Source organism: Scyliorhinus torazame, chromosome X, assembly GCF_047496885.1.
Source record: "Scyliorhinus torazame isolate Kashiwa2021f chromosome X, sScyTor2.1, whole genome shotgun sequence".
In the NCBI taxonomy this organism is placed as follows: Eukaryota; Metazoa; Chordata; class Chondrichthyes; order Carcharhiniformes; family Scyliorhinidae; genus Scyliorhinus; species Scyliorhinus torazame.
In genome coordinates, this window is record NC_092738.1 from 12,435,950 (window position 1) to 12,508,038 (window position 72,089).

Sequence of the window (72,089 nt, forward strand, 5' to 3'; positions counted from 1 at the left end):
CAATTTGGAAAAAAAGTGTTTTGCTCGGCGAGTTGAGCATTTTGAGTAATTTGCCGGTTGGTTTCAGAACGGCTTGCTGCAAAATTAACTATTTTTTGACAAACAATCATTACAGAAGAAATGCCATTTTCTCGGCCAGTTCAGCATTTTGAGTAATTTGCCGTTTGGTTTCAGAACGGCTTGCACCAAAATTAACTATTTTTTGCCAAACAATCATGAAAGAAGAAAAGTGATTTTCTCGGCGAGTTGAGCATTTTGAGTATTTTTCCGGTTGGTTTAAGAACGGATTGCATCAATATTAACTAATTTTTGCAAAATGTCTATTTTCGAACAAAAGTGATTTCCTCGGCCGATTAAGCATTTTGAGTAATTTGCCGGTTGGTTTCAAAACGGCTTGCATTATAATTAACTATTTTGTGGCAAACAATCATTACAGAAGAAATGTGATTTTCTCGGCCAGTTAAGCATTTTGAGTAATTTGCCGGTTGGTTTCAGAACGGTTTGCTGCAAAATTAACTATTTTTTGGTAAACAATCATTACAGAAGAAATGTCACTTTCTCGGCCAGTTAAGCATTTTGAGTAATTTGCCGGTTGGTCTCAGAACGGGTTGCATCAATATTAACTATTTTTTGCTAAACGTTCATTTTGGAAGAAAAGTAATTTTCTCGGCCATTTGAGCATTTTGAATAATTTGCCGGTTGGTTGCAGAACGGCTTGCATCAAAATTAACTATTTTTTCCCAAACAATCATTATAGAAGAAAAGTGATTTTCTCGGCGAGTTAAGCATTTTGAGTAATTTGCCGGTTGGTTTCAGAACGGCTTGCACCAAAATTAACTATTTTTTGCCAAACAATCATTATAAAAGAAAAGTGATTTTCTCGGCGAGTTGAGCATTTTGAGTAATTTGCCGGATGGTTACAGAACGGATTGCATCAATATTAACTATTTTTTGCTAAACGTTCATTTTGGAAGAAAAGTGATTTTCTCGGCCATTTGAGCATTTTGAGTAATTTGATGGTTGGTTTCAGAACGTCTTGCTGCAAAATTAACTATATATGGCCCATCAATCAATTTGGAAAAAAAATGTTTTGCTCGGCGAGTTGAGCATTTTGAGTAATTTGCCGGTTGGTTTCAGAACGGCTTGCTGCAAAATTAACTATTTTTTGGCAAACAATCATTACAGAAGAAATGTCATTTTCTCGGCCAGTAAAGCATTTTGAGTAATTTGCCGGTTGGTTGCAGAACGGCTTGCACCAAAATTAACTATTTTTTGCCAAATAATCATTATAAAAGAAAAGTGATTTTCTCGGCGAGTTGAGCATTTTGAGTAATTTTCCGGTTGGTTTCAGAACGGCTTGCATCAATATTAACTATTTCTTGTCAAACGTTCATTTTTGAATAAAATATATTTTCTCGGCCAGTTACGCATTTTGAGTAATTTGCCGATTGGTTGCAGAACGGCTTGCACCATAATTAACTATTTTTTGCCAAACAATCATTATAAAAGAAAAGTGATTTTCTCGGCGAGTTGAGCATTTTGAGTAATTTGCCGGTTGGTTTCAGAACGGGTTGCATCAATATTAACTATTCTTTGCAAAACGTTCATTTTCGAACAAAAGTGATTTTCTCGGCCAGATAAGCATTTTGAGTAACTTGCCGGTTGGTTTCAGAACGGATTGCATCAATATTAACTATTTTTTGCTAAACGTTCATTTTGGAAGAAAAGTAATTTTCTCGGCCATTTGAGCATTTTGAGTAATTTGCCGGTTGGTTACAGAACGGATTGCATCAATATTAACTATTTTTTGCCAAACAATCATTATAGAAGAAAAGTGATTTTCTCGGCCAGTTCAGCATTTTGAGTAATTTGATGGTTGGTTTCAGAACGTTTTGCTGCAAAATTAACTATATATGGCCCATCAATCAATTTGGAAAAAATGTGTTTTGCTCGGCGAGTTGAGCATTTTGAGTAATTTGCCGGTTGGTTTCAGAACGGCTTGCTGCAAAATTAACTATTTTTTGGCAAACAATCATTACAGAAGAAATGTCATTTTCTCGGCCAGTTAAGCATTTTGTGCAATTTGCCGGTTGGTTTCAAAACGGAATGCATCAATATTAACTATTTTTTGCTAAACGTTCATTTTGGAAGAAAAGTAATTTTCTCGGCCATTTGAGCATTTTGAGTAATTTGCCGGTTGGTTGCAGAACGGCTTGCATCACAATTAACTATTTTTTCCCAAACAATCATTATAGAAGAAAAGTGATTTTCTCGGCGAGTTAAGCATTTTGAGTAATTTGCCGGTTGGTTTCAGAACGGCTTGCACCAAAATTAACTATTTTTTGCCAAACAATCATTATAGAAGAAAAGTGATTTTCTCGGCGAGTTGAGCATTTTGAGTAATTTTCCGGTTGGTGACAGAACGGATTGCATCAATATTAACTATTTTTTGCTCAACGTTCATTTTGGAAGAAAGGTGATTTTCTCGGCCATTTGAGCATTTTGAGTAATTTGATGGTTGGTTTCAGAACGTCTTGCTGCAAAATTAACTATATATGGCCCATCAATCAATTTGGAAAAAAAATGTTTTGCTCGGCGAGTTGAGCATTTTGAGTAATTTGCCGGTTGGTTTCAGAACGGCTTGCTGCAAAATTAACTATTTTTTGGCAAACAATCATTCAAGAAGAAATGTCATTTTCTCGGCCAGTAAAGCATTTTGAGTAATTTGCCGGTTGGTTTCAGAACGGCTTGCTGCAAAATTAACTATTTTTTGGCAAACAATCATTACAGAAGAAATGTCATTTTCTCGGCCAGTTCTGCATTTTGAGTAATTTGCCGGTTGGTTTCAGAACGGCTTGCACCAAAATTAACTATTTTTTGCCAAACAATCATGAGAGAAGAAAAGTGATTTTCTCGGCGAGTTGAGCATTTTGAGTATTTTTCCGGTTGGTTTCAGAACGGATTGCATCAATATTAACTAATTTTTGCAAAATGTCTATTTTCGAACAAAAGTGATTTCCTCGGCCGATTAAGCATTTTGAGTAATTTGCCGGTTGGTTTCAAAACGGCTTGCATTATAATTAACTATTTTTGGCGAACAATCATTACAGAAGAAATGTGATTTTCTCGGCCAGTTAAGCATTTTGAGTAATTTGCCGGTTGGTCTCAGAACGGGTTGCATCAATATTAACTATTTTTTGCTAAACGTTCATTTTGGAAGAAAAGTAATTTTCTCGGCCATTTGAGCATTTTGAGTAATTTGCCGGTTGGTTACAGAACGGATTGCATCAATATTAACTATTTTTTGCTAGACGTTCATTTTGGAAGCAAAGAGATTTTCTCGGCCAGTTAAGCATTTTGAGTAATTTGATGGTTGGTTTCAGAACGTCTTGCTGCAAAATTAAGTATATATGGCCCATCGATCAATTTGGAAAAAAAGTGTTTTGCTCGGCGAGTTGAGCATTTTGAGTAATTTGCCGGTTGGTTTCAGAACGGCTTGCTGCAAAATTAACTATTTTTTGACAAACAATCATTACAGAAGAAATGCCATTTTCTCGGCCAGTTCAGCATTTTGAGTAATTTGCCGTTTGGTTTCAGAACGGCTTGCACCAAAATTAACTATTTTTTGCCAAACAATCATGAAAGAAGAAAAGTGATTTTCTCGGCGAGTTGAGCATTTTGAGTATTTTTCCGGTTGGTTTAAGAACGGATTGCATCAATATTAACTAATTTTTGCAAAATGTCTATTTTCGAACAAAAGTGATTTCCTCGGCCGATTAAGCATTTTGAGTAATTTGCCGGTTGGTTTCAAAACGGCTTGCATTATAATTAACTATTTTGTGGCAAACAATCATTACAGAAGAAATGTGATTTTCTCGGCCAGTTAAGCATTTTGAGTAATTTGCCGGTTGGTTTCAGAACGGTTTGCTGCAAAATTAACTATTTTTTGGTAAACAATCATTACAGAAGAAATGTCACTTTCTCGGCCAGTTAAGCATTTTGAGTAATTTGCCGGTTGGTCTCAGAACGGGTTGCATCAATATTAACTATTTTTTGCTAAACGTTCATTTTGGAAGAAAAGTAATTTTCTCGGCCATTTGAGCATTTTGAATAATTTGCCGGTTGGTTGCAGAACGGCTTGCATCAAAATTAACTATTTTTTCCCAAACAATCATTATAGAAGAAAAGTGATTTTCTCGGCGAGTTAAGCATTTTGAGTAATTTGCCGGTTGGTTTCAGAACGGCTTGCACCAAAATTAACTATTTTTTGCCAAACAATCATTATAAAAGAAAAGTGATTTTCTCGGCGAGTTGCGCATTTTGAGTAATTTGCCGGATGGTTACAGAACGGATTGCATCAATATTAACTATTTTTTGCTAAACGTTCATTTTGGAAGAAAAGTGATTTTCTCGGCCATTTGAGCATTTTGAGTAATTTGATGGTTGGTTTCAGAACGTCTTGCTGCAAAATTAACTATATATGGCCCATCAATCAATTTGGAAAAAAAATGTTTTGCTCGGCGAGTTGAGCATTTTGAGTAATTTGCCGGTTGGTTTCAGAACGGCTTGCTGCAAAATTAACTATTTTTTGGCAAACAATCATTACAGAAGAAATGTCATTTTCTCGGCCAGTAAAGCATTTTGAGTAATTTGCCGGTTGGTTGCAGAACGGCTTGCACCAAAATTAACTATTTTTTGCCAAACAATCATTATAAAAGAAAAGTGATTTTCTCGGCGAGTTGAGCATTTTGAGTAATTTTCCGGTTGGTTTCAGAACGGCTTGCATCAATATTAACTATTTCTTGTCAAACGTTCATTTTTGAATAAAATATATTTTCTCGGCCAGTTACGCATTTTGAGTAATTTGCCGATTGGTTGCAGAACGGCTTGCACCATAATTAACTATTTTTTGCCAAACAATCATTATAAAAGAAAAGTGATTTTCTCGGCGAGTTGAGCATTTTGAGTAATTTGCCGGTTGGTTTCAGAACGGGTTGCATCAATATTAACTATTCTTTGCAAAACGTTCATTTTCGAACAAAAGTGATTTTCTCGGCCAGATAAGCATTTTGAGTAACTTGCCGGTTGGTTTCAGAACGGATTGCATCAATATTAACTATTTTTTGCTAAACGTTCATTTTGGAAGAAAAGTAATTTTCTCGGCCATTTGAGCATTTTGAGTAATTTGCCGGTTGGTTACAGAACGGATTGCATCAATATTAACTATTTTTTGCCAAACAATCATTATAGAAGAAAAGTGATTTTCTCGGCCAGTTCAGCATTTTGAGTAATTTGATGGTTGGTTTCAGAACGTTTTGCTGCAAAATTAACTATATATGGCCCATCAATCAATTTGGAAAAAATGTGTTTTGCTCGGCGAGTTGAGTATTTTGAGTAATTTGCCGGTTGGTTTCAGAACGGCTTGCTGCAAAATTAACTATTTTTTGGCAAACAATCATTACAGAAGAAATGTCATTTTCTCGGCCAGTTAAGCATTTTGTGCAATTTGCCGGTTGGTTTCAAAACGGAATGCATCAATATTAACTATTTTTTGCTAAACGTTCATTTTGGAAGAAAAGTAATTTTCTCGGCCGTTTGAGCATTTTGAGTAATTTGCCGGTTGGTTGCAGAACGGCTTGCATCACAATTAACTATTTTTTCCCAAACAATCATTATAGAAGAAAAGTGATTTTCTCGGCGAGTTAAGCATTTTGAGTAATTTGCCGGTTGGTTTCAGAACGGCTTGCACCAAAATTAACTATTTTTTGCCAAACAATCATTATAGAAGAAAAGTGATTTTCTCGGCGAGTTGAGCATTTTGAGTAATTTTCCGGTTGGTGACAGAACGGATTGCATCAATATTAACTATTTTTTGCTCAACGTTCATTTTGGAAGAAAAGTGATTTTCTCGGCCATTTGAGCATTTTGAGTAATTTGATGGTTGGTTTCAGAACGTCTTGCTGCAAAATTAACTATATATGGCCCATCAATCAATTTGGAAAAAAAATGTTTTGCTCGGCGAGTTGAGCATTTTGAGTAATTTGCCGGTTGGTTTCAGAACGGCTTGCACCAAAATTAACTATTTTTTGCCAAACAATCATTATAGAAGAAAAGTGATGTTCTCGGCGAGTTGAGCATTTTGAGTAATTTTCCGGTTGGTTACAGAACGGATTGCATCAATATTAACTATTTTTTGCTAAACGTTCATTTTGGAAGAAAAGTAATTTTCTGGGCCATTTAAGCATTTTGAGTAAATTATTCAGAACTGCTTGCATCAATATTAACTATTTCTTGTCAAACGTTCATTTTTGCATAAAAGATATTTTCTCGGCCAGTTACGCATTTTGAGTAATCTGCCGATTGGTTGCAGAACGGCTTGCACCAAAATTAACTATTTTTTGCCAAACAATCATTATAAAAGAAAAGTGATTTTCTCGGCGAGTTGAGCATTTTGAGTAATTTGCCGGTTGGTTTCAGAACGGCTTGCATCAATATTAACTATTTCTTGTCAAACGTTCATTTTTGAATAAAATATATTTTCTCGGCCAGTTACGCATTTTGAGTAATTTGCCGATTGGTTGCAGAACGGCTTGCACCAAAATTAACTATTTTTTGCCAAACAATCATTATAAAAGTAAAGTGATTTTCTCGGCGAGTTGAGCATTTTGAGTAATTTGCCGGCTCGTTTCAGAACGGCTTGCATCAATATTAACTATTCTTTGCAAAACGTTCATTTTGGAAGCAAAGTGATTTTCTCGGCCAGTTAAGCATTTTGAGTAATTTGATGGTTGGTTTCAGAACGTCTTGCTGCAAAATTAAGTATATATGGCCCATCAATCAATTTGGAAAAAAAGTGTTTTGCTCGGCGAGTTGAGCATTTTGAGTAATTTGGCGGTTGGTTTCAGAACGGCTTGCACCAAAATTAACTATTTTTTGCCAAACGTTCATTTTGGAAGCAAAGTGATTTTCTCGGCCAGTTAAGCATTTTGAGTAATTTGATGGTTGGTTTCAGAACGTCTTGCTGCAAAATTAAGTATATATGGCCCATCAATCAATTTGGAAAAAAACTGTTTTGCTCGGCGAGTTGAGCATTTTGAGTAATTTGCCGGTTGGTTTCAGAACGGCTTGCTGCAAAATTAACTATTTTTTGGCAAACAATCATTACAGAAGAAATGTCATTTTCTCGGCCAGTAAAGCATTTTGAGTAATTTGCCGGTTGGTTTCAGAACGGCTTGCACCAAAATTAACTATTTTTTGCCAAACAATCATTATAGAAGAAAAGTGATTTTCTCGGCGAGTTGAGCATTTTGAGTAATTTGCCGGTTGGTTTCAGGACGGCTTGCATCAATATTAACTATTTCTTGTCAAACGTTCATTGTTGAATAAAAGATATTTTCTCGGCCAGTTACGCATTTTGAGTAATTTGCCGATTGGTTGCAGAACGGCTTGCACACAATTAACTATTTTTTGCAAAACAATTATTATAAAAGAAAAGTGATTTTCTCGGCGAGTTGAGCATTTTGAGTAATTTGCCGGTTGGTTTCAGAATGGCTTGCATCAATATTAACTATTTCTTGTCAAACGTTCATTTTTTTAATAAAATATATTTTCTCGGCCAGTTACGCATTTTGAGTAATTTGCCGATTGGTTGCAGAACGGCTTGCATCAAAATTAACTATTTTTTGCCAAACAATCATTATAGAAGAAAAGTGATTTTCTCGGCGAGTTGAGCATTTTGAGTATATTTCCGGTTGGTTTCAGAACGGATTGCATCAATATTAACTAATTTTTGCAAAATGTCTATTTTCGAACAAAAGTGATTTCCTCGGCCCATTAAGCATTTTGAGTAATTTGCCGGTTGGTTTCAAAACGGCTTGCATTATAATTAACTATTTTTTGGCAAACAATCATTACAGAAGAAATGCGATTTTCTCGGCCAGTTAAGCATTTTGAGTAATTTGCCGGTTGGTCTCAGAACGGGTTGCATCAATATTAACTATTTTTTGCGAAACGTTCATTTTGGAAGAAAAGTAATTTTCTCGGCCATTTGAGCATTTTGAGTAATTTGCCGGTTGGTTACAGAACGGATTGCATCAATATTAACTATTTTTTGCTAAACGTTCATTTTGGAAGCAAAGTGATTTTCTCGGCCAGTTAAGCATTTTGAGTAATTTGATGGTTGGTTTCAGAACGTCTTGCTGCAAAATTAAGTATATATGGCCCATCAATCAATTTGGAAAAAAAGTGTTTTGCTCGGCGAGTTGAGCATTTTGAGTAATTTGCCGGTTGGTTTCTAAACGGCTTGCTGCAAAATTAACTATTTTTTGGCAAACAATCATTACAGAAGAAATGTCATTTTCTCGGCCAGTTAAGCATTTTGAGTAATTTGCCGGTTGGTTTCAGAACGGCTTGCACCAAAATTAACTATTTTTTGCCAAACAATCATGAAAGAAGAAAAGTGATTTTCTCGGCGAGTTGAGCATTTTGAGTATTTTTCCGGTTGGTTTAAGAACGTATTGCATCAATATTAACTAATTTTTGCAAAATGTCTATTTTCGAACAAAAGTGATTTCCTCGGCCGATTAAGCATTTTAAGTAATTTGCCGGTTGGTTTCAAAACGGCTTGCATTATAATTAACTATTTTTTGGCAAACAATCATTACAGAAGAAATGTGATTTTCTCGGCCAGTTGAGCATTTTGAGTAATTTGTCGGTTGGTTTCAGAACGGTTTGCTGCAAAATTAACTATTTTTTGGTAAACAATCATTACAGAAGAAATGTCATTTTCTCGGCCATTTAAGCATTTTCAGTACTTTGCCGGTTGGTCTCAGAACGGGTTGCATCAATATTAACTATTTTTTGCTAAATGTTCATTTTGGAAGAAAAGTAATTTTCTCGGCCATTTGACCATTTTGATTAATTTGCCGGTTGGTTGCAGAACGGCTTGCATCAAAATTAACTATTTTTTCCCAAACAATCATTATAGAAGAAAAGTGATTTTCTCGGCGAGTTCAGCATTTTGAGTAATTTGCCGGTTGGTTTCAGAACGGCTTGCACCAAAATTAACTATTTTTTGCCAAACAATCATTATAAAAGAAAAGTGATTTTCTCGGCGAGTTGAGCATTTTGTGTAATTTGCCGGTTGGTTTCAAAACGGATTGCATCAATATTAACTAATTTTTGCAAAATGTCTATTTTCGAACAAAAGTGATTTCCTCGGCCGATTAAGCATTTTGAGTAATTTGCCGGTTGGTTTCAAAACGGCTTGCATTATAATTAACTATTTTGTGGCAAACAATCATTACAGAAGAAATGTGATTTTCTCGGCCAGTTAAGCATTTTGAGTAATTTGCCGGTTGGTTTCAGAACGGTTTGCTGCAAAATTAACTATTTTTTGGTGAACAATCATTACAGAAGAAATGTCACTTTCTCGGCCAGTTAAGCATTTTGAGTAATTTGCCGGTTGGTCTCAGAACGGGTTGCATCAATATTAACTATTTTTTGCTAAACGTTCATTTTGGAAGAAAAGTAATTTTCTCGGCCATTTGAACATTTTGAGTAATTTGCCGGTTGGTTTCAGAACGGCTTGCACCAAAATTAACTATTTTTTGCCAAACAATCATTATAAAAGAAAAGTGATTTTCTCGGCGAGTTGAGCATTTTGAGTAATTTGCCGGATGGTTACAGAACGGATTGCATCAATATTAACTATTTTTTGCTAAACGTTCATTTTGGAAGAAAAGTGATTTTCTCGGCCATTTGAGCATTTTGAGTAATTTGATGGTTGGTTTCAGAACGTCTTGCTGCAAAATTAACTATATATGGCCCATCAATCAATTTGGAAAAAAAATGTTTTGCTCGGCGAGTTGAGCATTTTGAGTAATTTGCCGGTTGGTTTCAGAACGGCTTGCTGCAAAATTAACTATTTTTTGACAAACAATCATTACAGAAGAAATGCCATTTTCTCGGCCAGTTCAGCATTTTGAGTAATTTGCCGTTTGGTTTCAGAACGGCTTGCACCAAAATTAACTATTTTTTGCCAAACAATCATGAAAGAAGAAAAGTGATTTTCTCGGCGAGTTGAGCATTTTGAGTATTTTTCCGGTTGGTTTCAGAACGGATTGCATCAATATTAACTAATTTTTGCAAAATGTCTATTTTCGAACAAAAGTGATTTCCTCGGCCGATTAAGCATTTTGAGTAATTTGCCGGTTGGTTTCAAAACGGCTTGCATTATAATTAACTATTTTTTGGCGAACAATCATTACAGAAGAAATGTGATTTTCTCGGCCAGTTAAGCATTTTGAGTAATTTGCCGGTTGGTCTCAGAACGGGTTGCATCAATATTAACTATTTTTTGCTAAACGTTCATTTTGGAAGAAAAGTAATTTTCTCGGCCATTTGAGCATTTTGAGTAATTTGCCGGTTGGTTACAGAACGGATTGCATCAATATTAACTATTTTTTGCTAGACGTTTATTTTGGAAGCAAAGAGATTTTCTCGGCCAGTTAAGCATTTTGAGTAATTTGATGGTTGGTTTCAGAACGTCTTGCTGCAAAATTAAGTATATATGGCCCATCGATCAATTTGGAAAAAAAGTGTTTTGCTCGGCGAGTTGAGCATTTTGAGTAATTTGCCGGTTGGTTTCAGAACGGCTTGCTGCAAAATTAACTATTTTTTGACAAACAATCATTACAGAAGAAATGTCATTTTCTCGGCCAGTAAAGCATTTTGAGTAATTTGCCGGTTGGTTTCAGAACGGCTTGCACCAAAATTAACTATTTTTTGCCAAACAATCATTATAAAAGAAAAGTGATTTTCTCGGCGAGTTGAGCATTTTGAGTAATTTTCCGGTTGGTTTCAGAACGGCTTGCATCAATATTAACTATTTCTTGTCAAACGTTCATTTTTGAATAAAATATATTTTCTCGGCCAGTTACGCATTTTGAGTAATTTGCCGATTGGTTGCAGAACGGCTTGCACCATAATTAACTATTTTTTGCCAAACAATCATTATAAAAGAAAAGTGATTTTCTCGGCGAGTTGAGCATTTTGAGTAATTTGCCGGTTGGTTTCAGAACGGGTTGCATCAATATTAACTATTCTTTGCAAAACGTTCATTTTCGAACAAAAGTGATTTTCTCGGCCAGATAAGCATTTTGAGTAACTTGCCGGTTGGTTTCAGAACGGATTGCATCAATATTAACTATTTTTTGCTAAACGTTCATTTTGGAAGAAAAGTAATTTTCTCGGCCATTTGAGCATTTTGAGTAATTTGCCGGTTGGTTACAGAACGGATTGCATCAATATTAACTATTTTTTGCCAAACAATCATTATAGAAGAAAAGTGATTTTCTCGGCCAGTTCAGCATTTTGAGTAATTTGATGGTTGGTTTCAGAACGTTTTGCTGCAAAATTAACTATATATGGCCCATCAATCAATTTGGAAAAAATGTGTTTTGCTCGGCGAGTTGAGTATTTTGAGTAATTTGCCGGTTGGTTTCAGAACGGCTTGCTGCAAAATTAACTATTTTTTGGCAAACAATCATTACAGAAGAAATGTCATTTTCTCGGCCAGTTAAGCATTTTGTGTAATTTGCCGGTTGGTTTCAAAACGGATTGCATCAATATTAACTATTTTTTGCTAAACGTTCATTTTGGAAGAAAAGTAATTTTCTCGGCCATTTGAGCATTTTGAGTAATTTGCCGGTTGGTTGCAGAACGGCTTGCATCACAATTAACTATTTTTTCCCAAACAATCATTATAGAAGAAAAGTGATTTTCTCGGCGAGTTAAGCATTTTGAGTAATTTGCCGGTTGGTTTCAGAACGGCTTGCACCAAAATTAACTATTTTTTGCCAAACAATCATTATAGAAGAAAAGTGATTTTCTGGGCGAGTTGAGCATTTTGAGTAATTTTCCGGTTGGTGACAGAACGGATTGCATCAATATTAACTATTTTTTGCTAAACGTTCATTTTGGAAGAAAAGTGATTTTCTCGGCCATTTGAGCATTTTGAGTAATTTGATGGTTGGTTTCAGAACGTCTTGCTGCAAAATTAACTATATATGGCCCATCAATCAATTTGGAAAAAAAATGTTTTGCTCGGCGAGTTGAGCATTTTGAGTAATTGGCCGGTTGCTTTCAGAACGGCTTGCTGCAAAATTAACTATTTTTTGGCAAACAATCATTCAAGAAGAAATGTCATTTTCTCGGCCAGTAAAGCATTTTGAGTAATTTGCCGGTTGGTTTCAGAACGGCTTGCACCAAAATTAACTATTTTTTGCCAAACAATCATTATAGAAGAAAAGTGATTTTCTCGGCGAGTTGAGCATTTTGAGTATTTTTCCGGTTGGTTTAAGAACGTATTGCATCAATATTAACTAATTTTTGCAAAATGTCTATTTTCGAACAAAAGTGATTTCCTCGGCCGATTAAGCATTTTGAGTAATTTGCCGGTTGGTTTCAAAACGGCTTGCATTATAATTAACTATTTTTTGGCAAACAATCATTACAGAAGAAATGTGATTTTCTCGGCCAGTTAAGCATTTTGAGTAATTTGCCGGTTGGTTTCAGAACGGTTTGCTGCAAAATTAACTATTTTTTGGTAAACAATCATTACAGAAGAAATGTCATTTTCTCGGCCACTTAAGCATTTTCAGTACTTTGCCGGTTGGTCTCAGAACGGGTTGCATCAATATTAACTATTTTTTGCTAAACGTTCATTTTGGAAGAAAAGTAATTTTCTCGGCCATTTGAGCATTTTGAGTAATTTGCCGGTTGGTTGCAGAACGGCTTGCATCAAAATTAACTATTTTTCCAAAACAATCATTATAAAAGAAAAGTGATTTTCTCGGCGAGTTGAGCATTTTGTGTAATTTGCCGGTTGGTTTCAAAACGGATTGCATCAATATTAACTATTTTTTGCTAAACGTTCATTTTGGAAGAAAAGTAATTTTCTCGGCCATTTGAGCATTTTGAGTAATTTGCCGGTTGGTTGCAGAACGGCTTGCATCAAAATTAACTATTTTTTCCCAAACAATCATTATAGAAGAAAAGTGATTTTCTCGGCGAGTTAAGCATTTTGAGTAATTTGCCGGTTGGTTTCAGAACGGCTTGCACCAAAATTAACTATTTTTTGCCAAACAATCATTATAGAAGAAAAGTGATTTTCTCGGCGAGTTGAGCATTTTGAGTAACTTTCCGGTTGGTTACAGAACGGATTGCATCAATATTAACTATTTTTTGCTAAACGTTCATTTTGGAAGAAAAGTGATTTTCTCGGCCATTTGAGCATTTTGAGTAATTTGATGGTTGGTTTCAGAACGTCTTGCTGCAAAATTAACTATATATGGCCCATCAATCAATTTGGAAAAAAAATGTTTTGCTCGGCGAGTTGAGCATTTTGAGTAATTGGCCGGTTGGTTTCAGAACGGCTTGCTGCAAAATTAACTATTTTTTGGCAAACAATCATTCAAGAAGAAATGTCATTTTCTCGGCCAGTAAAGCATTTTGAGTAATTTGCCGGTTGGTTTCAGAACGGCTTGCACCAAAATTAACTATTTTTTGCCAAACAATCATTATAGAAGAAAAGTGATTTTCTCGGCGAGTTGAGCATTTTGAGTAATTTTCCGGTTGGTTACAGAACGGATTGCATCAATATTAACTATTTTTTGCTAAACGTTCATTTTGGAAGAAAAGTAATTTTCTGGGCCATTTAAGCATTTTGAGTAATTTGCCGGTTGGTTTCAGAACGGCTTGCATCAATATTAACTATTTCTTGTCAAACGTTCATTTTTGCATAAAAGATATTTTCTCGGCCAGTTACGCATTTTGAGTAATTTGCCGATTGGTTGCAGAACGGCTTGCACCAAAATTAACTATTTTTTGCCAAACAATCATTATAAAAGAAAAGTGATTTTCTCGGCGAGTTGAGCATTTTGAGTAATTTGCCGGTTGGTTTCAGAACGGCTTGCATCAATATTAACTATTTCTTGTCAAACGTTCATTTTTGAATAAAAGATATTTTCTCGGCCAGTTACGCATTTTGAGTAATTTGCCGATTGGTTGCAGAACGGCTTGCACCAAAATTAACTATTTTTTGCCAAACAATCATTATAAAAGAAAAGTGATTTTCTCGGCGAGTTGAGCATTTTGAGTAATTTGCCGGCTGGTTTCAGAACGGCTTGCATCAATATTAACTATTCTTTGCAAAACGTTCATTTTCGAACAAAAATGATTTTCTCGGCCAGATAAGCATTTTGAGTAACTTGCCGGTTGGTTTCAGAACGGATTGCATCAATATTAACTATTTTTTGCTAACCGTTCATTTTGGAAGAAAAGTAATTTTCTCGGCCATTTGAGCATTTTGAGTAATTTGCCGGTTGGTTACAGAACGGATTGCATCAATATTAACTATTTTTTGCTAAACGTTCATTTTGGAAGCAAAGTGATTTTCTCGGCCAGTTAAGCATTTTGAGTAATTTGATGGTTGGTTTCAGAACGTCTTGCTGCAAAATTAAGTATATATTGTCCATCAATCAATTTGGAAAAAAAGTGTTTTGCTCGGCGAGTTCAGCATTTTGAGTAATTTGCCGATTGGTTGCAGAACGGCTTGCACCAAAATTAACTATTTTTTGCCAAACAATCATTATAAAAGAAAAGTGATTTTCTCGGCGAGTTGAGCATTTTGAGTAATTTGCCGGTTGGTTTCAGAACGGCTTGCATCAATATTAACTATTCTTTGCAAAACGTTCATTTTCGAACAAAAGTGATTTTCTCGGCCAGATAAGCATTTTGAGTAACTTGCCGGTTGGTTTCAGAACGGATTGCATCAATATTAACTATTTTTTGCTAAACGTTCATTTTGGAAGAAAAGTAATTTTCTCGGCCATTTGAGCATTTTGAGTAATTTGCCGGTTGGTTACAGAACGGATTGCATCAATATTAACTATTTTTTGCTAAACGTTCATTTTGGAAGCAAAGTGATTTTCTCGGCCAGTTAAGCATTTTGAGTAATTTGATGGTTGGTTTCAGAACGTCTTGCTGCAAAATTAAGTATATATGGCCCATCAATCAATTTGGAAAAAAAGTGTTTTGCTCGGCGAGTTGAGCATTTTGAGTAATTTGCCGGTTGGTTTCAGAACGGCTTGCTGCAAAATTAACTATTTTTTGGCAAACAATCATTACAGAAGAAATGTCATTTTCTCGGCCAGTTAAGCATTTTGAGTAATTTGCCGGTTGGTTTCAGAACGGCTTGCACCAAAATTAACTATTTTTTGCCAAACAATCATTATAAAAGAAAAGTGATTTTCTCGGCGAGTTGAGCATTTTGAGTAATTTTCCGGTTGGTTTCAGAACGGCTTCCATCAATATTAACTATTTCTTGTCAAACGTTCATTTTTGAATAAAATATATTTTCTCGGCAAGTTACTCATTTTGAGTAATTTGCCGATTGGTTTCAGAACGGATTGCATCAAAATTAACTATTTTTTTCCCAAACAATCATTACAGAAGAAATGTCATTTTCTCGGCCAGTTCAGCATTTTGAGTAATTTGCCGGTTGGTTTCAGAACGGCTTGCACCAAAATTAACTATTTTTTGCCAAACAATCATGAGAGAAGAAAAGTGATTTTCTCGGCGAGTTGAGCATTTTGAGTATTTTTCCGGTTGGTTTCAGAACGGATTGCATCAATATTAACTAATTTTTGCAAAATGTCTATTTTCGAACAAAAGTGATTTCCTCGGCCGATTAAGCATTTTGAGTAATTTGCCGGTTGGTTTCAAAACGGCTTGCATTATAATTAACTATTTTTTGGCGAACAATCATTACAGAAGAAATGTGATTTTCTCGGCCAGTTAAGCATTTTGAGTAATTTGCCGGTTGGTCTCAGAACGGGTTGCATCAATATTAACTATTTTTTGCTAAACGTTCATTTTGGAAGAAAAGTAATTTTCTCGGCCATTTGAGCATTTTGAGTAATTTGCCGGTTCGTTACAGAACGGATTGCATCAATATTAACTATTTTTTGCTAGACGTTTATTTTGGAAGCAAAGAGATTTTCTCGGCCAGTTAAGCATTTTGAGTAATTTGATGGTTGGTTTCAGAACGTCTTGCTGCAAAATTAAGTATATATGGCCCATCGATCAATTTGGAAAAAAAGTGTTTTGCTCGGCGAGTTGAGCATTTTGAGTAATTTGCCGGTTGGTTTCAGAACGGCTTGCTGCAAAATTAACTATTTTTTGACAAACAATCATTACAGAAGAAATGCCATTTTCTCGGCCAGTTCAGCATTTTGAGTAATTTGCCGTTTGGTTTCAGAACGGCTTGCACCAAAATTAACTATTTTTTGCCAAACAATCATGAAAGAAGAAAAGTGATTTTCTCGGCGAGTTGAGCATTTTGAGTATTTTTCCGGTTGGTTTAAGAACGGATTGCATCAATATTAACTAATTTTTGCAAAATGTCTATTTTCGAACAAAAGTGATTTCCTCGGCCGATTAAGCATTTTGAGTAATTTGCCGGTTGGTTTCAAAACGGCTTGCATTATAATTAACTATTTTGTGGCAAACAATCATTACAGAAGAAATGTGATTTTCTCGGCCAGTTAAGCATTTTGAGTAATTTGCCGGTTGGTTTCAGAACGGTTTGCTGCAAAATTAACTATTTTTTGGTGAACAATCATTACAGAAGAAATGTCACTTTCTCGGCCAGTTAAGCATTTTGAGTAATTTGCCGGTTGGTCTCAGAACGGGTTGCATCAATATTAACTATTTTTTGCTAAACGTTCATTTTGGAAGAAAAGTAATTTTCTCGGCCATTTGAACATTTTGAGTAATTTGCCGGTTGGTTTCAGAACGGCTTGCACCAAAATTAACTATTTTTTGCCAAACAATCATTATAAAAGAAAAGTGATTTTCTCGGCGAGTTGAGCATTTTGAGTAATTTGCCGGATGGTTACAGAACGGATTGCATCAATATTAACTATTTTTTGCTAAACGTTCATTTTGGAAGAAAAGTGATTTTCTCGGCCATTTGAGCATTTTGAGTAATTTGATGGTTGGTTTCAGAACGTCTTGCTGCAAAATTAACTATATATGGCCCATCAATCAATTTGGAAAAAAAATGTTTTGCTCGGCGAGTTGAGCATTTTGAGTAATTTGCCGGGTTGTTTCAGAACGGCTTGCTGCAAAATTAACTATTTTTTGGCAAACAATCATTACAGAAGAAATGTCATTTTCTCGGCCAGTAAAGCATTTTGAGTAATTTGCCGGTTGGTTTCAGAACGGCTTGCACCAAAATTAACTATTTTTTGCCAAACAATCATTATAAAAGAAAAGTGATTTTCTCGGCGAGTTGAGCATTTTGAGTAATTTTCCGGTTGGTTTCAGAACGGCTTGCATCAATATTAACTATTTCTTGTCAAACGTTCATTTTTGAATAAAATATATTTTCTCGGCCAGTTACGCATTTTGAGTAATTTGCCGATTGGTTGCAGAACGGCTTGCACCATAATTAACTATTTTTTGCCAAACAATCATTATAAAAGAAAAGTGATTTTCTCGGCGAGTTGAGCATTTTGAGTAATTTGCCGGTTGGTTTCAGAACGGGTTGCATCAATATTAACTATTCTTTGCAAAACGTTCATTTTCGAACAAAAGTGATTTTCTCGGCCAGATAAGCATTTTGAGTAACTTGCCGGTTGGTTTCAGAACGTTTTGCTGCAAAATTAACTATATATGGCCCATCAATCAATTTGGAATAAATGTGTTTTGCTCGGCGAGTTGAGTATTTTGAGTAATTTGCCGGTTGGTTTCAGAACGGCTTGCTGCAAAATTAACTATTTTTTCCCAAACAATCATTCTAGAAGAAAAGTGATTTTCTCGGCGAGTTAAGCATTTTGAGTAATTTGCCGGTTGGTTTCAGAACGGATTGCATCAATATTAACTATTTTTTGCCAAACAATCATTATAGAAGAAAAGTGATTTTCTCGGCCAGTTCAGCATTTTGAGTAATTTGATGGTTGGTTTCAGAACGTTTTGCTGCAAAATTAACTATATATGGCCCATCAATCAATTTGGAAAAAATGTGTTTTGCTCGGCGAGTTGAGTATTTTGAGTAATTTGCCGGTTGGTTTCAGAACGGCTTGCTGCAAAATTAACTATTTTTTCCCAAACAATCATTATAGAAGAAAAGTGATTTTCTCGGCGAGTTAAGCATTTTGAGTAATTTGCCGGTTGGTTTCAGAACGGCTTGCACCAAAATTAACTATTTTTTGCCAAACAATCATTATAAAAGAAAAGTGATTTTCTCGGCGAGTTGAGCATTTTGAGTAATTTGCCGGATGGTTACAGAACGGATTGCATCAATATTAACTATTTTTTGCTAAACGTTCATTTTGGAAGAAAAGTGATTTTCTCGGCCATTTGAGCATTTTGAGTAATTTGATGGTTGGTTTCAGAACGTCTTGCTGCAAAATTAACTATATATGGCCCATCAATCAATTTGGAAAATAAATGTTTTGCTCGGCGAGTTGAGCATTTTGAGTAATTTGCCGGGTTGTTTCAGAACGGCTTGCTGCAAAATTAACTATTTTTTGGCAAACAATCATTACAGAAGAAATGTCATTTTCTCGGCCAGTAAAGCATTTTGAGTAATTTGCCGGTTGGTTTCAGAACGGCTTGCACCAAAATTAACTATTTTTTGCCAAACAATCATTATAAAAGAAAAGTGATTTTCTCGGCGAGTTGAGCATTTTGAGTAATTTTCCGGTTGGTTTCAGAACGGCTTGCATCAATATTAACTATTTCTTGTCAAACGTTCATTTTTGAATAAAATATATTTTCTCGGCCAGTTACGCATTTTGAGTAATTTGCCGATTGGTTGCAGAACGGCTTGCACCATAATTAACTATTTTTTGCCAAACAATCATTATAAAAGAAAAGTGATTTTCTCGGCGAGTTGAGCATTTTGAGTAATTTGCCGGTTGGTTTCAGAACGGGTTGCATCAATATTAACTATTCTTTGCAAAACGTTCATTTTCGAACAAAAGTGATTTTCTCGACCAGATAAGCATTTTGAGTAACTTGCCGGTTGGTTTCAGAACGTTTTGCTGCAAAATTAACTATATATGGCCCATCAATCAATTTGGAATAAATGTGTTTTGCTCGGCGAGTTGAGTATTTTGAGTAATTTGCCGGTTGGTTTCAGAACGGCTTGCTGCAAAATTAACTATTTTTTCCCAAACAATCATTATAGAAGAAAAGTGATTTTCTCGGCGAGTTAAGCATTTTGAGTAATTTGCCGGTTGGTTTCAGAACGGATTGCATCAATATTAACTATTTTTTGCCAAACAATCATTATAGAAGAAAAGTGATTTTCTCGGCCAGTTCAGCATTTTGAGTAATTTGATGGTTGGTTTCAGAACGTTTTGCTGCAAAATTAACTATATATGGCCCATCAATCAATTTGGAAAAAATGTGTTTTGCTCGGCGAGTTGAGTATTTTGAGTAATTTGCCGGTTGGTTTCAGAACGGCTTGCTGCAAAATTAACTATTTTTTCCCAAACAATCATTATAGAAGAAAAGTGATTTTCTCGGCGAGTTAAGCATTTTGAGTAATTTGCCGGTTGGTTTCAGAACGGCTTGCACCAAAATTAACTATTTTTTGCCAAACAATCATTATAAAAGAAAAGTGATTTTCTCGGCGAGTTGAGCATTTTGAGTAATTTGCCGGATGGTTACAGAACGGATTGCATCAATATTAACTATTTTTTGCTAAACGTTCATTTTGGAAGAAAAGTGATTTTCTCGGCCATTTGAGCATTTTGAGTAATTTGATGGTTGGTTTCAGAACGTCTTGCTGCAAAATTAACTATATATGGCCCATCAATCAATTTGGAAAATAAATGTTTTGCTCGGCGAGTTGAGCATTTTGAGTAATTTGCCGGGTTGTTTCAGAACGGCTTGCTGCAAAATTAACTATTTTTTGGCAATCATTCATTACAGAAGAAATGTCATTTTCTCGGCCAGTAAAGCATTTTGAGTAATTTGCCGGTTGGTTTCAGAACGGCTTGCACCAAAATTAACTATTTTTTGCCAAACAATCATTATAAAAGAAAAGTGATTTTCTCGGCGAGTTGAGCATTTTGAGTAATTTTCCGGTTGGTTTCAGAACGGCTTGCATCAATATTAACTATTTCTTGTCAAACGTTCATTTTTGAATAAAATATATTTTCTCGGCCAGTTACGCATTTTGAGTAATTTGCCGATTGGTTGCAGAACGGCTTGCACCATAATTAACTATTTTTTGCCAAACAATCATTATAAAAGAAAAGTGATTTTCTCGGCGAGTTGAGCATTTTGAGTAATTTGCCGGTTGGTTTCAGAACGGGTTGCATCAATATTAACTATTCTTTGCAAAACGTTCATTTTCGAACAAAAGTGATTTTCTCGGCCAGATAAGCATTTTGAGTAACTTGCCGGTTGGTTTCAGAACGGATTGCATCAATATTAACTATTTTTTGCTAAACGTTCATTTTGGAAGAAAAGTAATTTTCTCGGCCATTTGAGCATTTTGAGTAATTTGCCGGTTGGTTACAGAACGGATTGCATCAATATTAACTATTTTTTGCCAAACAATCATTATAGAAGAAAAGTGATTTTCTCGGCCAGTTCAGCATTTTGAGTAATTTGATGGTTGGTTTCAGAACGTTTTGCTGCAAAATTAACTATATATGGCCCATCAATCAATTTGGAAAAAATGTGTTTTGCTCGGCGAGTTGAGTATTTTGAGTAATTTGCCGGTTGGTTTCAGAACGGCTTGCTGCAAAATTAACTATTTTTTGGCAAACAATCATTGCAGAAGAAATGTCATTTTCTCGGCCAGTTAAGCATTTTGTGTAATTTGCCGGTTGGTTTCAAAACGGATTGCATCAATATTAACTATTTTTTGCTAAACGTTCATTTTGGAAGAAAAGTAATTTTCTCGGCCATTTGAGCATTTTGAGTAATTTGCCGGTTGGTTGCAGAACGGCTTGCATCACAATTAACTATTTTTTCCCAAACAATCATTATAGAAGAAAAGTGATTTTCTCGGCGAGTTGAGCATTTTGAGTAATTTGCCGGATGGTTACAGAACGGATTGCATCAATATTAACTATTTTTTGCTAAACGTTCATTTTGGAAGAAAAGTGATTTTCTCGGCCATTTGAGCATTTTGAGTAATTTGATGGTTGGTTTCAGAACGTCTTGCTGCAAAATTAACTATATATGGCCCATCAATCAATTTGGAAAATAAATGTTTTGCTCGGCGAGTTGAGCATTTTGAGTAATTTGCCGGGTTGTTTCAGAACGGCTTGCTGCAAAATTAACTATTTTTTGGCAATCATTCATTACAGAAGAAATGTCATTTTCTCGGCCAGTTACGCATTTTGAGTAATTTGCCGATTGGTTGCAGAACGGCTTGCACCATAATTAACTATTTTTTGCCAAACAATCATTATAAAAGAAAAGTGATTTTCTCGGCGAGTTGAGCATTTTGAGTAATTTGCCGGTTGGTTTCAGAACGGGTTGCATCAATATTAACTATTCTTTGCAAAACGTTCATTTTCGAACAAAAGTGATTTTCTCGGCCAGATAAGCATTTTGAGTAACTTGCCGGTTGGTTTCAGAACGGATTGCATCAATATTAACTATTTTTTGCTAAACGTTCATTTTGGAAGAAAAGTAATTTTCTCGGCCATTTGAGCATTTTGAGTAATTTGCCGGTTGGTTACAGAACGGATTGCATCAATATTAACTATTTTTTGCCAAACAATCATTATAGAAGAAAAGTGATTTTCTCGGCCAGTTCAGCATTTTGAGTAATTTGATGGTTGGTTTCAGAACGTTTTGCTGCAAAATTAACTATATATGGCCCATCAATCAATTTGGAAAAAATGTGTTTTGCTCGGCGAGTTGAGTATTTTGAGTAATTTGCCGGTTGGTTTCAGAACGGCTTGCTGCAAAATTAACTATTTTTTGGCAAACAATCATTACAGAAGAAATGTCATTTTCTCGGCCAGTTAAGCATTTTGTGTAATTTGCCGGTTGGTTTCAAAACGGATTGCATCAATATTAACTATTTTTTGCTAAACGTTCATTTTGGAAGAAAAGTAATTTTCTCGGCCATTTGAGCATTTTGAGTAATTTGCCGGTTGGTTGCAGAACGGCTTGCATCACAATTAACTATTTTTTCCCAAACAATCATTATAGAAGAAAAGTGATTTTCTCGGCGAGTTAAGCATTTTGAGTAATTTGCCGGTTGGTTTCAGAACGGCTTGCACCAAAATTAACTATTTTTTGCCAAACAATCATTATAGAAGAAAAGTGATTTTCTCGGCGAGTTGAGCATTTTGAGTAATTTTCCGGTTGGTGACAGAACGGATTGCATCAATATTAACTATTTTTTGCTAAACGTTCATTTTGGAAGAAAAGTGATTTTCTCGGCCATTTGAGCATTTTGAGTAATTTGATGGTTGGTTTCAGAACGTCTTGCTGCAAAATTAACTATATATGGCCCATCAATCAATTTGGAAAAAAAATGTTTTGCTCGGCGAGTTGAGCATTTTGAGTAATTTGCCGGTTGCTTTCAGAACGGCTTGCTGCAAAATTAACTATTTTTTGGCAAACAATCATTCAAGAAGAAATGTCATTTTCTCGGCCAGTAAAGCATTTTGAGTAATTTGCCGGTTGGTTTCAGAACGGATTGCATCAATATTAACTATTTTTAGCTAAACGTTCGTTTTGGAAGAAAAGTAATTTTCTGGGCCATTTAAGCATTTTGAGTAATTTGCCGGTTGGTTTCAGAACGGCTTGCATCAATATTAACTATTTCTTGTCAAACGTTCATTTTTGCATAAAAGATATTTTCTCGGCCAGTTACGCATTTTGAGTAATTTGCCGATTGGTTGCAGAACGGCTTGCACCAAAATTAACTATTTTTTGCCAAACAATCATTATAAAAGAAAAGTGATTTTCTCGGCGAGTTGAGCATTTTGAGTAATTTGCCGGTTGGTTTCAGAACGGCTTGCATCAATATTAACTATTTCTTGTCAAACGTTCATTTTTGAATAAAAGATATTTTCTCGGCCAGTTACGCATTTTGAGTAATTTGCCGATTGGTTGCAGAACGGCTTGCACGAAAATTAACTATTTTTTGCCAAACAATCATTATAAAAGAAAAGTGATTTTCTCGGAGTTGAGCATTTTGAGTAATTTGCCGGCTGGTTTCAGAACGGCTTGCATCAATATTAACTATTCTTTGCAAAACGTTCATTTTCGAACAAAAATGATTTTCTCGGCCAGATAAGCATTTTGAGTAACTTGCCGGTTGGTTTCAGAACGGATTGCATCAATATTAACTATTTTTTGCTAACCGTTCATTTTGGAAGAAAAGTAATTTTCTCGGCCATTTGAGCATTTTGAGTAATTTGCCGGTTGGTTACAGAACGGATTGCATCAATATTAACTATTTTTTGCTAAACGTTCATTTTGGAAGCAAAGTGATTTTCTCGGCCAGTTAAGCATTTTGAGTAATTTGATGGTTGGTTTCAGAACGTCTTGCTGCAAAATTAAGTATATATGGCCCATCAATCAATTTGGAAAAAAAGTGTTTTGCTCGGCGAGTTCAGCATTTTGAGTAATTTGGCGATTGGTTTCAGAACGGCTTGCTGCAAAATTAACTATTTTTTGCCAAACAATCATTATAGAAGAAAAGTGATTTTCTCGGCGAGTTGAGCATTTTGAGTATTTTTCCGGTTGGTTTCAGAACGGATTGCATCAATATTAACTAATTTTTGCAAAATGTCTATTTTCGAACAAAAGTGATTTCCTCGGCCAATTAAGCATTTTGAGTAATTTGCCGGTTGGTTTCAAAACGGCTTGCATTATAATTAACTATTTTTTGGCAAATAATCATTACAGAAGAAATGTCATTTTCTCGGCCAGTTAAGCATTTTGAGTAATTTGCCGGTTGGTCTCAGAACGGGTTGCATCAATATTAACTATTTTTTGCTAAACGTTCATTTTGGAAGCAAAGTGATTTTCTCGGCCAGTTAAGCATTTTGAGTAATTTGATGGTTGGTTTCAGAACGTCTTGCTGCAAAATTAAGTATATATGGCCCATCAATCAATTTGGAAAAAAAGTGTTTTGCTCGGCGAGTTGAGCATTTTGAGTAATTTGCCGGTTGGTTTCAGAACGGCTTGCTGCAAAATTAACTATTTTTTGCCAAACAATCATTATAGAAGCAAAGTGATTTTCTCGGCGAGTTGAGCATTTTGAGTAATTTTCCGGTTGGTTTCAGAACGGATTGCATCAATATTAACTAATTTTTGCAAAATGTCTATTTTCGAACAAAAGTGATTTCCTCGGCCAATTAAGCATTTTGAGTAATTTGCCGGTTGGTTTCAGAACGGCTTGCACCAAAATTAACTATTTTTTGCCAAACAATCATTATAGAAGAAAAGTGATTTTCTCGGCGAGTTGAGCATTTTGAGTAATTTTCCGGTTGGTTACAGAACGGATTGCATCAATATTAACTATTTTTTGCTAAACGTTCATTTTGGAAGAAAAGTAATTTTCTGGGCCATTTAAGCATTTTGAGTAATTTGCCGGTTGGTTTCAGAACGGATTGCATCAATATTAACTATTTCTTGTCAAACGTTCATGGTTGAATAAAAGATATTTTCTCGGCCAGTTACGCATTTTGAGTAATTTGCCGATTGGTTGCAGAACGGCTTGCATCAAAATTTAGTATTTGTTCCCAAACAATCATTATAGAAGAAAAGTGATTTTCTCGGCGACTTAAGCATTTTGAGTAATTTGCCGGTTGGTTTCAGAACGGTTGGAGCAAAATTAACTATTTTTTGCCAAACAATCAGTATAGAAGAAAAGTGATTTTCTCGGCGAGTTGAGCATTTTGAGTAATTTGCCGGTTGGTTTCAGAACGGCTTGCATCAACATTAACTAATTTTTGCAAAACGTTTATTTTCGAACAAAAGTGATTTTCTCGGATAGTTAAGCATTTTGAGTTATTTGCCGGTTGGATTCAGAACTTCTTGCATCAAAATTAACTATTTTTTGCCAAACGTTCATTTTGGAATTAAAGTGGTTTTCTCGTCGAGTTGGGCATTTTGACTAATTCGCCGGTTGGTTTCAGAACGGCTTGCAGCAAAATTAACTATTTTTCGCCCATCAATCATTATTGAAGAAAAGTGATTTTCTCGGTGAGTTGAGCATTTTGAGTAACTTGCCGGTTGGTTTCAGAACGGATTGCATCAATATTAACTATTTTTTGCTAAACGTTCATTTTGGAAGAAAAGTAATTTTCTGGGCCATTTAAGCATTTTGAGTAACTTGCCGGTTGGTTTCAGAACGGCTTGCATCAATATTAACTATTTCTTGTCAAACGTTCATTTTTGAATATAAGATATTTTCTCGGCCAGTTACACATTTTGAGTAATTTGCCGGTTGGTTGCAGAACGGGTTGCACCAAAATTAACTATTTTTTGCCAAACAATCATTATAAAAGAAAAGTGATTTTCTCGGCGAGTTGAGCATTTTGAGTAATTTGCCGGTTGGTTACAGAACGGATTGCATCAATATTAACTATTTTTTGCTAAACGTTCATTTTGGAAGAAAAGTGATTTTCTCGGCCAGTTAAGCATTTTGAGTAATTTGATGGTTGGTTTCAGAACGTCTTGCTGCAAAATTAACTATATATGGCCCATCAATCAATTTGGAAAAAAAGTGTTTTGCTCGGCGAGTTGAGCATTTTGAGTAATTTGCCGTTTGGTTTCAGAACTTCTTGCAGCAAAATTAACTATTTTTTGCCAAACGTTCATTTTGGAAGAAAAGTGATTTTCTCGGCGAGTTGAGCATTTTGAGTAATTTTCCGGTTGGTTTCAGGACGGATTGCATCAATATTAACTAATTTTTGCAAAATGTCTATTTTCGAACAAAAGTGATTTCCTCGGCCAATTAAGCTTTTTGAGTAATTTGCCGGTTGGTTTCAGAACGGCTTGCAACAAAATTAACTATTTTTTGCCAAACAATCATGAGAAGAAAAGTGATTTTCTCGGCGAGTTGAGCATTTTGAGTAATTTTCCGGTTGGTTACAGAACGGATTGCATCAATATTAACTATTTTTTGCTAAACGTTCATTTTGGAAGAAAAGTGATTTTCTCGGCCATTTGAGCATTTTGAGTAATTTGATGGTTGGTTTCAGAACGTCTTGCTGCAAAATTAACTATATATGGCCCATCAATCAATTTGGAAAAAAAGTGTTTTGCTCGGCGAGTTGAGCATTTTGTGTAATTTGCCGGTTGGTTTCAGAACGGCTTGCTGCAAAATTAACTATTTTTTGCCAAACAATCATGAGAGAAGAAAAGTGATTTTCTCGGCGAGTTGAGCATTTTGAGTAATTTTCCGGTTGGTTACAGAACGGCTTGCAGCAAAATTAACTATTTTTCGCCCATCAATCATTATTGAAGAAAAGTGATTTTCTCGGTGAGTTGAGCATTTTGAGTAACTTGCCGGTTGGTTTCAGAACGGATTGCATCAATATTAACTATTTTTTGCTAAACGTTCATTTTGGAAGAAAAGTAATTTTCTGGGCCATTTAAGCATTTTGAGTAACTTGCCGGTTGGTTTCAGAACGGCTTGCATCAATATTAACTATTTCTTGTCAAACGTTCATTTTTGAATAAAAGATATTTTCTCGGCCAGTTACACATTTTGAGTAATTTGCCGGTTGGTTGCAGAACGGGTTGCACCAAAATTAACTATTTTTTGCCAAACAATCATTATAAAAGAAAAGTGATTTTCTCGGCGAGTTGAGCATTTTGAGTAATTTGCCGGTTGGTTACAGAACGGATTGCATCAATATTAACTATTTTTTGCTAAACGTTCATTTTGGAAGAAAAGTGATTTTCTCGGCCAGTTAAGCATTTTGAGTAATTTGATGGTTGGTTTCAGAACGTCTTGCTGCAAAATTAACTATATATGGCCCATCAATCAATTTGGAAAAAAAGTGTTTTGCTCGGCGAGTTGAGCATTTTGAGTAATTTGCCGTTTGGTTTCAGAACTTCTTGCAGCAAAATTAACTATTTTTTGCCAAACGTTCATTTTGGAAGAAAAGTGATTTTCTCGGCGAGTTGAGCATTTTGAGTAATTTGCCGGTTATTTTCAGAACGGCTTGCACCAAAATTAACTATTTTTTGCCAAACAATCATTATAGAAGAAAAGTGATTTTCTCGGCGAGTTGAGCATTTTGAGTAATTTTCCGGTTGGTTTCAGAACGGATTGCATCAATATAAACTAATTTTTGCAAAATGTCTATTTTCGAACAAAAGTGATTTCCTCGGCCAATTAAGCTTTTTGAGTAATTTGCCGGTTGGTTTCAGAACGGCTTGCAACAAAATTAACTATTTTTTGCCAAACAATCATTATAGAAGAAAAGTGATTTTCTCGGCGAGTTGAGCATTTTGAGTAATTTTCCGGTTGGTTACAGAACGGATTGCATCAATATTAACTATTTTTTGCTAAACGTTCATTTTGGAAGAAAAGTGATTTTCTCGGCCATTTGAGCATTTTGAGTAATTTGATGGTTGGTTTCAGAACGTCTTGCTGCAAAATTAACTATATATGGCCCATCAATCAATTTGGAAAAAAAGTGTTTTGCTCGGCGAGTTGAGCATTTTGTGTAATTTGCGCCGGTTGGTTTCAGAACGGCTTGCTGCAAAATTAACTATTTTTTGCCAAACAATCATGAGAGAAGAAAAGTGATTTTCTCGGCGAGTTGAGCATTTTGAGTAATTTTCCGGTTGGTTACAGAACGGATTGCATCAATATTAACTATTTTTTGCTAAACGTTCAATTTGGAAGAAAAGTAATTTTCTGGGCCATTTAAGCATTTTGAGTAATTTGCCGGTTGGTTTCAGAACGGCTTGCATCAATATTAACGATTTCTTGTCAAACGTTCATTGTTGAATAAAAGATATTTACTCGGCCAGTTACGCATTTTGAGTAATTTGCCGATTGGTTGCAGAACGGCTTGCACCAAAATTAACTATTTTTTGCCAAACAATCATAAAAGAAAAGTGATTTTCTCGGCGAGTTGAGCATTTTGAGTAATTTTCCGGTTGGTTACAGAACGGATTGCATCAATATTAACTATTTTTTGCTAAACGTTCATTTTGACAGAAAAGTAATTTTCTGGGCCATTTAAGCATTTTGAGTAATTTGCCGGTTGGTTTCAGAACGGCTTGCATCAATATTAACTATTTCTTGTCAAACGTTCATTGTTGAATAAAAGATATTTTCTCGGCCAGTTACGCATTTTGAGTAATTTGCCGATTGGTTGCAGAACGGCTTGCACCAAAATTAACTATTTTTTGCCAAACAATCATTATAAAAGAAAAGTGATTTTCTCGGCGAGTTGAGCATTTTGAGTAATTTGCCGGTTGGTTTCAAAACGGCTTGCATTACAATTAACTATTTTTTGGCAAACAATCATTACAGAAGAAATGTGATTTTCTCGGCCAGTTAAGCATTTTGAGTAATTTGCCGGTTGGTCTCAGAACGGGTTGCATCAATATTAACTATTTTTTGCTAAACGTTCATTTTGGAAGAAAAGTAATTTTCTCGGCCATTTGAGCATTTTGAGTAATTTGCCGGTTGGTTACAGAACGGATTGCATCAATATTAACTATTTTTTGCTAAACGTTCATTTTGGAAGCAAAGTGATTTTCTCGGCCAGTTAAGCATTTTGAGTAATTTGATGGTTGGTTTCAGAACGTCTTGCTGCAAAATTAGGTATATATGGCCCATCAATCAATTTGGAAAAAAAGTGTTTTGCTCGGCGAATTGAGCATTTTGAGTAATTTGCCGGTTTGTTTCAGAACGGCTTGCTGCAAAATTAACTATTTTTTGGCAAACAATCATTACAGAAGAAATGTCATTTTCTCGGCCAGTTAAGCATTTTGAGTAATTTGCCGGTTGGTCTCAGAACGGGTTGCATCAATATTAACTATTTTTTGCTAAACGTTCATTTTGGAAGAAAAGTAATTTTCTCGGCCATTTGAGCATTTTGAGTAATTTGCCGGTTGGTTACAGAACGGATTGCATCAATATTAACTATTTTTTGCTAAACGTTCATTTTGGAAGCAAAGTGATTTTCTCGGCCAGTTAAGCATTTTGAGTAATTTGATGGTTGGTTTCAGAACGTCTTGCTGCAAAATTAAGTATATATGGCCCATCAATCAATTTGGAAAAAGAGTGTTTTGCTCGGCGAGTTCAGCATTTTGAGTAATTTGGCGATTGGTTTCAGAACGGCTTGCTGCAAAATTAACTATTTTTTGCCAAACAATCATTATAGAAGAAAAGTGATTTTCTCGGCGAGTTGAGCATTTTGAGTATTTTTCCGGTTGGTTTCAGAACGGATTGCATCAATATTAACTAATTTTTGCAAAATGTCTATTTTCGAACAAAAGTGATTTCCTCGGCCAATTAAGCATTTTGAGTAATTTGCCGGTTGGTTTCAAAACGGCTTGCATTATAATTAACTATTTTTTGGCAAATAATCATTACAGAAGAAATGTCATTTTCTCGGCCAGTTAAGCATTTTGAGTAATTTGCCGGTTGGTCTCAGAACGGGTTGCATCAATATTAACTATTTTTTGCTAAACGTTCATTTTGGAAGCAAAGTGATTTTCTCGGCCAGTTAAGCATTTTGAGTAATTTGATGGTTGGTTTCAGAACGTCTTGCTGCAAAATTAAGTATATATGGCCCATCAATCAATTTGGAAAAAAAGTGTTTTGCTCGGCGAGTTGAGCATTTTGAGTAATTTGCCGGTTGGTTTCAGAACGGCTTGCTGCAAAATTAACTATTTTTTGCCAAACAATCATTATAGAAGCAAAGTGATTTTCTCGGCGAGTTGAGCATTTTGAGTAATTTTCCGGTTGGTTTCAGAACGGATTGCATCAATATTAACTAATTTTTGCAAAATGTCTATTTTCGAACAAAAGTGATTTCCTCGGCCAATTAAGCATTTCGAGTAATTTGCCGGTTGGTTTCAGAACGGCTTGCACCAAAATTAACTATTTTTTGCCAAACAATCATTATAGAAGAAAAGTGATTTTCTCGGCGAGTTGAGCATTTTGAGTAATTTTCCGGTTGGTTACAGAACGGATTGCATCAATATTAACTATTTTTTGCTAAACGTTCATTTTGGAAGAAAAGTAATTTTCTGGGCCATTTAAGCATTTTGAGTAATTTGCCGGTTGGTTTCAGAACGGATTGCATCAATATTAACTATTTCTTGTCAAACGTTCATGGTTGAATAAAAGATATTTTCTCGGCCAGTTACGCATTTTGAGTAATCTGCCGATTGGTTGCAGAACGGCTTGCATCAAAATTTAGTATTTGTTCCCAAACAATCATTATAGAAGAAAAGTGATTTTCTCGGCGAGTTGAGCATTTTGAGTAATTTGCCGGTTGGTTTCAGAACGGCTTGCATCAACATTAACTAATTTTTGCAAAACGTTTATTTTCGAACAAAAGTGATTTTCTCGGATAGTTAAGCATTTTGAGTTATTTGCCGGTTGGATTCAGAACTTCTTGCATCAAAATTAACTATTTTTTGCCAAACGTTCATTTTGGAATTAAAGTGGTTTTCTCGTCGAGTTGGGCATTTTGACTAATTCGCCGGTTGGTTTCAGAACGGCTTGCAGCAAAATTAACTATTTTTCGCCCATCAATCATTATTGAAGAAAAGTGATTTTCTCGGTGAGTTGAGCATTTTGAGTAACTTGCCGGTTGGTTTCAGAACGGATTGCATCAATATTAACTATTTTTTGCTAAACGTTCATTTTGGAAGAAAAGTAATTTTCTGGGCCATTTAAGCATTTTGAGTAACTTGCCGGTTGGTTTCAGAACGGCTTGCATCAATATTAACTATTTCTTGTCAAACGTTCATTTTTGAATATAAGATATTTTCTCGGCCAGTTACACATTTTGAGTAATTTGCCGGTTGGTTGCAGAACGGGTTGCACCAAAATTAACTATTTTTTGCCAAACAATCATTATAAAAGAAAAGTGATTTTCTCGGCGAGTTGAGCATTTTGAGTAATTTGCCGGTTGGTTACAGAACGGATTGCATCAATATTAACTATTTTTTGCTAAACGTTCATTTTGGAAGAAAAGTGATTTTCTCGGCCAGTTAAGCATTTTGAGTAATTTGATGGTTGGTTTCAGAACGTCTTGCTGCAAAATTAACTATATATGGCCCATCAATCAATTTGGAAAAAAAGTGTTTTGCTCGGCGAGTTGAGCATTTTGAGTAATTTGCCGTTTGGTTTCAGAACTTCTTGCAGCAAAATTAACTATTTTTTGCCAAACGTTCATTTTGGAAGAAAAGTGATTTTCTCGGCGAGTTGAGCATTTTGAGTAATTTTCCGGTTGGTTTCAGGACGGATTGCATCAATATTAACTAATTTTTGCAAAATGTCTATTTTCGAACAAAAGTGATTTCCTCGGCCAATTAAGCTTTTTGAGTAATTTGCCGGTTGGTTTCAGAACGGCTTGCAACAAAATTAACTATTTTTTGCCAAACAATCATGAGAAGAAAAGTGATTTTCTCGGCGAGTTGAGCATTTTGAGTAATTTTCCGGTTGGTTACAGAACGGATTGCATCAATATTAACTATTTTTTGCTAAACGTTCATTTTGGAAGAAAAGTGATTTTCTCGGCCATTTGAGCATTTTGAGTAATTTGATGGTTGGTTTCAGAACGTCTTGCTGCAAAATTAACTATATATGGCCCATCAATCAATTTGGAAAAAAAGTGTTTTGCTCGGCGAGTTGAGCATTTTGTGTAATTTGCCGGTTGGTTTCAGAACGGCTTGCTGCAAAATTAACTATTTTTTGCCAAACAATCATGAGAGAAGAAAAGTGATTTTCTCGGCGAGTTGAGCATTTTGAGTAATTTTCCGGTTGGTTACAGAACGGCTTGCAGCAAAATTAACTATTTTTCGCCCATCAATCATTATTGAAGAAAAGTGATTTTCTCGGTGAGTTGAGCATTTTGAGTAACTTGCCGGTTGGTTTCAGAACGGATTGCATCAATATTAACTATTTTTTGCTAAACGTTCATTTTGGAAGAAAAGTAATTTTCTGGGCCATTTAAGCATTTTGAGTAACTTGCCGGTTGGTTTCAGAACGGCTTGCATCAATATTAACTATTTCTTGTCAAACGTTCATTTTTGAATAAAAGATATTTTCTCGGCCAGTTACACATTTTGAGTAATTTGCCGGTTGGTTGCAGAACGGGTTGCACCAAAATTAACTATTTTTTGCCAAACAATCATTATAAAAGAAAAGTGATTTTCTCGGCGAGTTGAGCATTTTGAGTAATTTGCCGGTTGGTTACAGAACGGATTGCATCAATATTAACTATTTTTTGCTAAACGTTCATTTTGGAAGAAAAGTGATTTTCTCGGCCAGTTAAGCATTTTGAGTAATTTGATGGTTGGTTTCAGAACGTCTTGCTGCAAAATTAACTATATATGGCCCATCGATCAATTTGGAAAAAAAGTGTTTTGCTCGGCGAGTTGAGCATTTTGAGTAATTTGCCGTTTGGTTTCAGAACTTCTTGCAGCAAAATTAACTATTTTTTGCCAAACGTTCATTTTGGAAGAAAAGTGATTTTCTCGGCGAGTTGAGCATTTTGAGTAATTTGCCGGTTATTTTCAGAACGGCTTGCACCAAAATTAACTATTTTTTGCCAAACAATCATTATAGAAGAAAAGTGATTTTCTCGGCGAGTTGAGCATTTTGAGTAATTTTCCGGTTGGTTTCAGAACGGATTGCATCAATATAAACTAATTTTTGCAAAATGTCTATTTTCGAACAAAAGTGATTTCCTCGGCCAATTAAGCTTTTTGAGTAATTTGCCGGTTGGTTTCAGAACGGCTTGCAACAAAATTAACTATTTTTTGCCAAACAATCATGATAGAAGAAAAGTGATTTTCTCGGCGAGTTGAGCATTTTGAGTAATTTTCCGGTTGGTTACAGAACGGATTGCATCAATATTAACTATTTTTTGCTAAACGTTCATTTTGGAAGAAAAGTGATTTTCTCGGCCATTTGAGCATTTTGAGTAATTTGATGGTTGGTTTCAGAACGTCTTGCTGCAAAATTAACTATATATGGCCCATCAATCAATTTGGAAAAAAAGTGTTTTGCTCGGCGAGTTGAGCATTTTGTGTAATTTGCGCCGGTTGGTTTCAGAACGGCTTGCTGCAAAATTAACTATTTTTTGCCAAACAATCATGAGAGAAGAAAAGTGATTTTCTCGGCGAGTTGAGCATTTTGAGTAATTTTCCGGTTGGTTACAGAACGGATTGCATCAATATTAACTATTTTTTGCTAAACGTTCAATTTGGAAGAAAAGTAATTTTCTGGGCCATTTAAGCATTTTGAGTAATTTGCCGGTTGGTTTCAGAACGGCTTGCATCAATATTAACGATTTCTTGTCAAACGTTCATTGTTGAATAAAAGATATTTACTCGGCCAGTTACGCATTTTGAGTAATTTGCCGATTGGTTGCAGAACGGCTTGCACCAAAATTAACTATTTTTTGCCAAACAATCATAAAAGAAAAGTGATTTTCTCGGCGAGTTGAGCATTTTGAGTAATTTTCCGGTTGGTTACAGAACGGATTGCATCAATATTAACTATTTTTTGCTAAACGTTCATTTTGACAGAAAAGTAATTTTCTGGGCCATTTAAGCATTTTGAGTAATTTGCCGGTTGGTTTCAGAACGGCTTGCATCAATATTAACTATTTCTTGTCAAACGTTCATTGTTGAATAAAAGATATTTTCTCGGCCAGTTACGCATTTTGAGTAATTTGCCGATTGGTTGCAGAACGGCTTGCACCAAAATTAACTATTTTTTGCCAAACAATCATTATAAAAGAAAAGTGATTTTCTCGGCGAGTTGAGCATTTTGAGTAATTTGCCGGTTGGTTTCAAAACGGCTTGCATTACAATTAACTATTTTTTGGCAAACAATCATTACAGAAGAAATGTGATTTTCTCGGCCAGTTAAGCATTTTGAGTAATTTGCCGGTTGGTCTCAGAACGGGTTGCATCAATATTAACTATTTTTTGCTAAACGTTCATTTTGGAAGAAAAGTAATTTTCTCGGCCATTTGAGCATTTTGAGTAATTTGCCGGTTGGTTACAGAACGGATTGCATCAATATTAACTATTTTTTGCTAAACGTTCATTTTGGAAGCAAAGTGATTTTCTCGGCCAGTTAAGCATTTTGAGTAATTTGATGGTTGGTTTCAGAACGTCTTGCTGCAAAATTAGGTATATATAACCCATCAATCAATTTGGAAAAAAAGTGTTTTGCTCGGCGAATTGAGCATTTTGAGTAATTTGCCGGTTTGTTTCAGAACGGCTTGCTGCAAAATTAACTATTTTTTGGCAAACAATCATTACAGAAGAAATGTCATTTTCTCGGCCAGTTAAGCATTTTGAGTAATTTGCCGGTTGGTCTCAGAACGGGTTGCATCAATATTAACTATTTTTTGCTAAACGTTCATTTTGGAAGAAAAGTAATTTTCTCGGCCATTTGAGCATTTTGAGTAATTTGCCGGTTGGTTACAGAACGGATTGCATCAATATTAACTATTTTTTGCTAAACGTTCATTTTGGAAGCAAAGTGATATTCTCGGCCAGTTAAGCATTTTGAGTAATTTGATGGTTGGTTTCAGAACGTCTTGCTGCAAAATTAAGTATATATGGCCCATCAATCAATTTGGAAAAAAAGTGTTTTGCTCGGCGAGTTGAGCATTTTGAGTAATTTGCCGGTTGGTTTCAGAACGGCTTGCTGCAAAATTAACTATTTTTTGCCAAACAATCATTATAGAAGCAAAGTGATTTTCTCGGCGAGTTGAGCATTTTGAGTAATTTTCCGGTTGGTTTCAGAACGGATTGCATCAATATTAACTAATTTTTGCAAAATGTCTATTTTCGAACAAAAGTGATTTCCTCGGCCAATTAAGCATTTTGAGTAATTTGCCGGTTGGTTTCAGAACGGCTTGCACCAAAATTAACTATTTTTTGCCAAACAATCATTATAGAAGAAAAGTGATTTTCTCGCCGAGTTGAGCATTTTGAGTAATTTCCCGGTTGGTTTCAGAACGTCTTGCTGCAAAATTAACTATATATGGCCCATCAATCAATTTGGAAAAAAAGTGTTTTGCTCGGCGAGTTGAGCATTTTGAGTAATTTGCCGGTTGGTTTCAGAACGGCTTGCTGCAAAATTAACTATTTTTTGGCAAACAATCATTACAGAAGAAATGTCATTTTCTCGGTCAGTAAAGCATTTTGAGTAATTTGCCGGTTGGTTTCAGAACGGCTTGCACCAAAATTAACTATTTTTTGCCAAACAATCATTATAGAAGAAAAGTGATTTTCTCGCCGAGTTGAGCATTTTGAGTAATTTCCCGGTTGGTTTCAGAACGTCTTGCTGCAAAATTAACTATATATGGCCCATCAATCAATTTGGAAAAAAAGTGTTTTGCTCGGCGAGTTGAGCATTTTGAGTAATTTGCCGGTTGGTTTCAGAACGGCTTGCTGCAAAATTAACTATTTTTTGGCAAACAATCATTACAGAAGAAATGTCATTTTCTCGGTCAGTAAAGCATTTTGAGTAATTTGCCGGTTGGTTTCAGAACGGCTTGCACCAAAATTAACTATTTTTTGCCAAACAATCATTATAGAAGAAAAGTGATTTTCTCGGCGAGTTGAGCATTTTGAGTAATTTTCCGGTTGGTGACAGAACGGATTGCATCAATATTAACTATTTTTTGCTAAACGTTCATTTTGGAAGAAAAGTAATTTTCTCGGCCATTTAAGCATTTTGAGTAATTTGCCGGTTGGTTTCAGAACGGCTTGCATCAATATTAACTATTTCTTGTCAAACGTTCATTTTTGAATAAAATATATTTTCTCGGCCAGTTACGCATTTTGAGTAATTTGCCGATTGGTTGCAGAACGGCTTGCATCAAAATTTACTATTTGTTCCCAAACAATCATTATAGAAGAAAAGTGATTTTCTCGGCGACTTAAGCATTTTGAGTAATTTGCCGGTTGGTTTCAGAACGGTTGGAGCAAAATTAACTATTTTTTGCCAAACAATCAGTATAGAAGAAAAGTGATTTTCTCGGCGAGTTGAGCATTTTGAGTAATTTGCCGGTTGGTTTCAGAACGGCTTGCATCAACATTAACTAATTTTTGCAAAACGTTTATTTTCGAACAAAAGTGATTTTCTCGGATAGTTAAGCATTTTGAGTTATTTGCCGGTTGGATTCAGAACTTCTTGCATCAAAATTAACTATTTTTTGCCAAACGTTCATTTTGGAATAAAAGTGGTTTTCTCGTCGAGTTGGGCATTTTGACTAATTCGCCTGTTGGTTTCAGAACGGCTTGCAGCAAAATTAACTATTTTTCGCCCATCAATCATTATTGAAGAAAAGTGATTTTCTCGGTGAGTTGAGCATTTTGAGTAACTTGCCGGTTGGTTTCAGAACGGATTGCATCAATATTAACTATTTTTTGCTAAACGTTCATTTTGGAAGAAAAGTAATTTTCTGGGCCATTTAAGCATTTTGAGTAACTTGCCGGTTGGTTTCAGAACGGCTTTTATCAATATTAACTATTTCTTGTTAAACGTTCATTTTTGAATAAAATATATTTTCTCGGCCAGTTACGCATTTTGAGTAATTTGCCGGTTGGTTGCAGAACGGGTTGCACCAAAATTAACTATTTTTTGCCAAACAATCATTATAAAAGAAAAGTGATTTTCTCGGCGAGTTGAGCATTTTGAGTAATTTGCCGGTTGGTTACAGAACGGATTGCATCAATATTAACTATTTTTTGCTAAACGTTCATTTTGGAAGAAAAGTGATTTTCTCGGCCAGTTAAGCATTTTGAGTAATTTGATGGTTGGTTTCAGAACGTCTTGCTGCAAAATTAACTATATATGGCCCATCAATCAATTTGGAAAAAAAGTGTTTTGCTCGGCGAGTTGAGCATTTTGAGTAATTTGCCGTTTGGTTTCAGAACTTCTTGCAGCAAAATTAACTATTTTTTGCCAAACGTTCATTTTGGAAGAAAAGTGATTTTCTCGGCGAGTTGAGCATTTTGAGTAATTTGCCTGTTATTTTCAGAACGGCTTGCACCAAAATTAACTATTTTTTGCCAAACAATCATTATAGAAGAAAAGTGATTTTCTCGGCGAGTTGAGCATTTTGAGTAATTTTCCGGTTGGTTTCAGAACGGATTGCATCAATATTAACTATTTTTTGCTAAACGTTCATTTTGGAAGAAAAGTGATTTTCTCGGCCATTTGAGCATTTTGAGTAATTTGATGGTTGGTTTCAGAACGTCTTGCTGCAAAATTAACTATATATGGCCCATCAATCAATTTGGAAAAAAAGTGTTTTGCTCGGCGAGTTGAGCATTTTGTGTAATTTGCGCCGGTTGGTTTCAGAACGGCTTGCTGCAAAATTAACTATTTTTTGCCAAACAATCATGAGAGAAGAAAAGTGATTTTCTCGGCGAGTTGAGCATTTTGAGTAATTTTCCGGTTGGTTACAGAACGGATTGCATCAATATTAACTATTTTTTGCTAAACGTTCAATTTGGAAGAAAAGTAATTTTCTGGGCCATTTAAGCATTTTGAGTAATTTGCCGGTTGGTTACAGAACGGCTTGCATCAATATTAACGATTTCTTGTCAAACGTTCATTGTTGAATAAAAGATATTTACTCGGCCAGTTACGCATTTTGAGTAATTTGCCGATTGGTTGCAGAACGGCTTGCACCAAAATTAACTATTTTTTGCCAAACAATCATAAAAGAAAAGTGATTTTCTCGGCGAGTTGAGCATTTTGAGTAATTTTCCGGTTGGTTACAGAACGGATTGCATCAATATTAACTATTTTTTGCTAAACGTTCATTTTGACAGAAAAGTAATTTTCTGGGCCATTTAAGCATTTTGAGTAATTTGCCGGTTGGTTTCAGAACGGCTTGCATCAATATTAACTATTTCTTGTCAAACGTTCATTGTTGAATAAAAGATATTTTCTCGGCCAGTTACGCATTTTGAGTAATTTGCCGATTGGTTGCAGAACGGCTTGCACCAAAATTAACTATTTTTTGCCAAACAATCATTATAAAAGAAAAGTGATTTTCTCGGCGAGTTGAGCATTTTGAGTAATTTGCCGGTTGGTTACAGAACGGATTGCATCAATATTAACTATTTTTTGCTAAACGTTCATTTTGGAAGCAAAGTGATTTTCTCGGCCAGTTAAGCATTTTGAGTAATTTGATGGTTGGTTTCAGAACGTCTTGCTGCAAAATTAGGTATATATGGCCCATCAATCAATTTGGAAAAAAAGTGTTTTGCTCGGCGAATTGAGCATTTTGAGTAATTTGCCGGTTTGTTTCAGAACGGCTTGCTGCAAAATTAACTATTTTTTGGCAAACAATCATTACAGAAGAAATGTCATTTTCTCGGCCAGTTAAGCATTTTGAGTAATTTGCCGGTTGGTCTCAGAACGGGTTGCATCAATATTAACTATTTTTTGCTAAACGTTCATTTTGGAAGAAAAGTAATTTTCTCGGCCATTTGAGCATTTTGAGTAATTTGCCGGTTGGTTACAGAACGGATTGCATCAATATTAACTATTTTTTGCTAAACGTTCATTTTGGAAGCAAAGTGATATTCTCGGCCAGTTAAGCATTTTGAGTAATTTGATGGTTGGTTTCAGAACGTCTTGCTGCAAAATTAAGTATATATGGCCCATCAATCAATTTGGAAAAAAAGTGTTTTGCTCGGCGAGTTGAGCATTTTGAGTAATTTGCCGGTTGGTTTCAGAACGGCTTGCTGCAAAATTAACTATTTTTTGCCAAACAATCATTATAGAAGCAAAGTGATTTTCTCGGCGAGTTGAGCATTTTGAGTAATTTTCCGGTTGGTTTCAGAACGGATTGCATCAATATTAACTAATTTTTGCAAAATGTCTATTTTCGAACAAAAGTGATTTCCTCGGCCAATTAAGCATTTTGAGTAATTTGCCGGTTGGTTTCAGAACGGCTTGCACCAAAATTAACTATTTTTTGCCAAACAATCATTATAGAAGAAAAGTGATTTTCTCGCCGAGTTGAGCATTTTGAGTAATTTCCCGGTTGGTTTCAGAACGTCTTGCTGCAAAATTAACTATATATGGCCCATCAATCAATTTGGAAAAAAAGTGTTTTGCTCGGCGAGTTGAGCATTTTGAGTAATTTGCCGGTTGGTTTCAGAACGGCTTGCTGCAAAATTAACTATTTTTTGGCAAACAATCATTACAGAAGAAATGTCATTTTCTCGGTCAGTAAAGCATTTTGAGTAATTTGCCGGTTGGTTTCAGAACGGCTTGCACCAAAATTAACTATTTTTTGCCAAACAATCATTATAGAAGAAAAGTGATTTTCTCGCCGAGTTGAGCATTTTGAGTAATTTCCCGGTTGGTTTCAGAACGTCTTGCTGCAAAATTAACTATATATGGCCCATCAATCAATTTGGAAAAAAAGTGTTTTGCTCGGCGAGTTGAGCATTTTGAGTAATTTGCCGGTTGGTTTCAGAACGGCTTGCTGCAAAATTAACTATTTTTTGGCAAACAATCATTACAGAAGAAATGTCATTTTCTCGGTCAGTAAAGCATTTTGAGTAATTTGCCGGTTGGTTTCAGAACGGCTTGCACCAAAATTAACTATTTTTTGCCAAACAATCATTATAGAAGAAAAGTGATTTTCTCGGCGAGTTGAGCATTTTGAGTAATTTTCCGGTTGGTGACAGAACGGATTGCATCAATATTAACTATTTTTTGCTAAACGTTCATTTTGGAAGAAAAGTAATTTTCTCGGCCATTTAAGCATTTTGAGTAATTTGCCGGTTGGTTTCAGAACGGCTTGCATCAATATTAACTATTTCTTGTCAAACGTTCATTTTTGAATAAAATATATTTTCTCGGCCAGTTACGCATTTTGAGTAATTTGCCGATTGGTTGCAGAACGGCTTGCATCAAAATTTACTATTTGTTCCCAAACAATCATTATAGAAGAAAAGTGATTTTCTCGGCGACTTAAGCATTTTGAGTAATTTGCCGGTTGGTTTCAGAACGGTTGGAGCAAAATGAACTATTTTTTGCCAAACAATCAGTATAGAAGAAAAGTGATTTTCTCGGCGAGTTGAGCATTTTGAGTAATTTGCCGGTTGGTTTCAGAACGGCTTGCATCAACATTAACTAATTTTTGCAAAACGTTTATTTTCGAACAAAAGTGATTTTCTCGGATAGTTAAGCATTTTGAGTTATTTGCCGGTTGGATTCAGAACTTCTTGCATCAAAATTAACTATTTTTTGCCAAACGTTCATTTTGGAATAAAAGTGGTTTTCTCGTCGAGTTGGGCATTTTGACTAATTCGCCTGTTGGTTTCAGAACGGCTTGCAGCAAAATTAACTATTTTTCGCCCATCAATCATTATTGAAGAAAAGTGATTTTCTCGGTGAGTTGAGCATTTTGAGTAACTTGCCGGTTGGTTTCAGAACGGATTGCATCAATATTAACTATTTTTTGCTAAACGTTCATTTTGGAAGAAAAGTAATTTTCTGGGCCATTTAAGCATTTTGAGTAACTTGCCGGTTGGTTTCAGAACGGCTTTTATCAATATTAACTATTTCTTGTTAAACGTTCATTTTTGAATAAAATATATTTTCTCGGCCAGTTACGCATTTTGAGTAATTTGCCGGTTGGTTGCAGAACGGGTTGCACCAAAATTAACTATTTTTTGCCAAACAATCATTATAAAAGAAAAGTGATTTTCTCGGCGAGTTGAGCATTTTGAGTAATTTGCCGGTTGGTTACAGAACGGATTGCATCAATATTAACTATTTTTTGCTAAACGTTCATTTTGGAAGAAAAGTGATTTTCTCGGCCAGTTAAGCATTTTGAGTAATTTGATGGTTGGTTTCAGAACGTCTTGCTGCAAAATTAACTATATATGGCCCATCAATCAATTTGGAAAAAAAGTGTTTTGCTCGGCGAGTTGAGCATTTTGAGTAATTTGCCGTTTGGTTTCAGAACTTCTTGCAGCAAAATTAACTATTTTTTGCCAAACGTTCATTTTGGAAGAAAAGTGATTTTCTCGGCGAGTTGAGCATTTTGAGTAATTTGCCTGTTATTTTCAGAACGGCTTGCACCAAAATTAACTATTTTTTGCCAAACAATCATTATAGAAGAAAAGTGATTTTCTCGGCGAGTTGAGCATTTTGAGTAATTTTCCGGTTGGTTTCAGAACGGATTGCATCAATATTAACTATTTTTTGCTAAACGTTCATTTTGGAAGAAAAGTGATTTTCTCGGCCATTTGAGCATTTTGAGTAATTTGATGGTTGGTTTCAGAACGTCTTGCTGCAAAATTAACTATATATGGCCCATCAATCAATTTGGAAAAAAAGTGTTTTGCTCGGCGAGTTGAGCATTTTGTGTAATTTGCGCCGGTTGGTTTCAGAACGGCTTGCTGCAAAATTAACTATTTTTTGCCAAACAATCATGAGAGAAGAAAAGTGATTTTCTCGGCGAGTTGAGCATTTTGAGTAATTTTCCGGTTGGTTACAGAACGGATTGCATCAATATTAACTATTTTTTGCTAAACGTTCAATTTGGAAGAAAAGTAATTTTCTGGGCCATTTAAGCATTTTGAGTAATTTGCCGGTTGGTTTCAGAACGGCTTGCATCAATATTAACGATTTCTTGTCAAACGTTCATTGTTGAATAAAAGATATTTACTCGGCCAGTTACGCATTTTGAGTAATTTGCCGATTGGTTGCAGAACGGCTTGCACCAAAATTAACTATTTTTTGCCAAACAATCATAAAAGAAAAGTGATTTTCTCGGCGAGTTGAGCATTTTGAGTAATTTTCCGGTTGGTTACAGAACGGATTGCATCAATATTAACTATTTTTTGCTAAACGTTCATTTTGACAGAAAAGTAATTTTCTGGGCCATTTAAGCATTTTGAGTAATTTGCCGGTTGGTTTCAGAACGGCTTGCATCAATATTAACTATTTCTTGTCAAACGTTCATTGTTGAATAAAAGATATTTTCTCGGCCAGTTACGCATTTTGAGTAATTTGCCGATTGGTTGCAGAACGGCTTGCACCAAAATTAACTATTTTTTGCCAAACAATCATTATAAAAGAAAAGTGATTTTCTCGGCGAGTTGAGCATTTTGAGTAATTTGCCGGTTGGTTTCAAAACGGCTTGCATTACAATTAACTATTTTTTGGCAAACAATCATTACAGAAGAAATGTGATTTTCTCGGCCAGTTAAGCATTTTGAGTAATTTGCCGGTTGGTCTCAGAACGGGTTGCATCAATATTAACTATTTTTTGCTAAACGTTCATTTTGGAAGAAAAGTAATTTTCTCGGCCATTTGAGCATTTTGAGTAATTTGCCGGTTGGTTACAGAACGGATTGCATCAATATTAACTATTTTTTGCTAAACGTTCATTTTGGAAGCAAAGTGATTTTCTCGGCCAGTTAAGCATTTTGAGTAATTTGATGGTTGGTTTCAGAACGTCTTGCTGCAAAATTAGGTATATATGGCCCATCAATCAATTTGGAAAAAAAGTGTTTTGCTCGGCGAATTGAGCATTTTGAGTAATTTGCCGGTTTGTTTCAGAACGGCTTGCTGCAAAATTAACTATTTTTTGGCAAACAATCATTACAGAAGAAATGTCATTTTCTCGGCCAGTTAAGCATTTTGAGTAATTTGCCGGTTGGTCTCAGAACGGGTTGCATCAATATTAACTATTTTTTGCTAAACGTTCATTTTGGAAGAAAAGTAATTTTCTCGGCCATTTGAGCATTTTGAGTAATTTGCCGGTTGGTTACAGAACGGATTGCATCAATATTAACTATTTTTTGCTAAACGTTCATTTTGGAAGCAAAGTGATATTCTCGGCCAGTTAAGCATTTTGAGTAATTTGATGGTTGGTTTCAGAACGTCTTGCTGCAAAATTAAGTATATATGGCCCATCAATCAATTTGGAAAAAAAGTGTTTTGCTCGGCGAGTTGAGCATTTTGAGTAATTTGCCGGTTGGTTTCAGAACGGCTTGCTGCAAAATTAACTATTTTTTGCCAAACAATCATTATAGAAGCAAAGTGATTTTCTCGGCGAGTTGAGCATTTTGAGTAATTTTCCGGTTGGTTTCAGAACGGATTGCATCAATATTAACTAATTTTTGCAAAATGTCTATTTTCGAACAAAAGTGATTTCCTCGGCCAATTAAGCATTTTGAGTAATTTGCCGGTTGGTTTCAGAACGGCTTGCACCAAAATTAACTATTTTTTGCCAAACAATCATTATAGAAGAAAAGTGATTTTCTCGCCGAGTTGAGCATTTTGAGTAATTTCCCGGTTGGTTTCAGAACGTCTTGCTGCAAAATTAACTATATATGGCCCATCAATCAATTTGGAAAAAAAGTGTTTTGCTCGGCGAGTTGAGCATTTTGAGTAATTTGCCGGTTGGTTTCAGAACGGCTTGCTGCAAAATTAACTATTTTTTGGCAAACAATCATTACAGAAGAAATGTCATTTTCTCGGTCAGTAAAGCATTTTGAGTAATTTGCCGGTTGGTTTCAGAACGGCTTGCACCAAAATTAACTATTTTTTGCCAAACAATCATTATAGAAGAAAAGTGATTTTCTCGCCGAGTTGAGCATTTTGAGTAATTTCCCGGTTGGTTTCAGAACGTCTTGCTGCAAAATTAACTATATATGGCCCATCAATCAATTTGGAAAAAAAGTGTTTTGCTCGGCGAGTTGAGCATTTTGAGTAATTTGCCGGTTGGTTTCAGAACGGCTTGCTGCAAAATTAACTATTTTTTGGCAAACAATCATTACAGAAGAAATGTCATTTTCTCGGTCAGTAAAGCATTTTGAGTAATTTGCCGGTTGGTTTCAGAACGGCTTGCACCAAAATTAACTATTTTTTGCCAAACAATCATTATAGAAGAAAAGTGATTTTCTCGGCGAGTTGAGCATTTTGAGTAATTTTCCGGTTGGTGACAGAACGGATTGCATCAATATTAACTATTTTTTGCTAAACGTTCATTTTGGAAGAAAAGTAATTTTCTCGGCCATTTAAGCATTTTGAGTAATTTGCCGGTTGGTTTCAGAACGGCTTGCATCAATATTAACTATTTCTTGTCAAACGTTCATTTTTGAATAAAATATATTTTCTCGGCCAGTTACGCATTTTGAGTAATTTGCCGATTGGTTGCAGAACGGCTTGCATCAAAATTTACTATTTGTTCCCAAACAATCATTATAGAAGAAAAGTGATTTTCTCGGCGACTTAAGCATTTTGAGTAATTTGCCGGTTGGTTTCAGAACGGTTGGAGCAAAATTAACTATTTTTTGCCAAACAATCAGTATAGAAGAAAAGTGATTTTCTCGGCGAGTTGAGCATTTTGAGTAATTTGCCGGTTGGTTTCAGAACGGCTTGCATCAACATTAACTAATTTTTGCAAAACGTTTATTTTCGAACAAAAGTGATTTTCTCGGATAGTTAAGCATTTTGAGTTATTTGCCGGTTGGATTCAGAACTTCTTGCATCAAAATTAACTATTTTTTGCCAAACGTTCATTTTGGAATAAAAGTGGTTTTCTCGTCGAGTTGGGCATTTTGACTAATTCGCCTGTTGGTTTCAGAACGGCTTGCAGCAAAATTAACTATTTTTCGCCCATCAATCATTATTGAAGAAAAGTGATTTTCTCGGTGAGTTGAGCATTTTGAGTAACTTGCCGGTTGGTTTCAGAACGGATTGCATCAATATTAACTATTTTTTGCTAAACGTTCATTTTGGAAGAAAAGTAATTTTCTGGGCCATTTAAGCATTTTGAGTAACTTGCCGGTTGGTTTCAGAACGGCTTTTATCAATATTAACTATTTCTTGTTAAACGTTCATTTTTGAATAAAATATATTTTCTCGGCCAGTTACGCATTTTGAGTAATTTGATGGTTGGTTTCAGAACGTCTTGCTGCAAAATTAACTATATATGGCCCATCAATCAATTTGGAAAAAAAGTGTTTTGCTCGGCGAGTTGAGCATTTTGAGTAATTTGCCGTTTGGTTTCAGAACTTCTTGCAGCAAAATTAACTATTTTTTGCCAAACGTTCATTTTGGAAGAAAAGTGATTTTCTCGGCGAGTTGAGCATTTTGAGTAATTTGCCTGTTATTTTCAGAACGGCTTGCACCAAAATTAACTATTTTTTGCCAAACAATCATTATAGAAGAAAAGTGATTTTCTCGGCGAGTTGAGAATTTTGAGTAATTTTCCGGTTGGTTTCAGAACGGATTGCATCAATATAAACTAATTTTTGCAAAATGTCTATTTTCGAACAAAAGTGATTTCCTCGGCCAATTAAGCTTTTTGAGTAATTTTCCGGTTGGTTACAGAACGGATTGCATCAATATTAACTATTTTTTGCTAAACGTTCATTTTGGAAGAAAAGTGATTTTCTCGGCAATTTGAGCATTTTGAGTAATTTGATGGTTGGTTTCAGAACGTCTTGCTGCAAAATTAACTATATATGGCCCATCAATCAATTTGGAAAAAAAGTGTTTTGCTCGGCGAGTTGAGCATTTTGTGTAATTTGCGCCGGTTGGTTTCAGAACGGCTTGCTGCAAAATTAACTATTTTTTGCCAAACAATCATGAGAGAAGAAAAGTGATTTTCTCGGCGAGTTGAGCATTTTGAGTAATTTTCCGGTTGGTTACAGAACGGATTGCATCAATATTAACTATTTTTTGCTAAACGTTCAATTTGGAAGAAAAGTAATTTTCTGGGCCATTTAAGCATTTTGAGTAATTTGCCGGTTGGTTTCAGAAAGGCTTGCATCAATATTAACGATTTCTTGTCAAACGTTCATTGTTGAATAAAAGATATTTACTCGGCCAGTTACGCATTTTGAGTAATTTGCCGATTGGTTGCAGAACGGCTTGCACCAAAATTAACTATTTTTTGCCAAACAATCATAAAAGAAAAGTGATTTTCTCGGCGAGTTGAGCATTTTGAGTAATTTTCCGGTTGGTTACAGAACGGATTGCATCAATATTAACTATTTTTTGCTAAACGTTCATTTTGACAGAAAAGTAATTTTCTGGGCCATTTAAGCATTTTGAGTAATTTGCCGGTTCGTTTCAGAACGGCTTGCATCAATATTAACGATTTCTTGTCAAACGTTCATTGTTGAATAAAAGATATTTACTCGGCCAGTTACGCATTTTGAGTAATTTGCCGATTGGTTGCAGAACGGCTTGCACCAAAATTAACTATTTTTTGCCAAACAATCATTATAAAAGAAAAGTGATTTTCTCGGCGAGTTGAGCATTTTGAGTAATTTGCCGGTTGGTTTCAAAACGGCTTGCATTACAATTAACTATTTTTTGGCAAACAATCATTACAGAAGAAATGTGATTTTCTCGGCCAGTTAAGCATTTTGAGTAATTTGCCGGTTGGTCTCAGAACGGGTTGCATCAATATTAACTATTTTTTGCTAAACGTTCATTTTGGAAGAAAAGTAATTTTCTCGGCCATTTGAGCATTTTGAGTAATTTGCCGGTTGGTTACAGAACGGATTGCATCAATATTAACTATTTTTTGCTAAACGTTCATTTTGGAAGCAAAGTGATTTTCTCGGCCAGTTAAGCATTTTGAGTAATTTGATGGTTGGTTTCAGAACGTCTTGCTGCAAAATTAGGTATATATGGCCCATCAATCAATTTGGAAAAAAAGTGTTTTGCTCGGCGAATTGAGCATTTTGAGTAATTTGCCGGTTTGTTTCAGAACGGCTTGCTGCAAAATTAACTATTTTTTGGCAAACAATCATTACAGAAGAAATGTCATTTTCTCGGCCAGTTAAGCATTTTGAGTAATTTGCCGGTTGGTCTCAGAACGGGTTGCATCAATATTAACTATTTTTTGCTAAACGTTCATTTTGGAAGAAAAGTAATTTTCTCGGCCATTTGAGCATTTTGAGTAATTTGCCGGTTGGTTTCAGAACGGCTTGCATCAATATTAACTATTTCTTGTCAAACGTTCATTGTTGAATAAAAGATATTTTCTCGGCCAGTTACGCATTTTGAGTAATTTGCCGATTGGTTGCAGAACGGCTTGCACCAAAATTAACTATTTTTTGCCAAACAATCATTATAAAAGAAAAGTGATTTTCTCGGCGAGTTGAGCATTTTGAGTAATTTGCCGGTTGGTTTCAAAACGGCTTGCATTACAATTAACTATTTTTTGGCAAACAATCATTACAGAAGAAATGTGATTTTCTCGGCCAGTTAAGCATTTTGAGTAATTTGCCGGTTGGTCTCAGAACGGGTTGCATCAATATTAACTATTTTTTGCTAAACGTTCATTTTGGAAGAAAAGTAATTTTCTCGGCCATTTGAGCATTTTGAGTAATTTGCCGGTTGGTTACAGAACGGATTGCATCAATATTAACTATTTTTTGCTAAACGTTCATTTTGGAAGCAAAGTGATATTCTCGGCCAGTTAAGCATTTTGAGTAATTTGATGGTTGGTTTCAGAACGTCTTGCTGCAAAATTAAGTATATATGGCCCATCAATCAATTTGGAAAAAAAGTGTTTTGCTCGGCGAGTTGAGCATTTTGAGTAATTTGCCGGTTGGTTTCAGAACGGCTTGCTGCAAAATTAACTATTTTTTGCCAAACAATCATTATAGAAGCAAAGTGATTTTCTCGGCGAGTTGAGCATTTTGAGTAATTTTCCGGTTGGTTTCAGAACGGATTGCATCAATATTAACTAATTTTTGCAAAATGTCTATTTTCGAACAAAAGTGATTTCCTCGGCCAATTAAGCATTTTGAGTAATTTGCCGGTTGGTTTCAGAACGGCTTGCACCAAAATTAACTATTTTTTGCCAAACAATCATTATAGAAGAAAAGTGATTTTCTCGCCGAGTTGAGCATTTTGAGTAATTTCCCGGTTGGTTTCAGAACGTCTTGCTGCAAAATTAACTATATATGGCCCATCAATCAATTTGGAAAAAAAGTGTTTTGCTCGGCGAGTTGAGCATTTTGAGTAATTTGCCGGTTGGTTTCAGAACGGCTTGCTGCAAAATTAACTATTTTTTGGCAAACAATCATTACAGAAGAAATGTCATTTTCTCGGCCAGTAAAGCATTTTGAGTAATTTGCCGGTTGGTTTCAGAACGGCTTGCACCAAAATTAACTATTTTTTGCCAAACTATCATTATAGAAGAAAAGTGAGTTTCTCGGCGAGTTGAGCATTTTGAGTAATTTTCCGGTTGGTTACAGAACGGATTGCATCAATATTAACTATTTTTTGCTAAACGTTCATTTTGGAAGAAAAGTAATTTTCTGGGCCATTTAAGCATTTTGAGTAATTTGCCGGTTGGTTTCAGAACGGCTTGCATCAATATTAACTATTTCTTGTCAAACGTTCATTGTTGAATAAAAGATATTTTCTCGGCCAGTTAAGCATTTTGCGTAATTTGATGGTTGGTTTCAGAACGTCTTGCTGCAAAATTAAGTATATATGGCCCATCAATCAATTTGGAAAAAAAGTGTTTTGCTCGGCGAGTTGAGCATTTTGAGTAATTTGCCGGTTGGTTTCAGAACGGCTTGCTGCAAAATTAACTATTTTTTGCCAAATAATCATTATAGAAGAAAAGTGATTTTCTCGGCGAGTTGAGCATTTTGAGTAATTTTCCGGTTGGTTTCAGAACGGATTGCATCAATATTAACTAATTTTTGCAAAATGTCTATTTTCGAACAAAAGTGATTTCCTCGGCCAATTTTGAGTAATTTTTCGGTTGGTTTCAGAACGGCTTGCACCAAAATTAACTATTTTTTGCCAAACAATCATTATATAAGAAAAGTGATTTTCTCGGCGAGTTGAGCAATTTGAGTAATTTTCCGGTTGGTTACAGAACGGATTGCATCAATATTAACTATTTTTTGCTCAACGTTCATTTTGGAAGAAAAGTGATTTTCTTGGCCATTTGAGCATTTTGAGTAATTTGATGGTTGGTTTCAGAACGTCTTGCTGCAAAATTAAGTATATATGGCCCATCAATCAATTTGGAAAAAAAGTGTTTTGCTCGGCGAGTTGAGCATTTTGAGTAATTTGCCGGTTGGTTTCAAAACGGTTTGCTGCAAAATTAACTATTTTTTGGCAAACAATCATTACACAAGAAATGTCATTTTCTCAGCCAGTAAAGCATTTTGAGTAATTTGCCGGTTGGTTTCAGAACGGCTTGCACCAAAATTAACTATTTTTTGCCAAACAATCATTATAAAAGAAAAGTGATTTTCTCGGCGAGTTCAGCATTTTGAGTAATTTTCCGGTTGGTTACAGAACGGATAGCATCAATATTAACTATTTTTTGCTAAACGTTCATTTTGGAAGAAAAGTAATTTTCTGGGCCATTGAAGCATTTTGAGTAATTTCCCGGTTGGTTTCAGAACGTCTTGCTGCAAAATTAAGTATATATGGCCCATCAATCAATTTGGAAAAAAAGTGTTTTGCTCGGCGAGTTGAGTATTTTGAGTAATTTGCCGGTTGGTTTCAGAACGGCTTGCACCAAAATTAACTATTTTTTGCTAAACAATCATTATAGAAGAAAAGTGATTTTCTCGGCGAGTTGAGCATTTTGAGTATTTTTCCGGTTGGTTTCAGAACGGATTGCATCAATATTAACTAATTTTTGCAAAATGTCTATTTTCGAACAAAAGTGATTTCCTCGGCCCATTAAGCACTTTGAGTAATTTGCCGGTTGGTTTCAAAACGGTTTGCATTATAATTAACTATTTTTTGGCAAACAATCATTACAGAAGAAATGTGGCTTTCTCGGCCAGTTAAGCATTTTGAGTAATTTGCCGGTTGGTCCCAGAACGGGCTGCTTCAATATTAACTATTTTTTGCTAAACGTTCATTTTGGAAGAAAAGTAATTTTCTGGGCCATTTAAGCATTTTGAGTAACTTGCCGGTTGGTTTCAGAACGGCTTGCATCAATATTAACTATTTCTTGTCAAACGTTCATTTTTGAATAAAAGATATTTTCTCGGCCAGTTACGCATTTTGAGTAATTTGCCGATTGGTTGCAGAACGGCTTGCACCAAAATTAACTATTTTTTGCCAAACAATCATTATAAAAGAAAAGTGATTTTCTCGGGAGGTTAAGCATGTTGAGTAATTTGATGGTTGGTCTCAGAACGTCTTGCTGCAAAATTAACTATATATGGCCCAACAATCAATTTGGAAAAAAAGTGTTTTGCTCGGCGAGTTGAGCTTTTTGAGTAATTTGCCGGTTGGTTTCAGAACGGCTTGCATCAATATTAACTATTCTTTGCAAAACGTTCATTTTCGACAAAAAGTGATTTTCTCGGCTAGATAAGCATTTTGAGTAACTTGCCGGTTGGTTTCAGAACGGATTGCATCAATATTAACTATTTTTTGCTGAACAATCATTATAGAAGAAAAGTGATTTTCTCGGCGAGTTGAGCATTTTGAGTATTTTTCCGGTTGGTTTCAGAACGGATTGCATCAATATTAACTAATTTTTGCAAAATGTCGATTTTCGAACAAAAGTGATTTCCTCGGGCAGTTAAGCATTTTGAATAATTTGATGGTTGGTTCAGAACGTCTTGCTGCAAAATTAACTATATATGGCCCATCAATCAATTTGGAAAAAAAGTGTTTTGCTCGGCGAGCTGAGCATTTTGAGTAATTTGCCGGTTGGTTTCAGAACGGCTTGCTGCAAAATTAACTATTTTTTGGCAAACAATCATTACAGAAGAAATGTCATTTTCTCGGCCAGTAAAGCATTTTGAGTAATTTGCCGGTTGGTTTCAGAACGGCTTGCACCAAAATTAACTATTTTTTGCCAAACAATCATGATAGAAGAAAAGTGATTTTCTCGGCGAGTTGAGCATTTTGAGTAATTTTCCGGTTGGTTACAGCACGGATTGCATCAATATTAACTATTTTTTGCTAAACGTTCATTTTGGAAGAAAAGTAATTTTCTGGGCCATTTAAGCATTTTGAGTAATTTGACGGTTGGTTTCAGAACGGCGTGCATCAATATTAACTATGTCTTGTCAAACGTTCATTGTTGAATAAAAGATATTTTCTTGGCCAGTTACGCATTTTGAGTAATTTGCCGATTGGTTGCAGAACGGCTTGCATCAATATTAACTATTTCTTGCCAAACAATCATTATAAAAGAAAAGTGCTTTTCTCTGCGAGTTGAGCATTTTGAGTAATTTGCCGGTTGGTTTCAGAACGGATTGCATCAAAATTAACTATTTTTTGCTAAACGTTCATTTTGGAAGAAAAGTAATTTTCTCGGTGGGTTGAGCATTTTGAGTAATTTGCCGGTTGGTTTCAGAACGGTTTGCTGCAAAATTAACTATATTTTGGCAAACAATCATTACAGAAGAAATGCAATTAACTATTTATTGCCAAACGTTCATTTTGGAATAAAAGTGATTTTCTCGTCGAGTTGGGCATTTTGACTAATTCGCCGGTTGGTTTCAGAACGGCATGCAGCAAAATTAACTATTTTTGGCCCATCAATCATTATTGAAGAAAAGTGATTTTCTCGGTGAGTTGAGCATTTTGAGTAACTTGCCGGTTGGTTTCAGAACGGATTGCATCAATATTAACTATTATTTGCTAAACGTTCATTTTGGAAGAAAAGTAATTTTCTGGGCCATTTAAGCATTTTGAGTAACTTGCCGGTTGGTTTCAGAACGGCTTGCATCAATATTAACTATTTCTTGTCAAACGTTCATTTTTGAATAAAAGATATTTTCTCGGCCAGTTACGCATTTTGAGTAATTTGCCCGTTGGTTGCAGAACGGCTTGCACCAAAATTAACTATTTTTTGCCAAACAATCATTATAAAAGAAAAGTGATTTTCTCGTCGAGTTGGGCATTTTGACTAATTCGCCGGTTGGTTTCAGAACGGCATGCAGCAAAATTAACTATTTTTGGCCCATCAATCATTCTTGAAGAAAAGTGATTTTCTCGGTGAGTTGAGCATTTTGAGTAACTTGCCGGTTGGTTTCAGAACGGATTGCATCAATATTAACTATTTTTTGCTAAACGTTCATTTTGGAAGAAAAGTAATTTTCTGGGCCATTTAAGCATTTTGAGTAATTTGCCGGTTGGTTACAGAACGGATTGCATCAATATTAACTATTTTTTGCTAACCGTTCATTTTGGAAGAAAAGTGATTTTCTCGGCCAGTTCAGCATTTTGAGTAATTTGATGGTTGGTTTCAGAACGTCTTGCTGCAAAATTAACTATATATGGCCCATCAATCAAATTGGAAAAAAAGTGTTTTGCTCGGCGAGTTGAGCGTTTTGAGTAATTTGCCGGTTGGTTTCAGAACGGCTTGCATCAATATTAACTATTCTTTGCTAAACGTTCATTTTGGAAGAAAAGTAATTTTCTCGGCCATTTGAGCATTTTGAGTAATTTGCCGGTTGGTTACAGAACGGATTGCATCAATATTAACTATTTTTTGCTAAACGTTCATTTTGGAAGAAAAGTGATTTTCTCGGCCATTTGAGCATTTTGAGTAATTTGATGGTTGGTTTCAGAACGTCTTGCTGCAAAATTAACTATATGGCCCATCAATCAATTTGGAAAAAAAGTGTTATGCTCGGCGAGTTGAGCATTTTGAGTAATTTGCCGGTTGGTTTCAGAACGGCTTGCTGCAAAATTAACTATTTTTTGGCAAACAATCATTACAGAAGAAAAGTGATTTTCTCGGCGAGTTGAGCATTTTGAGTAATTTTCCGGTTGGTTACAGAACGGATTGCATCAATATTCACTATTTTTTGCTAAATGTTCATTTTGGAAGAAAAGTAATTTTCTGGGCCATTTAAGCATTTTGAGTAATTTGCCGGTTGGTTTCAGAACGGCTTGCATCAATATTAACTATTTCTTGTCAAACGTTCATTGTTGAATAAAAGATATTTTCTCGGCCAGTTACGCATTTTGAGTAATTTGCCGATTGGTTGCAGAACGGCTTGCACCAAAATTAACTATTTTTTGCCAAACAATCATTATAAAAGAAAAGTGATTTTCTCGGCGAGTTGAGCATTTTGAGTAATTTGCCGATTGGTTACAGAACGGATTTCATCAATATTAACTATTTTTTGCTAAACGTTCATTTTGGAAGAAAAGTGATTTTCTCGGCCAGATAAGCATTTTGAGTAACTTGCTGGTTGGTTTCAGAACGGATTGCATCAATATTAACTCAATTCTTTGCTAAACGTTCATTTTGGAAGAAAAGTAATTTTCTCGGCCATTTGAGCATTTTGAGTAATTTGCCGGTTGGTTACAGAACGGATTGCATCAATATTAACTATTTTTTGCTAAACGTTCATTTTGGAAGAAAAGTGATTTTCTCGGCCATTTGAGCATTTTGAGTAATTTGATGGTTGGTTTCAGAACGTCTTGCTGCAAAATTAACTATATATGGCCCATCAATCAATTTGGAAAAAAAGTGTTTTGCTCGGCGAGTTGAGCATTTTGAGTAATTTGCCGGTTGGTTTCAGAACGGCTTGCATCAATATTAACTATTTCTTGTCAAACGTTCATTGTTGAATAAAAGATATTTTCTCGGCCAGTTACGCATTTTGAGTAATTTGCCGATTGGTTGCAGAACGGCTTGCACCAAAATTAACTATTTTTTGCCAAACAATCATTATAAAAGAAAAGTGATTTTCTCGGCGAGTTGAGCATTTTGAGTAATTTGCCGATTGGTTACAGAACGGATTTCATCAATATTAACTATTTTTTGCTAAACGTTCATTTTGGAAGAAAAGTGATTTTCTCGGCCAGATAAGCATTTTGAGTAACTTGCTGGTTGGTTTCAGAACGGATTGCATCAATATTAACTCAATTCTTTGCTAAACGTTCATTTTGGAAGAAAAGTGATTTTCTCGGCCATTTGAGCATTTTGAGTAATTTGATGGTTGGTTTCAGAACGTCTTGCTGCAAAATTAACTATATATGGCCCATCAATCAATTTGGAAAAAAAGTGTTTTGCTCGGCGAGTTGAGCATTTTGAGTAATTTGCCGGTTGGTTTCAGAACGGCTTGCTGCAAAATTAACTATTTTTTGGCAAACATACATTAGAGAAGAAATGTCATTTTCTCGGCCCGTAAAGCATTTTGAGTAATTTGCCGGTTGGTTTCAGAACGGCTTGCACCAAAATTAACTATTTTTTGCCAAACCATCATTATAGAAGAAAAGTGATTTTCTCGGCGAGTTCAGCATTTTGAGTAATTTGCCGGTTGGTTTCAGAACGGATTGCATCAATATTAACTAATTTTTGCAAAATGTCTATTTTCGAACAAAAGTGATTTCCTCGGCCAATTTTGAGTAATTTTCCGGTTGGTTTCAGAACGGCTTGCATCAATATTAACTATTCTTTGCAAAACGTTCATTTTCGAACAAAAGTGATTTTCTCGGCCAGATAAGCATTTTGAGTAACTTGCCGGTTGGTTTCAGAACGGATTGCATCAATATTAACTATTTTTTGCAAAACGTTCATTTTGGAAGAAAAGTAATTTTCTCGGCCATTTGAGCATTTTGAGTAATTTGCCGGTTGGTTCCAGAACGGATTGCATCAATATTAACTATTTTTTGCTAAACGTTCATTTTGGAAGCACAGTGATTTTCTCGACCAGTTAAGCATTTTGAGTAATTTGATGGTTGGTTTCAGAACGTCTTGCTGCAAAATTAAGTATTTCTGGCCCATCAATCAATTTGGAAAAAAAGTGTTTTGCTCGGCGAGTTGAGCATTTTGAGTAATTTGCCGGTTGGTTTCAGAACGGCTTGCACCAAAATTAACTATTTTTTGCCAAACAATCATTATAGAAGAAAAGTGATTTTTTCGGCGAGTTGAGCATTGTGAGTATTTTTCCGGTTGGTTACAGAACGGATTGCATCAATATTAACTAATTTTTGCAAAATGTCTATTTTCGAACAAAAGTGATTTCCTCGGCCAATTAAGCATTTTGAGTAATTTGCCGGTTGGTTTCAAAACGGCTTGCATCAAAATTAAATATTTTCTGCCAATCATTTTCGAACAAAAGTGATTTTCTCGGCCAGCTAAGCATTTTGAGTAATTTGACGGTTGGTGTCAGAGCGGCTTGCAGCAAAATTAACTATTTTTGGCCCATCAATCAATTTGGGAAAAAAGTGATTTTCTCGGCGAGTTGAGCATTTTGAGTAATTAACCGGTTGGTTACAGAACGGCTTGCATCAAAATTAACTATTTTTTTCCCAAACAATTATTATAGAAGAAAAGTGATTTTCTCTAAGCATTTTGAGTAATTTGCCGGTTGGTCTCAGAACGGGTTGCATCAATATTAACTATTTTTTCCCAAACAATCATTATAGAAGAAATGTGATTTTCTCGGCGAGTTAAGCATTTTGAGTAATTTGCCGGTTGGTTCCAGAACGGATTGCATCAAAATTAACTATTTTTTCCCAAACAATCATTATAGAAGAAATGTGATTTTCTCGGTGGGTTGAGCATTTTGAGTAATTTGCCGGTTGGTTTCAGAACGGTTTGCTGCAAAATTAACTATTTTTTGGCAAACAATCATTACAGAAGAAATGTCATTTTCTCGGCCAGTTAAGCATTTTGAGTAATTTGCCGGTTGGTTTCAGAACGGCTTGCATTAAAATTAACTATTTTTTGGCAAACAATCATTACAGAAGAAAAGTGATTTTCTCGGCGACTTAACCATTTTGAGTAATTTGCCGGTTGGTCTCAGAACGGATTCCAGCAATATTAACTATTTTTTGCAAAACGTATATTTAGAACAAAAGTGATTTTCTCGGCCAGTTAAGCATTTTGAGCAATTTGACGGTTGGTTTCAGAGCGGCTTGCAGCAAAATTAACTATTTTTGGCCCATCAATCAATTTGGGAAAAAAGTGATTTTCTCGGCGAGTTGAGCATTTTGAGTAATTAGCCGGTTGGTTACAGAACGGCTTGCATCAAAATTAACTATTTTTTCCCAAACAATTATTGTAGAAGAAAAGTGATTTTCTCGGCGAGTTAAGCATTTTGAGTAATTTGCCGGTTGGTTTCAGAACGGATTGCATCAAAATTAACTATTTTTTCCCAAACAATCATTATAGAAGAAATGTGATTTTATCGGTGAGTTGAGCATTTTGAGTAATTTGCCGGTTGGTTTCAGAACGGCTTGCTGCAAAGTTAACTATTTTTTGGCAAACAATCATTACAGAAGAAATCTCAGTTTCTCGGCCAGTTAAGCATTTTGAGTAATTTGCCGGTTGGTCTCAGAACGGGTTGCATCAATATTAACTATTTTTTGCAAAACGTTTATTTTCGAACAATAGTGATTTTCTCGGATAGTTAAGCATTTTGAGTAATTTGCCGGTTGGTTTCAGAACTTCTTGCAGCAAAATTAACTATTTTTTGCCAAACTTTCATTTTGGAAGAAAAGTGATTTTTCTCGGCGAGTTAAGCATTTTGAGTAATTTGCCGGTTGGTTTCAGAACGGATTGCATCAAAATTAACTATTTTTTCCCAAACAATCATTATAGAAGAAATGTGATTTTCTCGGTGAGTTGAGCATTTTGAGTAATTTGCCGGTTGGTTTCAGAGCGGCTTGCTGCAAAATTAACTATTTTTTGGCAAACAATCATTACAGAAGTAATGTCATTTTCTCGGCCAGTTAAGCATTTTGAGTAATTTGCCGGTTGGTCTCAGAACGGGTTGCATCAATATTAACAATTTTTTGCAAAACGTTTATTTTCGAACAATAGTGATTTTCTCGGATAGTTCAGCATTTTGAGTAATTTGCCGGTTGGTTTCAGAACTTCTTGCAGCAAAATTAACTTTTTTTTGCCAAACGTTCATTTTGGAAGAAAAGTGATCTTCTCGGCCAATCAAGCATTTTGAGTAATTTGCCGGTTGGTTTCAGAACGACTTGCATCAAAATTAACTATTTTTTCCCAAACAATCATTATTGAAGAAAAGTGATTTTCTCGGCGAGTTGAGCATTTTGAGTAATTTGACCGTTGGTTTCAGAACGGCTTGCATCAAAATTAACTATTTTTTCCCAAACAATCATTATTGAAGAAAAGTGATTTTCTCGGCGAGTTGAGCATTTTGAGTAATTTGACGGTTGGTTTCAGAACGGCTTGCATCAAAATTAACTATTTTTCCCAAACAATCATTATTGAAGAAAAGTGATTTTCTCGGCGAGTTGAGCATTTTGAGTAATTTGACGATTGGTTTCAGAACGGCTTGCATCAATATTAACTATTTCTTGTCAAACGTTCATTTTTGAATAAAAGATATTTTCTCGGCCAGTTACACATTTTGAGTAATTTGCCGGTTGGTTTCAGAACGGCTTGCTGCAAAATTAACTATTCTTTGGCAAACAATCATTACAGAATAAATGTCATTTTCTCGGCCAGTTAAGCATTTTGAGTAATTTGCCGGTTGGTTTCAGAACGGCTTGCACCAAAATTAACTATTTTTGCAAAATGTCTATTTTCGAACAAAAGTGATTTCCTCGGCCAATTAAGCATTTTGAGTAATTTGCCGGTTGGTCTCAGAACGGGTTGCATCAATATTAAATATTTTTTGCAAAACGTATATTTAGAACAAAAGTGATTTTCTCGGATAGTAAAGCATTTTGAGTAATTTGCCGGTTGGTCTCAGAACGGGTTGCATCAAAATTAACTATTTTTTCCCAAACAATCATTATAGAAGAAAAGTGATTTTCTCGGCGAGTTAAGCATTTTGAGTAATTTGCCGGTTGGTCTCAGAACGGATTGCAGCAATATTAACTATTTTTAGCAAAACGTATATTTAGAACAAAAGTGATTTTCTGGGCCAGTTAAGCATTTTGAGTAATTTGACGGTTGGTTTCAGAGCGGCTTGCAGCAAAATTAACTATTTTTGGCCCATCAATCAATTTGGAAAAAAAGTGATTTTCTCGGCGAATTGAGCATTTTGAGTCATTAGCCGGTTGGTTACAGAACGGCTTGCATCAAAATTAACTATTTTTTGCCAAACAATTATTATAGAAGAAAAGTGATTTTCTCGGCGAGTTAAGCATTTTGTGTAATTTGCCGGTTGGTTTCAGAACGGATTGCATCAAAATTAACTATTTTTTGACAAACAATCATTATAGAAGAAATGTGATTTTCTCGGCGAGTTGAGCATTTTGAGTAATTTGCCGGTTGGTTACAGAACGGCTTGCATCAAAATTAACTATTTTTTCCCAAACAATCATTACAGAAGAAATGTCATTTTCTCGGCCAGTTAAGCATTTTGAGTAATTTGCCGGTTGGTTTCAGAACGGCTTGCACCAAAATTAACTATTTTTTGCCAAACAATCATTATAGAAGAAAAGTGATTTTCTCGGCGAGTTGAGCATTGTGAGTATTTTTGCCGGTTGGTTCCAGAACGGATTGCATCAAAATTAACTATTTTTTCCCAAACAATCATTATAGAAGAAATGTGATTTTCTCGGTGGGTTGAGCATTTTGAGTAATTTGCCGGTTGGTTTCAGAACGGTTTGCTGCAAAATTAACTATTTTTTGGCAAACAATCATTACAGAAGAAATGTCATTTTCTCGGCCAGTTAAGCATTTTGAGTAATTTGCCGGTTGGTTTCAGAACGGCTTGCATTAAAATTAACTATTTTTTGGCAAACAATCATTACAGAAGAAAAGTAATTTTCTCGGCGAGTTAACCATTTTGAGTAATTTGCCGGTTGGTCTCAGAACGGATTGCAGCAATATTAACTATTTTTTGCAAAACGTATATTTAGAACAAAAGTGATTTTCTCGGCCAGTTAAGCATTTTGAGCAATTTGACGGTTGGTTTCAGAGCGGCTTGCAGCAAAATTAACTATTTTTGGCCCATCAATCAATTTGGGAAAAAAGTGATTTTCTCGGCGAGTTGAGCATTTTGAGTAATTAGCCGGTTGGTTACAGAACGGGTTGCATCAAAATTAACTATTTTTTCCCAAACAATTATTGTAGAAGAAAAGTGATTTTCTCGGCGAGTTAAGTATTTTGAGTAATTTGCCGGTTGGTTTCAGAACGGATTGCATCAAAATTAACTATTTTTTCCCAAACAATCATTATAGAAGAAATGTGATTTTCTCGGTGAGTTGAGCATTTTGAGTAATTTGCCGGTTGGTTTCAGAACGGCTTGCTGCAAAATTAACTATTTTTTGGCAAACGTTCATTTTGGAAGAAAAGTGAATTTTCTCGGCGAGTTAAGCATTTTGAGTAATTTGCCGGTTGGTTTCAGAACGGATTGCATCAAAATTAACTATTTTTCCCCAAACAATCATTATAGAAGAAATGTGATTTTCTCGGTGAGTTGAGCATTTTGAGTAATTTGCCGGTTGGTTTCAGAACTTCTTGCAGCAAAATTAACTATTTTTTGCCAAACGTTCATTTTGGAAGAAAAGTGAATTTTCTCGGCGAGTTAAGCATTTTGAGTAATTTGCCGGTTGGTTTCAGAACGGATTGCATCAAAATTAACTATTTTTTCCCAAACAATCATTATAGAAGAAATGTGATTTTCTCGGTGAGTTGAGCATTTTGAGTAATTTGCCGGTTGGTTTCAGAACGGCTTGCATCAATATTAACTATTTTTTGCAAAACGTTTATTTTCGAACAATAGTGATTTTCTCGGATAGTTCAGCATTTTGAGTAATTTGCCGGTTGGTTTCAGAACTTCTTGCAGCAAAATTAACTATTTTTTGCCAAACGTTCATTTTGGAAGAAAAGTGAATTTTCTCGGCGAGTTAAGCATTTTGAGTAATTTGCCGGTTGGTTTCAGAACGGATTGCATCAAAATTAACTATTTTTTCCCAAACAATCATTATAGAAGAAATGTGATTTTCTCGGTGAGTTGAGCATTTTGAGTAATTTGCCGGTTGGTTTCAGAACGGCTTGCATCAATATTAACTATTTTTTGCAAAACGTTTATTTTCGAACAATAGTGATTTTCTCGGATAGTTCAGCATTTTGAGTAATTTGCCGTTTGGTTTCAGAACTTCTTGCAGCAAAATTAACTTTTTTTTGCCAAACGTTCATTTTGGAAGAAAAGTGATCTTCTCGGCCAATCAAGCATTTTGAGTAATTTGCCGGTTGGTTTCAGAACGGCTTGCATCAAAATTAACTATTTTTTCCCAAACAATCAATATAGAAGAAAAGTGTTTTTCTCGGCGAGTTAAGCATTTTGAGTAATTTGACGGTTGGTTTCAGAACGGCTTGCATCAAAATTAACTATTTTTTCCCAAACAATCATTATTGAAGAAAAGTGATTTTCTCGGCGAGTTGAGCATTTTGAGTAATTTGACGGTTGGTTTCAGAACGGCTTGCATCAAAATTAACTATTTTTCCCAAACAATCATTATTGAAGAAAAGTGATTTTCTCGGCGAGTTGAGCATTTTGAGTAATTTGACGGTTGGTTTCAGAACGGCTTGCATCAATATTAACTATTTCTTGTCAAACGTTCATTTTTGAATAAAAGATATTTTCTCGGCCAGTTACGCATTTTGAGTAATTTGCCGGTTGGTTTCAGAACGGCTTGCTGCAAAATTAACTATTCTTTGGCAAACAATCATTACAGAATAAATGTCATTTTCTCGGCCAGTTAAGCATTTTGAGTAATTTGCCGGTTGGTTTCAGAACGGCTTGCACCAAAATTAACTATTTTTTGCCAAACAATCATTATAGAAGAAAAGTGATTTTCTCGGCGAGTTGAACATTTTGAGTAACTTTCCGGTTGGTCTCAGAACGGATTGCAGCAATATTAACTATTTTTTGCAAAACGTATATTTAGAACAAAAGTGATTTTCTCGGCCAGTTAATGATTTTGAGCAATTTGACGGTTGGTTTCAGAGCGGCTTGCAGCAAAATTAACTATTTTTGGCCCATCAATCAATTTGGGAAAAAAGTGATTTTCTCGGCGAGTTGAGCATTTTGAGTAATTAGCCGGTTGGTTACAGAACGGGTTGCATCAAAATTAACTATTTTTTCCCAAACAATTATTGTAGAAGAAAAGTGATTTTCTCGGCGAGTTAAGTATTTTGAGTAATTTGCCGGTTGGTTTCAGAACGGATTGCATCAAAATTAACTATTTTTTCCCAAACAATCATTATAGAAGAAATGTGATTTTCTCGGTGAGTTGATCATTTTGAGTAATTTGCCGGTTGGTTTCAGAACGGCTTGCTGCAAAATTAACTATTTTTTGGCAAACAATCATTACAGAAGAAATGTCATTTTCTCGGCCAGTTAAGCATTTTGAGTAATTAGCCGGTTGGTTACAGAACGGGTTGCATCAAAATTAACTATTTTTTCCCAAACAATTATTGTAGAAGAAAAGTGATTTTCTCGGCGAGTTAAGTATTTTGAGTAATTTGCCGGTTGGTCTCAGAACGGGTTGCATCAATATTAACTATTTTTTGCAAAACGTTTATTTTCGAACAATAGTGATTTTCTCGGATAGTTCAGCATTTTGAGTAATTTGCCGGTTGGTTTCAGAACTTCTTGCAGCAAAATTAACTATTTTTTGCCAAACGTTCATTTTGGAAGAAAAGTGAATTTTCTCGGCGAGTTAAGCATTTTGAGTAATTTGCCGGTTGGTTTCAGAACGACTTGCATCAAAATTAACTATTTTTTCCCAAACAATCATTATTGAAGAAAAGTGATTTTCTCGGCGAGTTGAGCATTTTGAGTAATTTGACGGTTGGTTTCAGAACGGCTTGCATCAAAATTAACTATTTTTTCCCAAACAATCATTATTGAAGAAAAGTGATTTTCTCGGCGAGTTGAGCATTTTGAGTAATTTGACGGTTGGTTTCAGAACGGCTTGCATCAAAATTAACTATTTTTCCCAAACAATCATTATTGAAGAAAAGTGATTTTCTCGGCGAGTTGAGCATTTTTAGTAATTTGACGGTTGGTTTCAGAACGGCTTGCATCAATATTAACTATTTCTTGTCAAACGTTCATTTTTGAATAAAAGATATTTTCTCGGCCAGTTACGCATTTTGAGTAATTTGCCGGTTGGTTTCAGAACGGCTTGCTGCAAAATTAACTATTCTTTGGCAAACAATCATTACAGAATAAATGTCATTTTCTCGGCCAGTTGAGCATTTTGAGTAATTTTCCGGTTGGTTACAGAACGGATTGCATCAATATTAACTATTTTTTGCTAAACGTTCATTTTGACAGAAAAGTAATTTTCTGGGCCATTTAAGCATTTTGAGTAATTTGCCGGTTGGTTTCAGAACGGCTTGCATCAATATTAACTATTTCTTGTCAAACGTTCATTGTTGAATAAAAGATATTTTCTCGGCCAGTTACGCATTTTGAGTAATTTGCCGATTGGTTGCAGAACGGCTTGCACCAAAATTAACTATTTTTTGCCAAACAATCATTATAGAAGAAAAGTGATTTTCTCGGCGAGTTGAACATTTTGAGTAATTTTCCGGGTGGTTTCAGAACGGATTGCATCAATATTAACTAATTTTTGCAAAATGTCTATTTTCGAACAAAAGTGATTTCCTCGGCCAATTAAGCATTTTGAGTAATTTGCCGGTTGGTCTCAGAACGGGTTGCATCAATATTAACTATTTTTTGCAAAACGTATATTTAGAACAAAAGTGATTTTCTCGGATAGTAAAGCATTTTGAGTAATTTGCCGGTTGGTCTCAGAACGGGTTGCATCAAAATTAACTATTTTTTCCCAAACAATCATTATAGAAGAAAAGTGATTTTCTCGGCGAGTTAAGCATTTTGAGTAATTTGCCGGTTGGTCTCAGAACGGATTGCAGCAATATTAACTATTTTTTGCAAAACGTATATTTAGAACAAAAGTGATTTTCTGGGCCAGTTAAGCATTTTGAGTAATTTGACGGTTGGTTTCAGAGCGGCTTGCAGCAAAATTAACTATTTTTGGCCCATCAATCAATTTGGGAAAAAAGTGATTTTCTCGGCGAATTGAGCATTTTGAGTAATTAGCCGGTTGGTTACAGAACGGCTTACATCAAAATTAACTATTTTTTGCCAAACAATTATAAAAGAAGGAAAGTGATTTTCTCGGCGAGTTAAGCATTTTGAGTAATTTGCCGGTTGGTTTCAGAACGGATTGCATCAAAATTAACTATTTTTTCCCAAACAATCATTATAGAAGAAATGTGATTTTCTCGGCGAGTTGAGCATTTTGAGTAATTTGCCGGTTGGTTACAGAACGGCTTGCATCAAAATTAACTATTTTTTCCCAAACAATCATTACAGAAGAAATGTCATTTTCTCGGCCAGTTAAGCATTTTGAGTAATTTGCCGGTTGGTTTCAGAACGGCTTGCACCAAAATTAACTATTTTTTGCCAAACAATCATTATAGAAGAAAAGTGATTTTCGCGGCGAGTTGAGCATTGTGAGTATTTTTCCGGTTGGTTTCAGAACGGATTGCATCAATATTAACTAATTTTTGCAAAATGTCTATTTTCGAACAAAAGTGATTTCCTCGGCCAATTAAGCATTTTGAGTAATTTGCCGGTTGGCTTCAAAACGGATTGCATTATAATTAACTATTTTTTGGCAAACAATCATTACAGAAGAAATGTGATTTTCTCCGCCAGTTAAGCATCTTGAGTAATTTGCCGGTTGGTCTCAGAACGGGTTGCATCAATATTAACTATTTTTTGCAAAACGTATATTGAGAACAAAAGTGATTTTCTCGGATAGTAAAGCATTTTGAGTAATTTGCCGGTCGGTTTCAAAACGGCTTGCATCAAAATTAAATATTTTCTGCCAATCATTTTCGAACAAAAGTGATTTTCTCGGCCAGCTAAGCATTTTGAGTAATTTGACGGTTGGTGTCAGAGCGGCTTGCAGCAAAATTAACTATTTTTGGCCCATCAATCAATTTGGGAAAAAAGTGATTTTCTCGGCGAGTTGAGCATTTTGAGTAATTAACCGGTTGGTTACAGAACGGCTTGCATCAAAATTAACTATTTTTTCCCAAACAATTATTGTAGAAGAAAAGTGATTTTCTCGGCGAGTTAAGTATTTTGAGTAATTTGCCGGTTGGTTTCAGAACGGATTGCATCAAAATTAACTATTTTTTCCCAAACAATCATTATAGAAGAAATGTGATTTTCTCGGTGAGTTGAGCATTTTGAGTAATTTGCCGGTTGGTTTCAGAACGGCTTGCTGCAAAATTAACTATTTTTTGGCAAACAATCATTACAGAAGAAATGTCATTTTCTCGGCCAGTTAAGCATTTTGAGTAATTTGCCGGTTGGTCTCAGAACGGGTTGCATCAATATTAACTATTTTTTGCAAAACGTTTATTTTCGAACAATAGTGATTTTCTCGGATAGTTCAGCATTTTGAGTAATTTGCCGGTTGGTTTCAGAACTTCTTGCAGCAAAATTAACTATTTTTTGCCAAACGTTCATTTTGGAAGAAAAGTGAATTTTCTCGGCGAGTTAAGCATTTTGAGTAATTTGCCGGTTGGTTTCAGAACGGATTGCATCAAAATTAACTATTTTTTCCCAAACAATCATTATAGAAGAAATGTGATTTTCTCGGTGAGTTGAGCATTTTGTGTAATTTGCCGGTTGGTTTCAGAACGGCTTGCATCAATATTAACTATTTTTTGCAAAACGTTTATTTTCGAACAATAGTGATTTTCTCGGATAGTTCAGCATTTTGAGTAATTTGCCGGTTGGTTTCAGAACTTCTTGCAGCAAAATTAACTTTTTTTTGCCAAACGTTCATTTTGGAAGAAAAGTGATCTTCTCGGCCAATCAAGCATTTTGAGTAATTTGCCGGTTGGTTTCAGAACGGCTTGCATCAAAATTAACTATTTTTTCCCAAACAATCATTATAGAAGAAAAGTGATTTTCTCGGCGAGTTAAGCATTTTGAGTAATTTGCCGGTTGGTTTCAGAACGACTTGCATCAAAATTAACTATTTTTTCCCAAACAATCATTGTTGAAGAAAAGTGATTTTCTCGGCGAGTTGAGCATTTTGAGTAATTTGACGGTTGGTTTCAGAACGGCTTGCATCAAAATTAACTATTTTTTCCCAAACAATCATTATTGAAGAAAAGTGATTTTCTCGGCGAGTTGAGCATTTTGAGTAATTTGACGGTTGGTTTCAGAACGGCTTGCATCAAAATTAACTATTTATCCCAAACAATCATTATTGAAGAAAAGTGATTTTCTCGGCGAGTTGAGCATTTTGAGTAATTTGACGGTTGGTTTCAGAACGGCTTGCATCAATATTAACTATTTCTTGTCAAACGTTCATTTTTGAATAAAAGATATTTTCTCGGCCAGTTACGCATTTTGAGTAATTTGCCGGTTGGTTTCAGAACGGCTTGCTGCAAAATTAACTATTCTTTGGCAAACAATCATTACAGAATAAATGCCATTTTCTCGCCCAGTTAAGCATTTTGAGTAATTTGCCGGTTGGTTTCAGAACGGCTTGCACCAAAATTAACTATGTTTTGCCAAACAAGCATTATAGAAGAAAAGTGATTTTCTCGGCGAGTTGAACATTTTGAGTAATTTTCCGGTTGGTTTCAGAACGGATTGCATCAATATTAACTAATTTTTGCAAAATGTCTATTTTCGAACAAAAGTGATTTCCTCGGCCAATTAAGCATTTTGAGTAATTTGCCGGTTGGTCTCAGATCGGGTTGCATCAATATTAACTATTTTTTGCAAAACGTATATTTAGAACAAAAGTGATTTTCTCGGATAGTAAAGCATTTTGAGTAATTTGCCGGTTGGTTTCAAAACGGCTTGCATCAAAATTAAACATTTTTTGCCAATCATTTTCGAACAAAAGTGATTTTCTCGGCCAGTTAAGCATTTTGAGTAATTAGCCGGTTGGTTACAGAACGGCTTGCATCAAAATTAACTATTTTTTCCCAAACAATTATTATAGAAGAAAAGTGATTTTCTCGGCCAGTTAAGCATTTTGAGTAATTTGCCGGTTGGTTTCAGAACGGCTTGCATTAAAATTAACTATTTTTTGGCAAACAATCATTATAGAAGAAAAGTGATTTTCTCGGCTAGTTGAGCATTTTGAGTAATTTGCCGCTTGGTTACAGAACGGCTTGCATCAAAATTAACTATTTTTTCCCAATCATTATAGAACAAAAGTGATTTTCTGGGCCAGTTAAGCATTTTGAGTAATTTGAGGGTTGGTTTCAGAGCGGCTTGCAGCAAAATTAACTATTTTTGGCCCATCAATAACTTTGGGAAAAAAGTGATTTTCTCGGCGAATTGAGCATTTTGAGTAATTAGCCGGTTGGTTACAGAACGGCTTGCATCAAAATTAACTAATTTTTGCCAAACAATTATTATAGAAGAAAAGTGAATTTCTCGGCGAGTTCAGCATTTTGAGTAATTTGCCGGTTGGTTTCAGAACGGATTGCATCAAAATTAACTATTTTTTCCCAAACAATCATTATAGAAGAAATGTGATTTTCTCGGCGAGTTGAGCATTTTGAGTAATTTGCCAGTTGGTTACAGAACGGCTTGCATCAAAATTTACTATTTTTTCCCAAACAATCATTATAGAAGAAAGGTGATTGTCTCGGCGAGTTGAGCATTTTGAGTAATTTGCCGGTTGGTCTCAGAACGGATTGCAGCAATATTAACCATTTTTTGCAAAACGTATATTTAGAACAAAAGTGATTTTCTCGGCCAGTTAAGCATTTTGAGCAATTTGACGGTTGGTTTCAGAGCGGCTTGCAGCAAAATTAACTATTTTTGGCCCATGAATCAATTTGGGAAAAAAGTGATTTTCTCGGCGAGTTGAGCATTTTGAGTAATTAGCCGGTTGGTTACAGAACGGCTTGCATCAAAATTAACTATTTTGTCCCAAACAATCATTATAGAAGAAATGTGATTGTCTCGGCGAGTTGAGCATTTTGAGTAATTTGCCGGTTGGTTTCAGAACGGATTGCATCAAAATTAACTATTTTTTCCCAAACAATCATTAGAGAAGAAATGTGATTTTCTCGGTGAGTTGAGCATTTTGAGTAATTTGCCGGTTGGTTTCAGAACGACTTGCTGCAAAATTAACTATTTTTTGCAAACAATCATTACAGAAGAAATGTCATTTTCTCGGCCAGTTAAGCATTTTGAGTAATTTGCCGGTTGGTTACAGAACGGCTTGCATTAAAATTAACTATTTTTTGCCAAACGTTCATTTTGGAAGAAAAGTGATTTTCTCGGCGAGTTAAGCATTTTGAGTAATTTGCCGGTTGTTTTCAGAACGGCTTGCTGCAAAATTAACTATTTTTTGGCAAACAATCATGACAGAAGAAATGTCATTTTCCCGGCCAGTTAAGCATTTTGAGTAATTTGCCGGTTGGTCTCAGAACGGGTTGCATCAATATTAATTATTTATTGCAAAACGTTTATTTTCGAACAATAGTGATTTTCTCGGATAGTTAAGCATTTTGAGTAATTTGCTGGTTGGTTTCAGAACTTCTTGCAGCAAAATTAACTATTTTTTGCCAAACGTTCATTTTGGAAGAAAAGTGATTTTCTCGGCGAGTTAAGCATTTTGAGTAATTTGCCGGTTGCTTACAGAACGGCTTGCATTAAAATTAACTATTTTTTGCTAAACGTTCATTTTGGAAGAAAAGTGATTTTCTCGGCCAGTTAAGCATTTTGAGTAATTTGATGGTTGGTTTCAGAACGTCTTGCTGCAAAATTAACTACATATGGCCCATCAATCAATTTGGAAAAAAAGTGTTTTGCTCGGCGAGTTGAGCATTTTGAGTAATTTGCCGGTTGGTTTCAGAACGGCTTGCTGCAAAATTAACTATTTTTTGGCAAACAATCATTACAGAAGAAAAGTGATTTTCTCGGCGAGTTGAGCATTTGGAGTAATTTTCCGGTTGGTTTCAGAACGGGTTGCATCAATATTAACTATTTTTTGCAAAACGTATATTTAGAACAAAAGTGATTTTCTCGGACAGTAAAGCATTTTGAGTAATTTGCCGGTTGTTTTCAGAACGGCTTGCTGCAAAATTAACTATTTTTTGGCAAACAATCATGACAGAAGAAATGTCATTTTCCCGGCCAGTTAAGCATTTTGAGTAATTTGCCGGTTGGTCTCAGAACGGGTTGCATCAATATTAATTATTTATTGCAAAACGTTTATTTTCGAACAATAGTGATTTTCTCGGATAGTTAAGCATTTTGAGTAATTTGCTGGTTGGTTTCAGAACTTCTTGCAGCAAAATTAACTATTTTTTGCCAAACGTTCATTTTGGAAGAAAAGTGATTTTCTCGGCGAGTTAAGCATTTTGAGTAATTTGCCGGTTGCTTACAGAACGGCTTGCATTAAAATTAACTATTTTTTGCTAAACGTTCATTTTGGAAGAAAAGTGATTTTCTCGGCCAGTTAAGCATTTTGAGTAATTTGATGGTTGGTTTCAGAACGTCTTGCTGCAAAATTAACTACATATGGCCCATCAATCAATTTGGAAAAAAAGTGTTTTGCTCGGCGAGTTGAGCATTTTGAGTAATTTGCCGGTTGGTTTCAGAACGGCTTGCTGCAAAATTAACTATTTTTTGGCAAACAATCATTACAGAAGAAAAGTGATTTTCTCGGCGAGTTGAGCATTTGGAGTAATTTTCCGGTTGGTTTCAGAACGGGTTGCATCAATATTAACTATTTTTTGCAAAACGTATATTTAGAACAAAAGTGATTTTCTCGGACAGTAAAGCATTTTGAGTAATTTGCCGGTTGGTTTCAAAACGGATTGCATCAAAATTAAATATTTTTTGCCAATCATTTTCGAACAAAAATGATATTCTCGGCCAGTTAAGCATTTTGAGTAATTTGACGGTTGGTTTCAGAGCGGCTTGCAGCAAAATTAATTATTTTAGGCCCATCAATGAATTTGGGAAAAAAGTGATTTTCTCGGCCAGTTAAGCATTTTGAGTAATTTGATGGTTGGCTTCAGAACGGCTTGCATCAATATTAACTATTCTTTGCAAAACGTTCATTTTCGAACAAAAATGATTTTCGCGGCCAGATAAGCATTTTGAGTAATTTGCCGGTTGGTTTCAGATCGGCTTGCACCAAAATTAACTATTTTTTGCCAAACAATCATTATAGAAGAAAAGTGATTTTCTCGACGAGTTGAGCATTTTGAGTAATTTTCCGGTTGGTTTCAGAACGGATTGCATCAATATTAACTAATTTTTGCAAAATGTCTATTTTCGAACAAAAGTGATTTCCTCGGCCAATTAAGCATTTTGAGTAATTTGCCGGTTGGTTTCAAAACGGCTTGCATTATAATTAACTACTTTTCGGAAAACAATCATTACAGAAGAAATGTGATTTTCCCGGCCAGTTAAGCATTTTGAGTAATTTGCCGGTTGGTCTCAGAACGGTTTGCATCAATATTAACTAATTTTTGCAAAATGTCTATTTTCGAACAAAAGTGATTTCCTCGGCCAGTTAAGCATTTTGAGTAATTTGCCGGTTGGTTTCAAAACGGCTTGCATTCTAATTAACTACTTTTTGGCAAACAATCATTACAGAAGAAATGTGATTTTCTCGGCCAGTTAAGCATTTTGAGTAATTTGCCGGTTGGTCTCAGAACGGTTTGCATCAAAATTAAATATTTTTTGCCAATCATTTTCGAACAAAAGTGATTTTCTCGGCCAGTTAAGCATTTTGAGTAATTTGCCGGTTGGTTTCAGAACGGATTGCATCAAAATTAACTATTTTTTCCCAAACAATCATTATAGAAGAAATGTGATTTTCTCGGTGAGTTGAGCATTTTGAGTAATTTGCCGGTTGGTTTCAGAACGGCTTGCTGCAAAATTAACTATTTTTTGGCAAACAATCATTACAGAAGAAATGTCATTTTCTCGACCAGTTAAGCATTTTGAGTAATTTGCCGGTTGGTCTCAGAACGGGTTGCATCAATATTAACTATTTTTTGCAAAACGTTTACTTTCGAACAATAGTGATTTTCTCGGATAGTTAAGCATTTTGAGTAATTTGCCGGTTGGTTTCAGAACTTCTTGCAGCAAAATTAACTATTTTTTGCCAAACGTTCATTTTGGAAGAAAAGTGATTTTTCTCGGCGAGTTCAGCATTTTGAGTAATTTGCCGGTTGTTTTCAGAACGGCTTGCACCAAAACTAACTATTTTTTGCCAAACAATCATTATAGAAGAATAGTGATCTTCTCGGCCAATCAAGTATTTTGAGTAATTTGCCGGTTGGTTACAGAACGGCTTGCATTAAAATTAACTATTTTTTGCTAAACGTTCATTTTGGAAGAAAAGTGATTTTCTCGGCCAGTTAAGCATTTTGAGTAATTTGCCGGTTGGTTTCAGAACGACTTCCATCAAAATTAACTATTTTTTCCCAAACAATCATTATTGAAGAAAAGTGATTTTCTCGGCGAGTTGAGCATTTTGAGTAATTTGACGGTTGGTTTCAGAACGGCTTGCATCAATATTAACTATTTCTTGTCAAACGTTCATTTTTGAATAAAAGATATTTCCTCGGCCAGTTACGCATTTTGAGTAATTTGCCGGTTGGTTACAGAACGGCTTGCATCAAAATTAACTATTTTTTCCCAAACAATCATTATAGAAGAAAAGTGATTTTCTCGGCGAGTGAAGCATTTTGAGTAATTTGCCGGTTGGTCTCAGAACGGATTGCAGCAATCTTAACTATTTTTTGCAAAACGTATATTTAGAACAAAAGTGATTTTCTGGGCCAGTTAAGCATTTTGAGTAATTTGACGGTTGGTTTCAGAGCGGCTTGCAGCAAAATTAACTATTTTTTCCCAAACAACTATTATAGAAGAAAAGTGATATTCTCGGCGAGTTAAGCATTTTGAGTAATTTGCCGGTTGGTTTCAGAACGGATTGCATCAAAATTAACTATTTTTTCCCAAACAATCATTATAGAAGAAATGTGATTTTCTCGGTGAGTTGAGCATTTTGAGTAATTTCCCGGTTGGTTTCAGAACGGCTTGCTGCAAAATTAACTATTTTTTGGCAAACAATCATTACAGAAGAAATGTCATTTTCTCGACCAGTTAAGCATTTTGAGTAATTTGCCGGTTGGTCTCAGAACGGGTTGCATCAATGTTAACTATTTTTTGCAAAACGTTTACTTTCGAACAATAGTGATTTTCTCGGATAGTTAAGCATTTTGAGTAATTTGCCGGTTGGTTTCAGAACTTCTTGCAGCAAAATTAACTATTTTTTGCCAAACGTTCATTTTGGAAGAAAAGTGATTTTTCTCGGCGAGTTCAGCATTTTGAGTAATTTGCCGGTTGTTTTCAGAACGGCTTGCACCAAAACTAACTATTTTTTGCCAAACAATCATTATAGAAGAATAGTGATCTTCTCGGCCAATCAAGCATTTTGAGTAATTTGCCGGTTGGTTACAGAACGGCTTGCATTAAAATTAACTATTTTTTGCTAAACGTTCATTTTGGAAGAAAAGTGATTTTCTCGGCCAGTTAAGCATTTTGAGTAATTTGCCGGTTGGTTTCAGAACGACTTGCATCAAAATTAACTATTTTTTCCCAAACAATCATTATTGAAGAAAAGTGATTTTCTCGGCGAGTTGAGCATTTTGAGTAATTTGACGGTTGGTTTCAGAACGGCTTGCATCAATATTAACTATTTCTTGTGAAACGTTCATTTTTGAATAAAAGATATTTCCTCGGCCAGTTACGCATTTTGAGTAATTTGCCGGTTGGTTACAGAACGGCTTGCATTAAAATTAACTATTTTTTGCTAAACGTTCATTTTG